Genomic DNA, 56,505 nt, shown 5'->3' on the forward strand with positions numbered 1-56,505 from the left:
CGTTTTCGTATTCGTAAAGTCACGGTTATTTTCCCCAGAGAAAAACCGCGACCTGACGAGGACAAATTGAGTGCTTCGAAGACAATTGCGCGTTTTTCCAACATAGAACAATCATCCCAGCTTGTTGGTGGTATGCGAGCAGACAAGTTCAAGTGGAATCACCTCAGTGTAGATCAGGTGTTTTAACATCAGACAACCCGCACCGCTATACGATCTTACATTGAAAGTTTTTCTCGGTTGACGGAGGTATCAACCGATTGATCCGGTCGTAAGTATAAACCGGTAGTGTACAGAATTATTTCTTTTAGTAAGAAATTTTCTGGTCGCAGAGTTGCGACTCGTTTGTCATCGTTCGAATAACGATTGGCAGTTCTCGTTGATCTCTTGAAGAAGTTTACTTAGTATTGTTATATCGCCTTTTCCTCTTTCTTAAAACTCTTTGAATGTTAAGAAGTGGGAAATTTTATAGCAAAATGGCCTGTGAAACTATTGAAACTGCTGTTAAAAATTTAAATGATTTCTATCTTGAAATCAATAACCTTATGAAGACTCCCCATTGCGCAAAAACGGTACGCGCTCGTCTTCCTGATTTAGATAATTTGTTCAGTTCTCTTATGGCACTTTGTGTTGACATTTCTGCTGATAAACCACTTCTGGAATCTTGTACTTTTAGTAAAGATGACTATTCTCGTGGTAAAGACGAATTCTTGACTTTTGTTGAAGGCTGGTTGCGAGAGCAGGATGATGAACACGAGAGTGGTCATACTCCTTCTATTGATATAATTCGTGTTTTGCAACGTTCCAAAAATGACTCTAAAACCGGTAGCCATATGACGACGACTTCGAGATCTTGCAGGAGTTCTAAACAAAAGACGCTGCAAGCCAAGTTGGAACTTGCGCAACTGGCGGTAAAACACAATCAACAACGTCGTCTGGAAGAAGAAAGGGAAGCTAAGTTGAAGGCCGAACGAGCTGCCGCTGAAGCTAAGTTGAAGGCCGAACTCGCCGCCGCTGAAGACCGTCGCGTTCTGGAAGCAGCCCGGTTAGAAGCCGAGGTCTGGGAGGTCAACTCCCAAGAAGGTTCTCTGCGAAACATTCGATCTCAACCCTTCGACCATCTCAACCCAAACAAGGTACAGTCAACAATGTTTCGTTCCAGTTCTTGTCATATAAATCCTGGGTGTTCTAGCTTTAATGCCGATGTGCCTAATCCCGGTGTTCCAGCACAGAACCTTCCCTTGCCAAATGTTAAAATTAACGAACAATTTTCTATGAAGAATGACTCTGCTATTCTAGCAGGAATAGTTACTGCCGTTAGCGCTGGCATGAATATGCCAAAATATGAATGCCCCAAATTTTCAGGGGATCCTAAAGACTATTTTACTTTCTTCCGTCATTTCGAAGAAACTATAAATTGCGCAGATATAAGCCCCAGCAAAAAACTGAGTTACTTACTTCTATACACAACTGGCAAAGCGCATAACTCGATTAGTCACTGTCCTTCACTTAAAACGCCTGAAGAAGGCTACAGTAAAGCGTTAACAATTTTGCATGACTTGTTTGGGCAGCCGCGCGTCATAGCAGAATCTTTTAAACGACAGTTGCTTAAAATCTCTGCAATCAAACATCTCGACAAAGAAGCAATGCATAGCTTCTCCACAGCTTTGAGAAAGTGTTACGAAACCTTAGATAGCCATGGACATTCTTACGAATTAAACTCTTACTTAGATGATCTTGCTGACAAGTTACCGCCGTGTATAAACAATTCTTGGAAGAGAAAGTACGCAAAAATTCAATGCAGACAACAAAGGGCTTCTACCTTTCGGGACTTCGTCGAATTCGTAGAAGATGAAGCAAAACTTTTAAATGCTTATCCTACTAAAATTGAAAGCGAAAGTTCTAAGCGCCACGTAAATTCTTTTGGTCGTAGTGGACAAAAAATCAGCAGTCAGCGAACTTGTGCTACGGTTTCAGCCACCCGTGGTAATCGTGCGTCACAATCCTTTGAAGGCAAAACACGACAAAGACAGCGATTTGCCGGTCGCCAGTGTTTCTTTTGCTCTGGAAATCATATACTTTATAAGTGTAATGAGTTTTCCAAAATTTCTTTACAGGATCGCCGAGATTTTCTAAACAAAGAGAGGCGTTGTTTTAATTGTTTCAATAAACATGCCACTTCAGATTGTAGGTTTGAGAGTACATGTACCGAAAAGGGTTGCAAAGGTCATCACCATTCTTTGATGCACTACGTCTCTAGTAAAGCGTCTCCTGATGTCACTCGAGTCAACACAGGTAAGTTGCTTTCAACTTCTGTTTCTTCCGATTCAGTGTTAGGTCATAAAAGTTTCTTTAACGTCGTTCCTATTAAAGCAAGGGCTAATGGGAAAGAAGTTAAAACTTACGCCTTTCTCGACACTGGATCAGATGCAACTTTCTGCGATCACAGTTTGATCGCGTCGCTTGACTTAGAGGGCGAGCCCAGCCAAATAAAGCTGAGCACTGTAAATAAAAGCTTAGATACTATTAAAAGTAAAAGAGTCAGTGTCTCAATTTCTTCTTTAGATGAAAAGGTCAACTTTGAAACAGTGCAAGCCTACGCCATAGACAAAATACCAGTGTCTCCAAATCCTAATCTTTCTTGCGACGATGTTTCCAAATTTCCTTATTTGAAAGATTTAAATTTTGAAACTTTAGAAAACGCCCATGTCTCAATCTTAATTGGCATCGATGTTTTAAAGGCTCATAAAGTTTTAGAGCAGAGAGAAGGAAACAATGGTGAACCCAGTGCAATAAAAACACCCTTAGGTTGGTCACTTTTGGGATCATCAAAAAATCAAAACAACATTCTATCTAATTTTATTCATTCAGATGAAAAATTGGACAATGCAATCCAACAGTCTTGGTTTGAAGATTTCAAACCGGAAGAGCTTTCTTTTCCATCGTCTGTGCAAGACAGACATGTTCTTAAAGTGCTACGTGAAGAGGTGTCACGCACTGATGGTCACTATTACGCACCGCTACCCTGGCGGAAGGACGTAAGTTTGCCTGAAAATAGTCGCTTGATGGCAACAAAGCGCTTAAATTCTTTGAAGAAACGCTTTGAACGTGACGATCAATTAAAGCAAAAATATGCGTCAAAAATGCAGGAGTATCTAGAAAACAACCATGCAGAGGTTGTAAACGAATCAAGTAGTGATGATGAACAAGGGCAAAAACGTGTTTGGTACTTGCCACATCATCCAGTGATTCATCCCCGCAAACCAGACAAAGTCAGAATAGTGTTTGACTGCGCTGCTCAGCACAGAGGGGTAGCTTTAAATGATGCCTTGCTGCAAGGTCCTGATCTTGTAAATAGCCTTGTTAGTGTATTGACACGCTTTCGCAGAGAGCCAATTGCCTTGGTAGCAGATGTAGAAGCGATGTTTCATCAAGTTAAAATAAAAGAACATGATAAAGATGCATTTCGTTTTCTTTGGTGGCCTGGAGGAGATCTTTCTAAACCTCCCGTCAGCCATCGTATGCTGGTACACATCTTTGGTGCTACATCTTCGCCTTGTTGTGCGACCTTCTGTCTGAGGCAAACTGAACAAGAGTTCGGTTCAAACTTCAACTCTGCTACATGTGATGTTGTTAAAAATGATTTTTATGTAGACGATTGTCTAACGTCTGCTAGTTCTGTAGATGACGCTGTTCTTTTAGTCAAACAGCTTAGAGAGTTGCTTCAAATTGGTGGCTTTAACCTTACAAAATGGATTTCAACGAGTCAGGAAGTTCTTAAAACTATTCCTGAAAATGATAGAGCGAAATCTGTTATGAATGTTGATCTCAACAGTCCGTTGAAGGAACGTGTGCTAGGTGTTTCTTGGAACGTTTCCAATGACCAATTTGCGTTTCAGGTTTCAGACAATTTTGAGTTGAAAACGTTTACGAGACGTTCCATTCTATCTGCTGTTAATTCTCTGTATGACCCATTGGGTTTCATTGCTCCAGTCGTGCTGACTGCTAGAATTCTGCAGCAAAACATCATTCAGCAAAAACTTGGCTGGGATGATCAACTGCGGAATTCAGATGTGCTTGAGTGGCAAACATGGTTTAAGCAACTGCATGATCTTGGTGAGTTGAATTTATTTCGTTGTTTTAAACCTCTTAACTTTGGTAAAGTTGTTAGTCATCAACTTCATCACTTTTCGGATGCTTCTGTTCAAGGTTACGGGTTCGTATCTTACTTGCGCCTGGTCGACGATACGGGATCTATTCATTGTTCTTTTGTGTGTGGCAAAGCTAAAGTTACACCACCCAAATCAGAAAGTATTCCAAGACTGGAACTTGTAGCAGCGGTGTTGGCAGTTAAAGCCGACAAGTGGCTTCGTTCTCAACTTGATTATTCAAACTGTCAGTCAATCTTTTGGACTGACTCTAGTGCGGTAAGAAGGAGTATTAATAATGAAAACAAACGATTTAGGACCTTTGTGTCAAACCGTTTGGCAAAAATTCATCGACAAACTACGCCTTCCCAATGGAGGCACGTCAATTCTCATATCAATCCAGCCGACGATGCATCTCGCGGCCTATCTGTAATTCAGTTGTTGAAGTCTCGATGGCTAAAAGCTCCGAAGTTCTTGTGGAAAACAGAAGACTTCTGGCCTTCTATTCCCGCTTCAGAAGTAAATTTTGAGTCTCTTCCTTTAGATTTTCAGCCTCTTGAGCCTAATATTGTCTCTGCAGTTCAGGTAAGTCAGACAGTAGCCGTAGACAATCTAATTAGTTATTTTTCGACCTTGCACCGTTTAAAAAAGGCCACAGCATGGCTAAAACGGTTTTGCAAGTTTGTCCAAGACAGGTCTTCTGTAACTCCGGGACGTCTTACTGCTGATGAACTGTACATCGCTGAGTTACGTCTCATATCTTATGTACAGAAGCAAGTCTTTTCGCCTGTGTTTGTAATTCTTAAGAATTCTTCTTCTTCTTCTTCTAGCAAAGCACTCAAAAGGGAATTAAAGAGTCTTCCGAATCTTCGATGTGTTTCGAAGTTGAGTCCATGCCTGATGAGTGGTGTTCTTCGAGTTGGTGGACGGTTAGAAAATGCACCGATACTTTTCGAATCCAAACACCCAGCAATATTGCCCTATCAACATCATTTGACAACTTTGTTCATTCGAAACCACCATGTCCTGGTTGGCCATTCTGGTATGTCCCATACATGGACATCGCTTCGCCAACGTTTTTGGATCATAAAGGGTGGAGCTGCTGTCAGAAAAGAAATTAGTAAGTGTGTTCTGTGTCGCAAACGTAGCGCACTTGGTTCTCAGCAACTTATGTCAGCTCTTCCTCCTGCTCGTCTGAAACCGGATGAGCCTCCTTTCTCACATGTAGGAATAGATTATTTTGGTCCATTCTATACTAAACGTGCACGCAGTTTAGAAAAGCGTTACGGGTGTGTCTTTTCATGCCTCACCATGAGAGCTGTCCATGTTGAAGTTGCTCATGATCTTTCTACCGATTCCTTCATCAACGCTTTTCGCCGTTTTGTCAGCCGCAGAGGTAAACCCAAAGAAGTGTTTTCCGACAACGGTAGCAACTTTGTTGGAGCCGAGAGAATTTTGCGAGAATCTCTTCAAGCTCTTAATCAAGAAAATATAGGAACGTTCTTTCAACAAGAACAAATAAAATGGAATTTTAACCCACCAACAGCTAGCCATATGGGGGGAGCTTGGGAAAGGATGATTCGTTCAATCCGCCGAATTTTTAATGCCCTGTTAAAGTCACAAACCCTTACAGATGATGTCTTGCACACCCTATTCCTTGAAGTTGAGAAAATTCTTAATTCTCGTCCTTTAGTTCCCGTCGCTATTGATCCAACCGCCGACGAGATACTTACGCCAAACCACTTGTTATTACTGAGACCTGAAAGCAATTTGCCGCCAGGCTTGTTTAACCAAAAAGATAATTACACAAGGCGTCGTTGGAGACAAGTCCAATACCTGGCAGATCAATTTTGGAAAAGGTGGTCTCGCGAGTACCTTCCAACCATTGCCTTACGCCAAAAGTGGCCAGACGTGAAACGTAACCTTCACCAAGACGATATCGTTCTTGTTGTTGACAACAATGTTCCTCGTGGAAGATGGAGAATGGGTCGCGTTACCAGATCCTTTCCTGACAAAAAAGGAGTCGTTCGAATTGTAGAAGTTCTCACGCAGTCGGGAAGTATTCAACGGCCTATAGCAAAACTGTGCCTCATCCAGGAAGCAGATGGTATCGCCTCGAAATAAGATGACATTACGGAAATAGTAAAAGAACAATGATCGACATTATGTTTGGTAGCATGCTTACAACGAGAGACACTAAATGAGTTGTAGCCTATGCACATACGTAGGCCTAATTATGTACTGTATATGTAAAGGACACTTGTTTGTAGTAGTGTAACATAGAAGTAGTGATGTTTGTGTGTTTGTAAAATGTATCTCATCCATCGTTAGCATTTTAAGGGGGAGGATGTAACATCACTTTTGTGAATATAAAAGTTGTGTGAGCGAAATCAAAACTTTCCTATCTGGAAATTTGGTTGTCTGTTGGATTATAGAAACAACATTTAAATTCTCCCTTTGTCTGTAGCGTCCGGAAAAAACAAGTCTATTAACTATCTTAGATTCTGACAGTTTTCAGACTCAAAAGGAGTCTATGCCTCCTTTAGTCATATAGTGGCGCCCATATTTCTGAAATTGTGTTATTTTTATCTCTCAACGCATCAAAAATAGCCTGTGTTGTCGAATTCTTTTCAGTTGATTAATTATTGTGAGATTACATCTGTATATACATTGGCATAGCACAGTTTGACGTTGATTCTATGCTAAATGGGTTCGCTTGTTTCTAAACGTATTTCTTTGTGTCAATTTCTTAAAGATTCGTTGTATTGTGAAATACTCAGCATTAACGTCAACGAACGGCCTTTTTATGCAACTGTAACGTTTTTACATTCAGCATCAGGAATAGCCTTTTTCCTAATTCATGGCTTTAAATAGAAGAACTTTGCGTTATTTCTCTAATTCAGCAATAATAGCTCAGCTACGCGAACATTCCTTTGTGTCAATTTCACACGTATTAATGGATAGAATTGTTTAGCAGTTTAGAAATAGATTACTGTATTTGTTAACTGAGCTATTGAAATGAACTCTTGATCGTAATTTAAGAAAGGTTATATTAGACTTTCTGGAGTATTTGTTAACTATAATTCTATTCTATTTAGTCGTGATATAATGCTTAGGCGTATCACCTTGTAAATGCATTCTGGAAAAGGGGTTGTCAACAACCGGTAAATATGATTTTCATTTTATTCATAGTTTGTCTCATTTGTTAACCAGCCGTACATCTCTTATGAAGTTTAACATACCAAACGTATGATGTCTACTTGTATATTGTGGTAACTGTTTATTATTATTATACGTTTTCGTATTCGTAAAGTCACGGTTATTTTCCCCAGAGAAAAACCGCGACCTGACGAGGACAAATTGAGTGCTTCGAAGACAATTGCGCGTTTTTCCAACATAGAACAATCATCCCAGCTTGTTGGTGGTATGCGAGCAGACAAGTTCAAGTGGAATCACCTCAGTGTAGATCAGGTGTTTTAACATCAGACAACCCGCACCGCTATACGATCTTACATTAACCATAGGCTAATCTATGCTCTAACCCTAACCCTCGCTGATCGCAGTTTCCGCAAACATTTTCCGTAGATTCCGCTAACCGCAGTTTCCGCTAACCTTTACCCTAACTCTAACCATAGAATAATCTATGCTCTAACCCTAACCCTCGCTGATCGCAGTTTCCGAAAACATTTTTCCGCAGTTTCCGCTAACCTTTACCCTAACCCTAACTATAGAGCAATCTATGCTCTAACCCTAACACTCGCTTATCGCAGTTTCCGCATACATTTTTCCACAGTTTCCGCTAACCTTTACCCTAACTATAGAGCAATCTATGCTCTAACCCTAACCCTCGCTGATCGCAGTTTCCGCAAACATTTTTCAGCAGTTTTGCTAACCGCAGTTTCGGCTAACTCTAATCATCGAGTAATCTATGCTCTGCTCTAACCCTCGCTGATCGCAGTTTCCGCAGTTCCGCTAACCCTAACCCTCGAGTTTGTTTGCGGAAACTCCGATCAGCGACTTCGGCTTTGTGCTATTAAACTGCGATTAGCGACTTCGGCTTTTTTAATTTTTTCTCTCGATCTTTTCAGGGTACGAACTGTTCAGGGTACGAACTAGGTTGCACCCGTCAATATGCCTAAGTACGGTTGAGTTCCAGTGTTTAAGTTCTCTACCAAACTCAAACTATGGTAGCAACGATTAATTTGACTTTGATAAAAAAACACAAGATTTAGCCAAAAATCGATCGGAAAGCACAAGAACACAAGATCAAAGGTAAAAACACAAGATCTTGTGCTAAAACACATGCCGTGGCACCACTGGTGACCAGCGTTGCCAGATGCTGAAAGCTGCTTGGCACCAAAAAGTAACTAAAGTTTCACCAGATTGCATTCAATTTCACCAGATATTTAAAATACCCTAAATAAAGCAATTTCGCCTAAAAATACAAATAGTTTTTGACTTTTTGAGACAGAAGACTAAAGTGAAACGAATATGCAAAACATATGTTTTGTCACACATCGCATACACGGATTATAACTGTAGCAGTCATAAATATCAGTATAAACTTCAAAAGTTCTTAACCGAAAAAGTTGTTGTTTTTACTTTAAAAGCGGAAACTTTTACGGCCAGGGTTAAAATGCACTCCAAGATGCAATAACATCCCGATGAAAAAATTTGAAAGACTTTTGCATATCCTGCAAAGGGTCAGGATATCCATGAAAATGAAACAAGTGGCCACTGCATGCTTGTGTAGCCTATGTAAGGTCACTGATGTTGATAAACTTCTAGTTTTTGGGCAAAAAACAACCTCCTTCACTAATTTTAAATATAAAACTTGTCTTTTTGGCCAGTTTTTTAGTAAAAAGAACTCTCCAAAAAGCATTGTCTCGCCACTGCCTGCAACCATGCCAGTGGCAAAAGCTACACGATCGCTGGTACAGTGCTGCTGTCAGATTCAAAAGATTGATTGAAGAGCGCAAATTGGTCACTCTGAACTTGCAACACACTCACTCTGAACTAAACACAGCCATCAAGCATGCGCAAACCACTTGCAAAACGTTTTCTGCACGAGCAGACATTTTTTGCTAAAAAGTTTAAAAAATTTTGGAAAAACTTGAGTGGGAAATATTTCACCAGATTTCACCAAAACGTTGTTTGGTTCCAAGGTCAAAATGCGTGGTACCAAAGACCTCTAAATTTCACCAGAATTTTTTTATTTGGTATCCTATTTCCCCATCTGGCAACGTTGCTGGTGACTGGTCTTCTACCATGCTTCTACATTCTACAAGAACAATTCCAAATCTTCATCTTCTACAGTGTTTCCACTCGAATCTTTGGCATTGGCATAAACATTGTCAGCTAAACACTGTCTAAAAAATCGTAATAACACTTTTCAATCTCAATTTCCGAAAGACATTTATTTAAATAGCTAGTTTGATCAACGAGATATTTGATAGTAGGCTATGTTCCAACTGCTTCTAAAAAGAGCCAAATATTGAAAACAAAGGGCCAAGGGGCCAAACAATTTTTTGCGCCAACTGCCTCTAAGAGAGAGAGAGAGAAACCTTTTATTTTGTCTGTTGCGAGAAAAGTATACGGTACAAAATATAGACAATGCAAATAAAATAGCACCATAACTAGAATCTACAACAGACAGGAAGCAGCGAAAGACTTATTAGTCATCGAGTCAGCTGCTTCCCATGTTTTTAATGTGACAAATGTCAAACATCGGCATTACGTTGAAACCAAGATATGCGTTAAAATAGGATAAGCTTAAGTTCCGTAAAAAATGAAAACAAAAAGTTGTTTACTGCTGCGACAGTCAAGTGAATTGCTGTGATTTTATTCAAATATCAAAAAATATCATGCCCTACAAAAGTAGTAAGTTATGAGAAAAAAAACAAACAAAAAACTATGCATAAACAACAACTTCTAACTGCTAGCATAAAAGACGAAACAGAAACACTAAAAGTAGGCCTAATCATAGTATATAACTTTAAACCTTAACAAAATCAGTCAGTTTATAGGCCGACTTGAATACAGTTAATAAGATGACAGCCGTTAATAAATAGTACTTAGCACTAGTTCGTGAGTCGTAGACCTAGGTCTACGTAGTATCAACAATGTTCAATCCGAAAAATTTGCGATAACACTCGTCAATGTTGTGGCAATAAAAACAGTCACAGACAAAGTTTTTTCATATAATAAATTTTACATTTTTTTGTGAAAGTTTTTACACTCATCGTAGCCCCTACTACTTCAGAAGGTAAATCATTCCATATTTTTGGGCCTAAGAATTTCAAACTGCCTTGGCCTTTTCTTGAGCTGACACTACGTAAGTGAAAGTTATTTTTTTGAGAAGCTCTAGTGCCATGGCAATGTACTTCAGTAATTTCCTTAAAGTAAGGTTCAAAATAGCTTGGCAATAGCATATTTTTAAATTTAAAGACAAATTTAGAAATTTCTAATTGATGCAAGTTAGTGATGGGAAGTATGTCGAGATCTTGGTACAGTAGTGAAAGTTTTGCTCTTCTGTTGCTAAAGGTTATTGTGCGAATGATTCGATTTTGCATTGTCGAAATTTTCTTGAGCAGTTTTTGTGTGCTTGAACCCCAACATAAAATGCCATATTGTATTATTGATCGTGCAAGAGCATAGTACAGTGTTTACATGCTTTGTTTGTTTGTGTAGTTTCTAATTTTATAAAATATTCCAGATATTTTTGCCAATCTCCCAGATATATCTTCAATCAGATAGATCTCTAAAAAGGGCCAATCTGGCAAGCCTGGCTCTGCTTCTTGCTAGCAAGATTGCCAGACCCAAATTTCATGAAATGCCAAATGCATCTCAAAAAACTGCTAAATTAGGAGAAATGCCAAATGATATTTCAAGCGAGTCAATCAATAAAAAACTGTTTCATTGGTAGATAATGTTGTTTGATGCTTATATTTTTGATGAAAAAATAACATGTAGCCTATGTAGAAGGAGCAATCCACCTAACACATTAATTTATTTGCTTCAGATATGCACACATGTTACAAATCCATATGGAATTACAGGAGAAAAAAAAACAACAACAAAGTAAGAAAAAATACACGTAGGCCTACAGGAAAAATACGACAAACATCTCAACCTTCCTTGTACAATAATTTACAAACAACATCATAAAATTTTGATCTGATATAGACATCAGTAGCCTATCAAACAGGGCAAAAATTATATTATTTTCGGCGACTGAGCAGCGTAACAGAAAATTATACACATTTTTTCTCAATAGAGCATGAATAGTTAGTACATTACAACGAATTTGGTCACGCTTTCATATCTATGTAAACTAAGCACAGGCCTATATGCCTTATTGTAGGCAACTTTAAACTTCCTTTTCCATTTAGCAGAGAAATTGGTCCATCCGTGTGAATTATAAAGAGGCATATAGGCTACCGTACATAAGCTCGAAACACAGCTCTTTTTACCAGAGCCACTATATACATAGTGCCTGTAGCCTATGTAGGCCTAGTGGCTAGGTTTTACATCCACACTACAATGTTTGACAAACGAAGGCACATTATTAGCAGCACAATGCAACGCTTTGATTTGTCTTTTTACATCACTACCGACTACCATCGCACAACATGTTACGGTATCAGTAAGCACACCAAAATATTTAGTTGACTGCATAAACTCAACGTTTTTACCTTGAAGACCTTGTCACTCAAGGTGTCACTCAACGTTGTCACTCAACGTGTTATCTTGTCACTACGGTATCATACTGCAAGTTCCCGTGTTTGTTGTGGAAGAAAATGCAGTGTGTTTTTGATACATTAATCAAAGCCACTATATAGACTACATAGCCTATAGTGGCTCTGCATTAATCTTTAAATCGTGAGAGTTGGCATATGTAGAGCAAGCTGACAAAATAACTTGAAGACCTTTCAGAAAAAGGATATCGCACAGGGGCGCTGGAACGATTTTTGACTGGGGGGAGGCAAGATTATGAAAAAGTGCACTTTTGTTGCTGAAAGTCGAATTTTTTTAAAAGTTTTAACATAAGATAGGTAACGATAATGCTCATTTATCAGCTCATTATCGAGTAATGATACAAGGGTCCTGTATAAAAAGAACAATGCCACGGAAAGCCTACATTATAATGATGTAATCATGTAACCTACTGTGATACAGAATTCTGTGTCGTGAATATTATTTTGAGGCAAAAATGAAAGATTCTAATTTGGCTAAAAGCGAATAGCCTACGGTAGCAGAAATTGTTATAAATCAAATTGTGCAGTAGCTTAGGCCTACATGACCTTAAAAGGACACCATTGCCTTCCCTGGCCCCATCCACAGAAAATTTGAGGGCAGGGGGGCATCCTCCCCATTGCCCCTCCCCCGCTTCCGGCGTTCCTGATATCACACAAGGATATCGTACATTAACCATTAACATTTCCATTCCATTAACCATTAACCATACAGCAAAATTAACCATTGTGATTTGCTAACCATACCAATGATGCCACCATGATATACATAAAGACTTTTTCAATCAACAAATGTTTCTCGGCAACCAAGTGCTCTAAAAATTGAGAGCGAAAGACACATGCTTTTGCCAATGAAATTAACAACGCTACTGGAAGAAAGCAACGAAAAAAATCAACAACAAAAAGCAACTGAAAAAGCAACCCAGACAACGATTTTATCATTTAGCAACCTGATAAAGATCTGTGTCTGATAAAGTGGCTGTCTTGAAACGACGTCAAAGCCTCCAGCTCTCAGCTGGTACGGTATCTAAAAGGTGCGTCGGTCAATTACCGAATCTGGATGATTAATACATATAGGCTTATACGCGTAACACAGCGGAAACAACGCAATAAATCCTACAAAGCCTTCAGTCTTGACTTTGGAGTCGGAGGGATGAGCATGAAACTCATCTACAACTACAAGTAGCCTAGGCCTAAAGCTACAAGTAGCACGGAATTAATAACTTTTACTTCAGTTCTATTGCTACGTATTTCTGTGGAAAAAAAAGTTTATCAGAATTATTTCATAAAATTCAACCATGATTTTAACTTTTAAACGTTGCAGTAAAGTCTTCAACGTTTGTGGTCCATAGAAAACGCACAATTATAAAACGAATCTCAAAATAAAGAAAGAAAAAAACGAAGAAACAACCTCAAAGCGCCTAGGTCAACTTAAAAGCAGTTTTCATTGTGAATATTGTTCCGCCGGCACTTGAAGTCACTGCGCAAAAACTATTTACACGCGTCGCACTTTTGAGGCGATTGGCGGGTTCCGGCTGGGGGGCTGGTGCTAAAACTCTTCGTACAGCTACCCTAGCCCTTGTTCATTCCACCGCTGAGTAGCCTACTGCGCGGCGGTCTGGTGTCGTAGTTCTCACACCCACCAGATTGATACTGCCATCAACGACGCACTGCGTACTGTGACTGGATGCCTGTGTCCCACTCCAACGGACTGCCTACCCATCCTAGCAGGCATCCAACCCGCTGAGCTACGCCGTAAAGAAGCCACGATTTCTCTCGCTCGCCGCGCTCTAGACCCCGACCATCTCCTCCATGCAACATTCAAGCGACCACCACCTATAAAGCAGCGGCTGAAATCAAGACGCCCCTTTGTGCCTGCCGCACAACAACAACTTAAGAACGCAGAAGAACTTGGTTTAAGTGCGGCACACTGGACGAACCACATGTGGAACACGGAGTGGCAAAATCACACCTCCACGCTCCGTGACTTCATACCCGACAGTGATCCCCGTCCACCAGGGATGTCCCTCGCAAGCCTCGCAAGGCTTGCGTGGGTCAGGCTTAACTGCCTGCGAACTGGCGTCGGCCGCTTTCGTTCGGACATGCACAAGTGGGGCCTGGCTCCTTCATCAAAATGCGAGTGTGGTGCCACGGAACAAACCGCAGACCATGTCATCCACCACTGCCTAACCCACCGGCCTCCACACGGTGCGCATGGTCTGAGGGTCCTGGACGACGAGACTGCTGAGTGACTGAAGATTTCCTGCCCTCTAATCTAGCCTGGAAAGATCGCTCATACGCCATCATCATTGTGAATATCATCCACCGTGATAACATATAACCTAGGCTATAGCGCTAGCCTGGAAGCTTTATCGTCCGCCCCGATAGCTCAGTTGGATAAGCGCTGGAATTTGTGCACAAAGAAACCTTAAGGTCAAGGGTTTGATACCATCGTTTCGGCTTTCAGGGTTGAGCAACACATTTTAAAGACTGATCTCTTCTCAAAAGTTGGCCTACCTATAGTGGATGAAATAATTCACAGAGAACAATTCTTTAAGTCTTTAACCAACGAAAACTTCACTCCATTAATCTCATAAGCCCGTGTCAGTGGTCAAAGCCTCTACAAGTGAGCGGAATTACCGATAGCCAGTCACTGCCCTTTCTCGGTCAGAGGATAAAAATTCAACAATTAATCAAACTATTTTTAACGTTTTACATCAAATATGTGTTAACGCGATATGCAATTAGCCAATGCATATAGGCCTAATCTATGACACGAAATGGCTCAAGAGTGGAAAAATCTTGGTCAATTTCAGTAGCACGAAAATGCTTTTGTGGTGTAAATTTATAAGCATTAGCCTACCGCTGGGTTGAAAATCGTAAAGACAGTTTTTTTTCTACAAACAGAACTATGCCGTGGCCGAGTGGTTAGCGCGTTGGGCTCGCAGTCGAGAGCCTGCATGTTCGACTCCAGCCACTCGCACTTGTTGTTGTTTCTCTGGGCAAGAAACTTAACGATAATTGCCTCTACCCAGTGATCGATTTCGAGTAATGAGTAGTACCAAATTTAAGTCATAAGTAAAGTAGACAACCGGAAACAGACATTGCTGTCAGCTGCAGCGTGGGTCAGGTGTATGTCGGAAGGCGTACACCGATGCATAGCGCTCAAGTCCGCTTTCCCGCAATGCAGGATAAAGATAAACAAACAAACAAACATTACCGTACCTACGGGACTTGTTTGATTTAACTAAAGCGCTAAGTTGCTGAACCAAACTCCGAATATGCTCCACTCCGAAATCCGAAACTTTTGTGAACTGAAACGAAGAAGCTTCAAGATCAAGCAACTGGTTCAACTCTCGGGGTGTGCGCTTGAGCAACGCACGTTAAGGACTGCTTTCCATTCAGCGGCATCTAATGGATGGAATAGTTTCCCGGCAACAAGACTTCAACAATCAGAAAATTCACTCTGTCAATCTCGGTAACCGGGCCTGCGTCAGTGATTCAAAGCCTCTACAAGTATGCGAAACTGCCAGGATTAAGCTCTGCAAGAAGCTTTCCCAGTCCGAGGATAAAAATTCAATCAATCAAATAAAACTTCGAATACACTCCATTTCCTGAAATCGGGCAAACCCAGGCTCCCCTCCACGTTCAACTCTGCTGTGAGAATGACTGATCGTGCTGCCAAATTTTGATTTGCATCGAGTAAATTAAGCAGTTGTGAAAATTACCTATGGATATATATTATGTATATCATGATATATACCTAAAGGCTAATATGAAATTTAATTATCAATAAATTCTAAAAAAATTTGCAGTGCGTTTTGCAGCTACTGTATATTGGTTAGCGCCACAAGTGTTTTTCTCAGTACAACGCTCAACCAATCAGCTGAGATGCTTGATAAAAAGAAACTTGAGTTGAGTGGGGTAGTGTTGTGGGGAAGTTTATAATAACAAGGGCTTGATGTTTTTGAAACTTAAAAAGTTTAACATTTATCTATGCTTTTAGCAACTGTATGGATACAAAGACAATAAAAAGACTGAATTTTCCACTGACTTTTTGCAATACACATAAAAGATACCGCAAGTTAAATTAAACTTGAAACATGTTAGCAAAATTACTAGCCTACCGTACTAATATTAGTTTGTGCTGGCGTCTTTGGTTGGACTAAGCAGATTTTATTTAATAAACCAGTAGTTTTGTCTTTTGTGAATAATTATTTACAATATTCAACTAAATCATTACAAGGATTCTGCTAAAAGTATGGTATAGGCTGATACCGGTACCACTCTAATTTATCTATATAAATACTTTTTCATTCCTGATTCAGAAACAAAAGCAGCCTAATTATTTGAAACTGGTAATTGTGGAAAAATAAAATCTCTTTGTTACTTGTTTGTTCTAAAATCAATGTACCGTAGTGACTAAATCATACTTAGATTCATGTTTTTGTGTATGCGGTAAATGCAACAGTTTTTGCATATTTATCCACCCCTCTTTGGCAAAACTTTGTGGCACCTAGTTTGGGAAATGCTGAATTATATAATTTTAAGAATAAAGTCAGCTGAATATTTGCTTGTTTATTGCCATTTGTTGAGGTGCCCTGTCTTACACTGCATTCTGAAGTGAAAATAATTAGCGGTAACTATTTGCCGTTGCATAAATATCTGAGATGGCCTTGACTTAAATTTATTTATGAATATTTTTTTCAAGATATTTGATTATTGTTAAATAAAATATATTTTTGTTGTATTCAATGAAATTGCTTTTTCCATGGCCATTTCAATGCTTGGCATAAAGAATCCGGTTTCCTTTATATATTTGATCTAACTTCCACAGCTCAATGGCTGCATTTGATGACACATCTGGGACAGACTTGGAGGTTTACGCAGGACAAACATGGTCTGCTTGGCAATCCGCCACTGAATCAGAAGGTGGTAGTATTTGAAAATTATTTTTTTCAGATACTGTCATTAACTATATCAATTGAAAAAAATTCAAAATCAAACGTTTTGACGTCAAAAATTACCTAATTTATGGTAACAACAATAATTTAAAAATGTTTTAATGTGTTTTTGTCTGTTATAGATGGTTCAGGAGATGAATTGGGTGCTGTAAGGCAAGATAATGATGTTGCAAGACTGAAAAGAAAAGGTGAGACATTGCTGGTGTTTGTTTAGAAGACAATCTTGTATGTTATATATTAATTCATTTGACTGTTTTGTCAGCAAAATCAATTGACACATAGCCTTGTTTGCAATGGTAGATTTATTGTCATAAAATGTTATGTCTTATTTTTAAGTGTCACATTCTTAAAGCAATTTGTTTGACTTTAAATGCCTACAGTCCACATTTTCACCCATTTTTTTATTGTGTCAATCTTTGAATAGTGATACTAAAATCTCAAATTAGATATCAACAATTGAAGCAATGGTATAGTTGTTTTTTGCTACATGAGTGAGTAGTTGACTGGGAAAGAATATTGCCATACGTGTTGTGCTTAATTTAATTATGATTGTAGATTTGGGCTTGTTTGGTTATTGTCCAGCAAAAGATAACTTCTATGTCGTTGTTTGCGAGCATTGTCATCTCCCATTTAAACCACAAGTATTTCATCATCACATGGGTAAGCTGCTTTTCTTTTGTGTTCTCTTCCAAGAAAGTATGAAATATGGGATATATTTGTTATATACAGGCCTCGAAATATCCGGCAGTCATGGCGGACATGACCTCCGGAATGACCTCGAATGTCTGCCGAAGCCGACTCATTGGTCGGTCATAAATGACTGCCGCAAAATTCTTGACAAAAACATAGCTAATGCAGCAAAATATATTTTAAATTTGAATTGTTACAATTGTTTGTTTAACGCGAACAAATATGGAGCTGAAACAATAATAGTATAGGCAATTGCTTTAAACATCACATTAGAGTGGCGTGGTTAACGAGCTGATGGCAAAAGTAGCCATTTTTACATCATTTTAACGCCTTGCAATGTTACCTTGAAATAAAGTTGTCTGAACTTTTCGGCAGAATATGTATTCTAATTTTAACAATGAGGATTATTGCGTTACATTGATCGTTTGTTAAAAACAAACGTCACAGAGAAGCAAGTCTCAGCTGGGTTCCGCACGTGCTTAGGCGAATGTGGCGACCTTATTCACGCTGATACTGATAGAAATAGAATTTCTGCACTGCGCCAGCAGTGATCGCTTGGCACAACGATTCTATAACGCGAAAACCACGGAATAAGTGATCGTAGTTGCTTTTATAATAAGGAAATTTGGATTGTTGTTTCAATTGTGTCTATTGCGTCATTACACGACTGTCATTAACGCACTGATTTATTTGCAAGCAATCTGCTCCAGTACACTTCAGGGTCGGTTAATTAAGCCATCAACCATTACAGAGTTATTCTGTTGCAGAAAATCTTCTTCTACAAACACGACTACACAATACTGATAGTGTAATTTTGTGCAAAACCTGCGTGCAAAAAATATGTCCGGTTGAGATATTAAATGTCCGCTGAAAGGGCCAGTCCGGTAGGACATGCTTGACCGCCGGAAAAAAGTACAAATTTCGAGGCCGGATATACATAATGAAAGAAAAAGTGATTGCAAATAATTTATATAAATGTGATACTATTTTTGGCTAGCTGTCTGGTTGTTTGTTTTGTGTTTTCATAACCTTAGCAGTTATGTGAAGAAAAAGTTATTGAAAATTAAAAATATACTGTAATAATATTCAATTATTCATGTCTTCATTTGTGATAACATATTGTACACTGCGATCACAAATACGATACAACAAACAACAGGAAGCAGCAAAGTGATAGATTTCGAGTCAGCTGCTCCCCTTGTTTTGGTCTTTGCCGAGACACAGTTGCATGCTCTAAAGCGGTGTTCAACCTACGTCATTTCGAACATCACACTAATATTCTCACCACTCAAATACGCAGACAATAATTTATTTTTATATAAACTAATTAGTAACCATGCTGATGGTTGGACCGCAAAAAACAAGTTAAGAAAAGAATTGCAGAGTTTTTATTATGTATAATATACCTTTTTTTATGTTTGTGATTAAGATTATTTTTCTTTGATGCAGAAAAACAACACAAGAAGAAAAGTCGAATTGCTCCACTGGCTTTCCAGCAAGAAGACACTTTCATTCCAAGCTCTGTTGTCAAATCGTCAGCCCTGGTTGAAACTAGGAGAAACCCAAGTTCCTTTGTTGGCCGTATGACCAAGAAGCCAGACAAAGCATCACTTTCTTATGCCATAATGCAAGCTCTTCAGAAAGTCAGCAGCCCACCAACTGGCTCTAAACCCTCTTCTTCAATAAGAAGCAGTTTCCCTTCCTCAAAACATAAAAATACTTCTTTAAGTGGAAAACAATCACCAACTTTACTGAGCGATAACAAAACCAATAATAATTTTACAAGTTCAAAATGCTCGCTTTCAGTTAAAGAAACAAATAAAGCAGACAAAAGAAAATTGAAGTACGATCACTCGTGTAAACATGCAAAAGTTCATAAAAACAACTTTGTGTTACAAACAAAACCCCATAAAGTAAAATCTGAAAATATTAAGAAAATTAACGAGGGCAGTAATTTGCATCACAACCACAGACGTGACCATGGCAGTACCTCAAGTTCAAGTACAGTTGCAATAAAGAATCTGCTTCACAATCAGTCAAACGTTCCAGCTCAATCAAAGTCTTCTCGTAATAAATTTCTTGGACAACCTCTGTCCCACAAAGGGCCAATTGTCGTTTTAGAAAAGTCACCTGAGCTGGAGAAAACAGCTTTGGAACATGTTCATGTGAAAGTAAGGCGAACTGAATGCGAGAAAGGTAAAGCTTCTAGTCTGGACCAGAGCATGAAGTCAACCACGCCCCATTCGTCTCATAAGAACAAACGGAACCATGATCCAGAGTTGGGTATTTTAAAATCTGCAGATCGAGATGGTGGAAAGGATGCAATTCCTTTAGGAAAACTTTGCAAGTCAAAATCAAAGAAAAGTGAACCAGTTAAAGGTTATTTTAATTAGTTTTTAATGTAATCCTTGATAAAGTGTCATATCAAATCGATTGATATAGTCATATTACACTTATCTCCAGTCTACATAGGTTCCTCTTTTATTCAGTTGAAAACGAATATTCAAAAATATTGTTTGTTTCGTATCTCTTAAAAAGTAATATCACAGAAGATAAAGTGCAAAAGAACTAGGCCTACAATTCACAAATTAAGCATGAATGCGGTAAAACCAGATGATTGTTTGCCTTTTTTTGTTATAAAAGTTGTATATTCAGCTCGTAATTATGATCCAAACAAGCAATGTGGAGTGTTAATACCCCATGGCATGCCATGTACATTGTACACAATCACTAACATGTAAAAAGCACAGGAAAAATTTTAAAAGAAGGGTTCCATGTTTGTTTAGTTTTTCTTTTCAGATCACAAAATTTGTGCTCGTATTTTTTTGTCGGAACATGCGAAAATAAGTTGATAACAATCATTGAAGACGGAAGCATTGACAAGGGGGGTCAAGGAGATACTTTTGCATGGCCCCCGGGATGATTTTAAGGCCCCAAGAAATTGACGAAACCACACTGTATGCTTTGGATATTATGCGTGTTTCTTAGAAATGTCTTGGTTTGGGGCCTGAGAATATCATTGGTACCCAGCCCAAATTAGCCTCGCATCGATCCTGACTGAAGAGTGAAGGTGCGATGATATCCTCCTCTAAAGTCTTTGTATAATTAATTTTGTGCAGTACACGACGATTGGTATTTTTATCATTTGGTATACAACTCACAAGCCATTGCACGTAACTATTTATAGGTCGTACGAAGCCTTTTGACGAGCTCTTGACGGACCTCACCTGCGCAAACCGAACAACGAACGGCAAGCCGGTCATACAGACTTCAACTTCTTCCCAGGGTGCTGATTTAGGTAGCTGTTTGAAAAGCATTTTTTCAAGGGGCCTTAACAGAAATGTTACCTTTTTTAAGCAACACACTATTAATTATTAAATTCTTACTTCATATAATTTTGCCATAGATACGGCTTTTACGTTTTTGATTTTGCTTTGCTCATTTATTAACCGACAAATTTCAAACGTACCTATCAAATATGCTCACCATTGAAATATACAGGAAATGATCATCATCTCTTCATTCTTGGTCTAAATATTATTGAAAAGTTATTCATGTAAACTTACGCTATTAATCAAATAGGTAATAGTTAATATATATTACTAATAAATACCACTTCTTGCTATTCAGGCACGCCACCTAGCGTCAACATCAGAGTGCCTCTTCCCAGTCCTCCTCCTCCTGTTATACGATCCCAACCCGAGCTCTCTACGTTTTTGTCGTCACAAAACAAACAGGTGTCAAGCGCCGGAAAAGCCCCTTTACGTTCATCCTCCAAAACGAAAAATTCAATTCATTTATTTCCTCGGTATGGTTCCGAGGAAAATATGACGTAGTTTAGTAAGAGTTTTCCATTAATTATATCTCTAAAAAGGCGAAGACTAACAAGTACAGTAGCATGCGCCAGTCGCGCTTTTACTCAAAAAACCGGCTCAGTTTTGAAGTAATTTTTGACCTGTTCTCTGAATTGTGTGTCTGTATGTGTGCAAGTGCGTCCCTTGATTCGTTGACGAAGATTTTACAGAGTAGGAATCCGGATCTTTGTATCTTGTTAAATCACAGATGCCCAGTTTATATTGCACACTCTACCTGAGCGTGAAAACAACAAGTTACTGTTTTGAATTGTGTATGCCCGCAACGAAACAGGTTTGAATTGGTTTCGTGTTTTGCGTTATCAGTAAGCTGTGACCGTCCTATTCTTTGATCGCTATCACAATAAATAACCAATTATTCCATCAAAATTTTGGTTAAAATTTTTGACTTTTGTCTGAACTAACCATTTAAAATAAATCTATTGTTTTGCTTTGCACTGCCACTGTCAGTTCTTGAACGATTAAAACAAGTTCTATTTTTCCAGACCTAAGGTACCTCGTCATATCGATAATTGGAAGGACGAGTTCATTGACAGCTTTGATGAGAATGTGAAAGCAGACCAACTGGTGATGAACAGACACCCTGCTCCTATATCGGTATGCAAATTCGTTCATATTGCAACCAGGACAAAATTTTCAAAAGCACACATCCTCGACGTCCCGACGCAATTACGTCAGTCTGACGCCAGCAGATCTTTCAAACGTAACATTTATTGACCGATCTGTTCGGAGAACTCCACTTTAATAACTCGATTAAGAGCGTAAATGTTCCGAATCTGGTTCAACAACCTTGGGCTGTCTTATCATTTGGACCTTTATTTTACACCCATCTTCCAACCCGTTTAATGCAGAACGGATTCATTGGTTTGAAGATATTTTTACATCACAGCAGTCGATTTCAAATCATGAGGTCATGAACAAAGTTCGGTCGGCTATTACACACAAGCTGTACTTGTTTTCTGTCTTAATCACGTACTTTGCTTTGATGTTTAATTTGTTTAAGTAAAGTGTGCGAATAGTCAGGCCCGGATTTAGGGGGGGCAGAGGGGGCAGTTGCCCCGGGCCCCCCGACTTTTGAAGGGCCCCCCTATGTGGAAAAAAATGTGATTTTGTGTTATTTTTTTCCTTTTGGCCTTTAAAGTTTCTGCAAAATGCTGTGTAGTGCTGGACTGATGCTACTGTAGACGTAGAGATGATTTTTCGCGCCGTAGGAGCGAAAAATTGTTTTGCACGGGGGCCCCCCGATTTAAAAGTGCCCCGGGCCCCCCATCAGCTAAATCCGGCCCTGCGAATAGTTGTGATGACAACGGAAACTGCTTATGTGTAAGTTGTGGAACTTTGCAGGTGCAGCGGTATGGCTCTCGAGCGATGGGAAGCGGACATACCGTCTACAACAAAAAGGCCGATTTTCAATGGAAGAGTGTGTTGTCAATATTCAGAAATAAAGATTTAAAAAACACGCGAAAGCCAAGCTTTCTGTCTCTCTCCGGCTCTTTTAAAACCGATTCCTCTTTTAACCCTCTTCCGTCCGTGTCACGTTCTTTTCTAACCTGTTTGAAAAATTCAAAAACCGCATCAGAACGACAAAAACAGCAGTGTCCCAACGAACCCGAATGCAACACTGTTTTTGTTGGAAAGAATTCAATTGAAAGCTATGCCAATAACTTTCTTCACAAGAAAACGCTTCAACAAAGACAAGTTCGTTGTCAAAGACATCAGTTAAAGTCACTCAGCGTTGATGAGAATTCGTTGCCGAAAAGAACTTCTGCGCAGGGGTATGGCAAATTCCAACGCAATGAACGGAACACCATCGACTCTCTTCCAGGACCTCCTTCACCTAAATCCCAACGGTGTTCTGTGCCAGAACATAGAACGGTTTCAGATGAACATTTGAAAGTACCGACGTCTTTGCATGGCAAATTTGTTCAGCTATCTACAACTTCAACTAACTTGACTGTATCTTCCGACACACATAATTTTAATCTCAACTCATATCTCGCGAAAGAACAAAGCACGATGTGTAGTTCGCAAAGCGAAACCGGCTCTAGTATATCCTCGGGAACGACTTTAAAGCTTCCAAACTCCTTTTTACCGCATAAGTCTTCAAAAGTTAAAAGGTTAATTACGGGAAGAAAAAACTCAACGGTAAGCACAAGTGTTATTTCTTTTTTAGGATTTGGTTTAAACGTTAATTATGTTCTGTGTCAATGTTTTTCAACTGAGCCCTGCGTTAGACTCATATGGTTCGACCTTTTCATTTAGCCCTTTTAACCCTATCTTAATACGAGCTGTTTTCCTACGCGGAAAGCACGTCACTGGCTATCTTAGCCCCGTGCTAATTAATCGCTATTAACTGGAGCCATGAAAATCACAGAGCCAAAATATTTTACAAGATAATAGCCATGTGTATTGTGCGTATGGAAATTAAATTTTTACCCGAAAAATTTATTGAAATAAATTGTTTGAGATGAAAAAACGTCAAAAAGTCGGTTTTTATTCTAATTTCCCGAAAATAGCCTCAAAATTGAAATTTTTGAATAATAGCATAAAGTAATGCTGAACTAAACAAAAAATTACTATTTTTCATAAATATAAGCCATTTTTAGGCGTTCTTACATTTCAAAGTAATTGCACTAACATAAAGTCAAGAAATTTCTAAAACTAAAAGTCAAGAAATTCCACATTTCTAGCATATTTCCTTCTGTGAAATATTTCACTACTGGAGTGGGGCGTCTTATAAAGCCCCGCGTCGCTACAGATAGGGTTAAATGATGCTTCACTTTCGCTGTGTGCTGCTTGAAAGCATGACTGTAAAGTTTGTGATTTTTCGTCGGACTTGGACAAATACAATTAACGAAGCTACACAGCTTGTCCTGTTTTTGCGCTGTGTGTCTTTACATAATGTGCAAGTTTTTGTCATTTTAATTATTTTTTCGTGAAATATTGAAAGATCTTACAATTTCGGTAACAGAACTGATTGAGTAAGCATTGTACATCTCTGTATTCGTACTTCCATTGAATTTATTTCAACGTAATCTTCTTGTGATCCCTCTTTGTCATCTGTTCCTGTTAAGGTCAGGAAGCTTGTGAGTTGAGTAGTTGTTGTTCGAATGATTAGAAAACAAACGAGTAACATAGATTTATCAAGCCACGCTTTGAACTTTCTAATTTTAGAAACATCACTCTTCTACGTCACACCCTGGCACGGCGCGAGGGAACCATGGCACTTTGACAGGTTCATTTGCCGTAAGTTATCAAGTCTATATTTAGATATGCGTTTCACTTCCTAAAATACGTTACGTTAGACTACCACCCAGACAGCAAATAACCGTTTTTCACACCCATTCAACCTCTGCAGACGTTGAAACAATTTAAAAAACGGTTATTTGCTGTCAGGGCAGTGCATTCCTTTCCCTTTCTATGGTGGGTAATTTCACTGCGTAGGATGCTCTTTTTTCAAACTTAGTTTCATTGCAGTATTGTTCATATGTAGTCAAGTTACATTGTTTCGTTGAGTCACGATCTACGTCGACACAGGACGGAAGCAATCACGAGTCCCATTTGTTGAATGGATTGTCTAGTGCCACACACGTCTGGCCACACAGTGTCACGTTGTCAGGATCGATCGGCGCCTTGATGAACACCAATGCTGCGACTGTCGACGAAGCTTCATCTACCAGAATACCGTTCGATCTTGATCAGCAGGGTTTATCTTCAGGTGCGGTTCAAAATTTCGAAGTCTAACCGCAATGTTTGTATTTAGAATCTATTGCAGCAAGCGAATCAGCTCTTTTCACATTGACAAAACATCTGAAGACGTTGAACCAATATAAAAAAGAACCATTTGTTGTTTGGGCGCTTTTGCTGATAGACTTACTCAGCCTGTTGAAGTTGCGTTTTGTAAATCGTTTGACTGTGTTAAAACGATAAAAATGCAATTTTTTTGGGTTGATTGACTATGCTACAGCATAAACGTTCTAGTGAGTTTGTAACTCGGAAAGTTATTCGTGACGGAAAATACTGTTTATTGTGAAGGCTACGACGAATGGATGGTGTGATATGTTCCTGTTCGATTTTGATTCAGTTGTTTTAAACATTTTACGTTGTGTGCATTTGTAGTTGCAATGCTTCACATACACAAAACCTGCAATGGGCTGCTGAAGCAAAGCTGCAGCGTTGAATAGGTTACGTTTTTGTACGTATGCAGGTGGTGCCTTTGTCAAGCAAATCTCACACAATGCGAACAACTCGAACAATGTCAAAGCGCAACGGAACAATTGCCGTACGAGTTCTTCAACAACGGTTCAAGTCAATAGGAAGGTAGCTCTCACTGATGACCTTCAATCGTTGCTGTACTACCAAAATAACATCAGCTCTTCGACTACCAACTGTCAGTTGGTAACCGAGGCAACGGGAAGAACAACGCACCCGGATGTCATCCCTGTTTCCGTGGAAAAATCTACAACAACAGTGGAGTCTTTATCATTGCCAGTCAGTCAGGATTTCGATGTCGCTGATGATTGGACGACTGATTTTTTATCCCTTCTCTGCGCGGATGGAGATGTAAGCAAACATAAGGAAGCCATCTCTTCTCACGATTTAACTTTTTTTCTACGAGAAAATGGCTTGATTTTATCTGATGAAAAAGCCAGCATTGCAAAATAGTATACCGTTTAATTTTTTTTTTATTTCAAGTTGAAATTTTTATCGAAATGCACGTTTTTGTATTGTTCCTATTGCGTATTTATGTTTACAGTCTGCGCGCCGATCCCATTGTTCTTTCAGTATAAATCTTTGTTTTCTATATTGTGTATTTTTGTACCACGCAACAATTTGCGAGTTATTTTTTTAAAAACTTCCGTAAAATTTTTCCCTTGCAAAAGAGAGGTCTAACCAGGAATCCATAGACTTACGAGATGACCAACTAAGCTACGTAATCTGACAAGTGTAGGGTAAAGTACTGCCAGAATTTTTAGTAAAATCTAAAAAAAAAATCATATTATTAAAACAGTGGACTGGTCACCCAAAGCTTGCCTGTTCAAAATTAACCCGAAATTTAAGATTGCACAAAAAGGTGTATTTTAAGTTATTAAGTTTTTTTTTTTTTTATCTTTAAATGCTTGGTAATATATTTTTTGAACCTGTAAATTTTATTCAATTTAAGTTTTGTAGGTAAATTCCCTTAATGAAAGATAACACAACTGAAAATTGCTTTATCTCAATTTTGTGCAATTTTTACTTTTAAACGTTCAAGCTTTGGGTGACTGACCACTGGTTTAAAAACGCCAAAAAAATATTTTAAAAATTTTTTCAAAATATTTTTAAAAAATATCTGGCAGTACTTTACCTTTACTTGTCAGATAACGTAGCCTAGTTGGTCATCCCGTAATTCAACGAATCCCTGGGTGTAACAACCAAACATTACTTATCCATTATTGTATTTTATATTCATGTCCTAAATTCGTGGGGGACTTATCGTCAGTCGCCTTAACGTCATCTACGCCGGACTATCACTGATGATGAATCTTTTTTTCAAGCTTCATTATTTTGCCTGGTTAGCGTCCAGAGGAACATGCACTGTGTGTTTTCCACTTAGTTTTTTTTTTAGTTCCTCACATTTGCTCGCATTTATGTGTTTCCATTCGGCCCACCATGCGCTGAAAGCTGCTCAACGGGCACTATTTTATTATTGTTCTGTACTGTCTTTATCTTTTTCATGAAATGTCATTTCTATACGATTTTTAACATCACGTTACAAACTACATTTTTATTTTTTACTTTATGCCACATTTATGTGTTAGTCCACAAATCTTTTAAAAAAAGGTTACCAGCATAAGCTAGCAATTACAATAATCATAATTATGGTTTTTGAAAAGAAACTAAAGCTTTGTAGCCTAATTGTTTATTAAAGCGGCTGAAAAATCCTATGACTTCACGCATGGCATTGTATAATTTCATGAAAATTTAACTTTTAAAAGTTTGTATTAAAAATATATAAAATTTTCTTAAGTTGCTTGAAATAGTTGAATGTTTTGTGGTTGGAACATTGTTTGATGATTAATTGGGTACCTATGTTGCAATAACACCAAGAAAAAGTAGATATACACTGACACTACTGGGGTCGCTTTACCAATAGCTCGGTAAGATCAATACGACATTAAACGTTAAGACATTCGCCAGTGAAATTTATTCGATTATAAACTAAAAAGCGTGTCAATTCTGATCTGCGACAGCAAACCTACTTTCTTTCAAACCTCCAACATGAACTTCTTCCTGGTGTAACACGACGATTAATCAACCTTTTTCCTTGTTCTTATTCTATTTTATTTATAAATTATGTTAAGTTGGTAAATGTTTTTTTATACTGCTGGATTTGCGTTGTGAAGGTCGTACTAGTTTACGATGGCGGGCTGTTTAAATGTCATATGATCTTAACTTTGCTTTTCTTTTCTCCACGTATGACGCCAAATATAACGTATGTTTTCATTCTGTTCTACTCAAAATAAAGAATCTGATCACCCGCTCTAAGCCGTCATGTGATATTTGAACAGTTGAGAGCCTGATGAAGAATCAGACCAAAAATAACCAGTTGCGTTTGACCACAATAACCAAACTACTTTTTAGCGCAAAATGCACACACACTAGCAATCAGAAAAATCTAGTCATTAAACAAGTGTGTAATTTCGAGATTGTGCTGCATCTTTTGCATGTAAGGTTAACTACTACGGTACTCTATCATTTGCTTTAGCTGCATTTCATATGAAAATATATACAAAAAATATTTTAAAGTTAAACTTCAAAATGTTTTACTCACAACCACACTAAATTATGAATCTTTAAAAGGAAATGTGGCGCTATACCATGCACTTACAATTTTACGATAGCCTACCTTTTGGGCACGTTTTTGGGAGCATTAACAACACTCTGGCTGAAATAAACAACTCTGACTGAAATTAACAACACTCTGGCTGAAATAAACCATGATAAAAAAAAAACTTGTGTCCAACTAAAATCTCAATACCGTAAGCTACTGGATCTTCGAACATCTCTGCTGAAGTGGCCGCTGCTTGGTCTTTTCTCAACCAGCAAAATGTTTCCTTTTCATATTGTTTTAACATCTAACGTTAACTTAAATCAATGCAAAAAGTTTTCTGGTTGGCTGAATCAATGGCGAGATTCATTTTATGTAAACATTACAAAGCAAAATACGGAAATCGATTTACTGTTCATGTGCCAAGAGAGAACCAACCGAGTGGGTTGCTGATACCAAACTGAAATAGCTTTCATCGAGGCCTACTTACAGAATACGGTATTTTCTCAGCTCCATGCCAACAGTTTTATTCTTCCCTTGGGTTTGAGAGGTGAACGTGCCACTTTTAAAGCCTTGTTTCCCAAGTCTGGATAAAGGTAGCCTACCATAATTTGTTTTAGGCGAGGATTGTCATAGGCTACAGTTTTAATCTTGGCTCAGGAAACGCCATTGTACAGACAAGCTCAGTCGTTGAACACAAATTATAGCCTAAAGCAACTCAAGCTTTAAAAGTCGGTAAATAACCTAGGCCTACTTTATTGAAGTGCTGCAATACTCGTAGATATCTACAGGAACATGATTGGTTATTGCACTTGAGGAGCCAGACATAACTCGGCAACAAAACAGCATTTGACATCATGAAAACAAAGTAGCAAACGTTTTCGGCTATGTATCTGGCCCTGATCAATCCTTCAAATGAAAATTTTTGAGTATTTCGTAATCAATGTAAAATTAGTCTTCTCGTTGTTGCTGATTTATGTCTGTTTAGTGTTTGTCTTTACTCAAACTGTCTTTAAAACAATGCATAGAATGATCAAGTTTGCAGCAAACTCAACATAAACGCGACAGTTTTGACCCCCGGAGAGTGTCATAGGCTCTAGGTCCACTTGAGCAGTCGGTTACGCTGCTCAATATTTTCTATGAAATTGAGATCATACATCACATTCGATTCAGACACATCGCGTTGCAGTGGTCACACTGAAACTTGCGATCTATTTGTGTCAATTTTGAAACTTGAATGAACTAAAGATGAAGGAAAACTTTACTTCAGTCTAAATTACCACGTTTTCAAACCAGTTAAAGTTTCATGCAAAAAGCGATGGGCCCTTTTCGCTTTCCTGTGCGATCCCATGCCCAGTCGTTGCTTTCTACGCTTGCACGACTTGGTTTTGAATCTTTATCCTTGGTCTGACAAAGCCTCTGATACCGTTAGGTTATTCCTGGTAATTTCGCATACTTGTAGAAGCTTTTAACGCAGGGCCGGTTACCGAGTTTGACAGAGTGAAGTTTCGGATTGTTGAAGTGTTGTTGCCGGGGAATTATTCCATTCACTAGATGCCGCTAAATGGAGAGCAGTCCTGAAATGCGTTGCTCAAGCACACACCCCGAGAGTCGAACCAGCGCCGCATGATCTTGAAGTTTCTTCGTTGACGGTGTCACGCGTTAACCAAGTGGATAAGTGCCTATATAAGTTACGTAATCAGCAAAAAAGTGTTGGATTTTATTTGGGATTTATGACCGAATGATCATTTTAACTCGCACACCTCGATCACGCAATTAACAAGACATCCATACCCAGTTCGATGCCAAACCACTTCACGTTGAATGATTTGAGATGAACGCTGCATTAACCTGTCAAAGCCCACAATATGGAAATGTACGAAAATATCTTGTTTCTGAACAGATATTTTACATGAAATTTCATTACGATTCATGGCTTAATACACTGGATGGGTTGGAAAAATCATAGGCAGCGTAATTGATCGATTGGAAATAAATGCGTTACAAATGTTAAATTGAACAGGTTGCTCTCCTTAAATGGGTATAACAAAGCGTAACAAACATCATGGTGTGACTCCTGGCAACTTTAATCGCACAAAAAGCCAGGATTGCAACTGAAATGTAACTTCTAACCAACAGGAAATAAGATTTGTTTCAGTAACATCACACAAAAATCAAAACTTGAAATCTATAATATCTTTATTTGCAACACTTGCCCTCTGCAATAGGATTGCAGCCAAACGACTTGACTGGATAAGCTTCATCACGCAATGTCGCAAGAGCGATATTGCACAAACCAAATTCATGTCAGCGCTACCCAACTGAACCCACTTCAGTTAAAATAATCATCAAGTAAAGTTTTAAGTGTTAGCTTCAAAGGAATGAAAAGCTTTAGCCACCGAACTCTTTCAAAAACTGCACATAGTGGTGGGATACACAAAACTGCATTCTTTTAAAGCTACCGTAATAATAATAATAAATATAACTCAAGATAAAACTTTTAAGCAATTTTCATGCAAAGAATTTCAGCAAACATTTCACCCTTTAACAGATTGATGTAATATTGACGTACTATGGAAGCGCTAACAATCGAATTTCTCAAAATATTTAATAAAAACGCTTGTTGTATTTCTCTTGCTGTTTCTTGAAGACTACATACCCAGCTATGGCGCAAATGGCAGCACCGATGATGACGCACAAAGTTATTAGAAACAATTTTGTTCCGGACATGGATGAATTCCTATATTCTCCACTTTCATCGTCGTCCCTGTTATCTATGAAAAGATCTTTGATTAAACCATCCCTGGATTACATGAATCTAATAAATCGACTCCAGGGAGTGTGCAGCTATTGGGATGCGTACAGTAGTGGGATTCGACCGGTTGCAGAACTGGTTCCTGGCCAACTTTTTCGAATGGACCTAATATAATCGCGGTACCAATTCCTGTCGCCGTACGCAGGGTTGCCATTATGCCATATGTAACTAATTTTAGTCAAAGCGAACCGGCTGCTAACTAAATTGAATCTTACCACTGGATGTGTATATTTATTATAAAAACAAAACAGAAAAAAAAAACTACTGAATGTCCAGTTTTAGTACTTAAAAGTAAAGTTTTTCTGCTTAAATACATACCTAAAGGTGGCTTGAAAAAGCTGACACCCGGCTTAGCAGTTGACCAGTCTTCTGTTAATTCTTCTTGTGACCTTTCAACGTCCAGCTGATACAACTTCACAGTGGTCACGTGGTGATTATCTGCAACATAATGCTATATAGTGACGTTGCAAACTATTCTGAAAGTATGAAGCCAAGGCAGCAACTGTCTAGCGCGGAGTTAATTGCTTTTTATCAAGCCTACATCGGCCGTCTTTTTTTTTGACGACTCCGATATCCTTTAAACTCCACAGCTCTGTTCGTACTCCCAATAATCTTGTATACTTTCGTCATTATTTTATGTTTGTGAGTGGAAACAGAATGTCTAGTGATGGCAGAGGGATGGAAAGTAAATAAGATTCTTGGCATTTTGTGACAACGGTCCTAACAGCAAAGAAGATCTAATACTTAATGACTACTTATCCCTCGGACGGCCAAAAACGTGCATACGTCAAAATTGCTGATAAAAGTCTAAAGATACTTCGACCTAACCGTCTGTAACTTGACTTTGACACGACTTGAAAGCAAGTGCGCATAAGAAGTTTCGTTCGGCAGATCGTATAAAGATTTGCACATTAAACGAAGCAATTTAATCTAACAAACTAAGACAGACTACTCTTCTATTTTAACGAGAGGTTGTCGCCAATGGTTGGATTTTATTTGGGATTTATGACCGAATGATCATTTTGCTATAACGCTGAAGCGAAAAGAATCGGTTATTGTGCTAGTGTATGATACCTGCTAGATCTCCAGTAGCAGCAGAAACCCCAAAAAAGTAACCGGTTGGTAGAATTACACTGGGAACGTCTATGCAGGTCCTCCACTTGTCCAATCCATCAACGTCCAAGCTAACCTATAAAATCACTTTGTGTAAAAGGAAATTTACATTACGCTCTGTAAAAAGAATGTGACTTTTCATATTCTATTTCATAGACTATATTGACTACCCAGACAGCAAAATGTGTCGTTTTTGCACTGACTTAACGTCTGCAGACGATGAATCAATGTAAAAATGACGGAACTTGCTGTTTGGGTACAAATGCAGTACTCACAGTCAGCCTGTTCTTCACATAACGTATTGAAACAAGTGTTTCATAATCTTTGTTTCTAAAAGCTCCCAAGCAAGATCCGACAGAGTAAAGCTTGCCGTCGTTCATGTGATCATATTCCTGCGATCCATTTCCGACCATAGCAGATACTTGTGGAAATGTAACCTGCAGATAAAAACATCACTACTTTCTATGCAGTAAATTTTCATTGAATTGTGCAGATATGTAAGTTTATTCCGAAGAGAAATGTAATAATTTATAAAACATCAGTAATACCGCTTGTTCTCCATTTTTGTAAGTGTCCAGAAATACACCAAGACCGCTGAATTCATCTTGACTCCCAAACACAGGACCTGGTGTCATTCTTCCTTTTGTATACCAGATAGCCAATCCATCAGCTGCTAGCGTTCTACCTCCACCATAAATTTTAAAATTCAATTGAAATTCCCAATCTCGCAAATGGCAAGGCTAAACATGCAAATGCAACAAAAAAGAGTTTAATGTTTTTTTACCACGTCAGCCTATATTGACCATGGTTTCAACATGCAAAAAGGCCAAACGATATGATATAGTGATGATTCTTTCTAAAATGGCATCTTTCTTTCCAACGTTGCATATGGGCCGAATATCTATTTGATTGATTTATTGATTATTTATTATGAAAACAATAAAGAAAAAGAAATAATGATTGCAGTAAGCTTGATTTACACAAGTAATATGTTTGTGATCACATGCACAGTAGTTGTAATAACAACATTGTTTCAAAATATTGAATTCACTAAAGACTATAATACAGAACTGGTTTGGTATTCTGATACAAATATTGTGATTAATTCCTAGCTGCAGAGCACAGTACACGCAATTAAAAGCATACAAAATGCAATTAAAGCATGTAAGCACAAATAAATCACATCTCAGTCAAGAAAGCTCTCTTTTTTGACATTGATTCACAGTTTACAAAACTTGAATCAATATAAAAATATCTTTTCTGGCTTGGGATAATATATATTATATACTGTATATACTTACAACTTTATTCCAAATTGCACCGCGCTGGCCTTGATGATTAGATGTAAGCCTGATATAATTGTTTGTTATAATTGCGTTATCTCTGAAATCCCAAAATGGCATGGTCATGCCATTACCTAAAAATCATAGAACTAAATTTACCAAACCGTCTTTTATAATTTTTTTTAGAATTGAGACACCTGTACAAAATTCTCAAAAATGAACAAGACTCTAAAAGTGCAAAGATGAAGCCCAAGCAAAAAACTCAAAATGCGCCATCTTGTGGTTAATATTTGACCTTGTGATTCAGGAAGTTAAAAGTTTCAGGAAAAATCTTCTTTGTTTAAGCTATAGACAGTTCAAGTTTCAAATATGTAACCCAACTCCTTCAATAGTTAGCAAAAGGTTATGTAGCGCATATTTAAAGAATAATAGGCTACTTGTTTGGAAAGACAAATGATTGGTTACCATGGGTGCCAATTGACATTTTACGATAAACAGAAGCCCTTCTATTGCCAGACGTAATAAAAGCCTTCATATCCTCTTCTCTAGATATCTCTAAATCAAAAGCCTAAAAATCTGAGATCAAACTGAAATTAAGATCACATGTCAAATTAGTAACTTATACCGGTACCTACCGGTATTTCATGAAGCCAGTGATTTAATAATTAGGCTACCTAGAAGTGTACACACACTGTACCTGAATAAGGCTTGCTTAAGCTGAATTCACGTTTCAAAAAACCATTGTCCGGAGCTTCCTGTGAATTTTCTTGAGCAAAAGTATTAAAAAACAGTGCGGCAAAAATTAACCCACAGGATGTCTTCATCTTTTTTCGCATTGGTTTTGTCACACAGTCAAAGCAAAAATCTTAGTCAGTTATTAGAGAATTGCATACCATACCAGCATAGCCTACTAAACATGAGAAACATGAGAAAATAAAAATGTCAGTGAAATTGTACTATTTAGTAAAACCTCAGAGGTGACATACAGTATATAACATGACACAAGGAATTTCCATAAAAGTGGCTATATCAATGTTACATATGTATATATATTGTACGGTATATTATAATGCAATGATCTATTCACAAGGTATAAAACAACTGCATTACTTATAACTGGCTGAAAAAAAACTTTACAGTTTTGTACAATTAAACCACAAAACTCTACTTTACTAATAATAAGATTTTGACTTAGCCTCAGTGCAATCATTCTTTTTTTTTGGTTGAGCTTCAATGACCTCCCACCCTTGAGAAGAGAGTAGCGTTGCTTAAACAGAGCCCGCTGTTGAGTTAAGAAAAATAAAAGCAACTTTTTTCACTGGAAGATGACTCTTCACGCAATGCCCTTCCTGTGATAACTTACTCAAATAATGTTCTTATCTGCCTCCGATACTAGCATGACAAACGATTGATCAATCAATTATTTGAGCCTCTGATCTGAGGCAAAGGGTCTATTGTTTTAAGGTCAAGATTTATTGGTCTATTCAAAGACTGTAGGCCAAATGATTGTCTAGACTACTCTTCAAGAAGCAGAAATGTTACTCTGTCAAACTCTGTGCCCAAGCCTGCATCACTAGCCTACTTCAAAGCCTATGCAAGTATGCAGAATGATCCGCCAGGTTAAGTTCTTAAAAAGCTTTCTCAGCCCGAAGATACAGATTCCAACATACAAAAGTCAATTTGTACTGCATAGCTTGCATTGAAATGAATCTAGGCCTAAGCTATTCCTTTTTATTAATTTTGTAATTACTACTGTTACTGTACAACTGCTTTATAATCATAGAACATGATAAGTTGCAGTTTGCATGGGATTAGTTTTTGTTCCAATCACCTGGTTTTAGTTTTATATAAATAAATCACGATGTTGAGACCGAAATCCAACAAAGACTTAATAAATATATGTGTATACCTTTACCTAAAGCAATGAAATTAAAACTGATATCAAACGTTTCCTAAATATTTTGCGTCACTGTATCGCTAAGCTATGCAACACAGCAACAGCAGTGAACAAATTTGTAACAACGTTCACTGAAGCGAAGCATGAACAGTCCGTGGGCGATGTGCGTCCGCCACGACAGTTCTAAAAATCTTTCAAGCGTTAATATTAAATGTGCATGCTCTCTGAGTGTGGACCCACTTGAGCATATTACTTCATTTATATTAAAGAAAAAAAAATGAAGAATCAACAAAAGGATACAAATTAAGTGATAAACAGCACTTAAAAAAAGTCTATGTTGTCAATTCATAAGTGGATTAAGCTGTTCTGTGCCACATCCTGACAACACCTGAACTTCTGCTCGTTTCCAGACTTGTCAGCGACCAATGCTGTATAAACCAACACAACACCTGTTTCAGGTTTAGATCGTGTGTCATACTTTCGAATGTGTAATGTGTAGCACAGTACACGATCCGGTGGATCATTTTCTATTCCATTGCACAAAATGTTCACCACAGTTCAGTTTAGAAAAATTCTCATCAACAAAATCTTTCAAGTGTGAAACAATCGAGTCGTTTATTATTCTTTAAACCGTTTAATTCTAAAACGTTTACTTGCGTTTATTTAGTTAAAATGATATTGTGATTATTGTATCGTCATTGCGTTAGCCTACCTGTAAAACCGTGCCTCATTTGTTTTGTACCGTATCGGTACCTTGACTGTTTAATAAATGGATTGCAAAAAGACCGTCACTAAAAACCCTTGCTGTTTGTTAACGTCAAAACAAACTATAATATTTGATAAAATTGGTTTGTGTGGAAGGTTACAATATTTTCAATTAATGCATGATCAGTGGTACGTACAGTCTGTAGCCAAGAGTGTAGGGCAGGGCTACTCAACTGGCGGACCGCGGTCCGAATCCGGACCTTCTGGGTGTTGAAGGTGGATCTCGGGCTTAACCTCATTGCCATATTTTAGGGCCTCTTTAAACAGATTTCCATTAAGGAAAAGCAATTTTTTGTGATTATCCAAAAAGCTGGGGGCTTCGCCCCCAGACCCCCAACGCTTTGCCGTCTTCTCTGATGTGCAATCCACACATAGCTACACTACAAAGAAACACAATACATTTTTTCCTTTTTGATTTCTTTATTTGTGTGAGACAAAATCCAAGTCGTGTTACATACTACCTGATAAGTGTTTCGGTGCTCGTAGGCTAATGGTTGTTTAATTTTCGTGGTTGCATATGTGTTACGGACAATCTCTGTACAAATCAAACGTCACATAAAACCGTTGTCTACTGAACCTGACGTCTTACGTCATGGACATGCTAGAAATAAGCAAAGATTGCATCACCTTTTTCACACCTGTTGAAACATTACATCATCGTTAAATCTTAAATTAGGAGATATGGTGTAAGCCAGATTTAACAAGTGCTTGAATAGCTTCATGATGCTTATCATTATTACGTCACAGAAGATGGTTACGTGCGTTTGGAATATTGCAATCTATTCTATCATTTTTAAAATTGTTGCTTGAAGAATTGGTCGCATATTTAAAACGGTTTCGTTTGTGCTTATACCGACTAGACGAAATTTCCATCTTTATCTTAGTAATTTGTATTGTAGTGACAAGTTTTAGTGGGTACGGTGTTTTCTCCATTCTTCGACAGCCTTGAGGCTATTTTTACTGAAATACAATTCTTGAATAGACGTTTCAGAAGAGTTTTTCTTTCGGTCATTGCATGCAGACAAACGGATCCGGAAAATTTATGTTACAAATTTCCCACGAAGAGATTATGGTTTACCGTTGTGACCAATATGAAATATTCACCGGACCGCAAAAATATTCAACTTGTCAAAATAGACTTTTGCTAACATTAGCCTAATTGAGTAGCCCTGGTGTAGGGTGTGGGTGTAGCTATTTCCCAGCCAGCAGGAATCCCAGGATTTCGTTGTGGGGGCCATTTCACAAGATTTGACCGTTTTGTTGAGAAGAAGATGGTCTTTGATCAGCTTTGATAGCCTAAGTGGGCACTGGGCAGCATGAGGTAACTATTGTTGAATCGACATTCAATTTTCAGTTGAGTTGTTCTATTTCTAACCATCACAGCGAAAACGATATACGTCGACATAGTAAAGGTCTAAAAAAGGTAGAAGCGACAAAATGCAAACGTTAAAACATGCTTGAGACCGAATTACGTTAAAAAAAATGCCACATAGCAAAGGTCTAAAAAGGATAGAAGCGACAAAATACCAACCTTAAAACTTGCTTGAGACCATTTTAAGTTTAAAATTGCCACGGTCGCAACAGGTTGAATAGAGAGCTAAAGCCACGTGTCATTGGTAGCTGTAACACCAATGGCTCAGATAATAAATTTTAAGGTTGTTAAAAATAAATGTCATATATCGCTGATGCAATCTCCAAGAAATGCTTTGTATTCTAATAAAGCCACGTGTCTCACAAGAAACAATGGCAGCACAAGTTAAGGGAATTTCCCTACGACAAATCTAGTCAAGGATAAAAACCTGACAGTGACACCATTAGCGCGGCCAGGCCGGAGTAGAAGACTCTCCTCGTCCTCAGTCTCCTCTCTCATAGTAGTTACTCAGTTATATCTCTCGAGCGTAAAGAGTTTGCTTAGTTTTAACCTATGCTTTTTGGGCTGTTCACCGTGTAAAAAGATTTAGCCTATTTACGAGAAAGTTAAACATTTATCTTTACTTGAGCTTTTAATTTCATTATTAGTTGAGGTTATAGAAATAATGTATTACGGTACATCATCCATTGATTGATAGAGGTAATCTTTATTCTCGGACGGAAAAAGCTTCTTTTTAAAGCTTAATCCAGGCAGTTTTGCATACTTGTAAAGACTTTGAACCACTAACTCAGGCACGGTCAGGGAGTTAAGCAGAGTAAAGTTTCTGTTTGTGGAAGCATTGTTTGTGAATTACTCCACTCACTAGGTGCCGTGGAATGAGAGCAGCCCTTTGAAAATACTTTGCTCAAGTCCACACTTTTAGAGTCAAATCAACGCCGCAGTTTCTTTGTTTGTAAAGTCAAGTGCTTAACCAATTGTTGTGGTGGATTGCTATTGAGAAACCCAATATTAATGAGTATATATATATTTTTCATCATTTTTAACGATCCACAGCATGTTATTTTTACCCATTATCATACCTGCTCCATAAACACATATTAATGACTGAAAAAGCTGCTTTGTAATCCTGTTAAATAGCAATACTAAATGTTAATACAATGGCAAATATGCTAAGTATACCGGTACATAGCTTTGCCCAAAATCTTATTCCTTGAATATTGCACTATCGGTAGTTATTTAGGCTATTCAAGTGAAGATTTTTTAGTATGCATCTTGTTGGTTTCAATCTATCCTTTTAAAAGGTCATTTTGTTGCCAATATGAAAGTTTCTAACTGTCGACTGTTAGGTAGTATGGTTAAAAACTTTTTTTTTTAGGCATCATGTTTTTTAATTGTTTTTTTACGTTCTTTTTGGTTTTTATACAATTTTCAATCATTCTATATAATACCATTTTACAAGTATATAACAACTGTTCTTATTTATCTTAACAAAGAACTGCAAAAGAAAGTATTGAATTATAGCTGTTGATTGTTGAATAACTTATTATAAATTCTTATTCAACAGCTAAGAGTTAAACTGACTGGTAAAGCGACGGTCGAATACCCTTGTGGCAGAATTAGTGGTGCGATACTGATGAGCCCAGCCTCATGGGCGAAACACAGTGTCTATCGCTGTCAATTCTTGCTACAAATCGGCTGCCGAGAAACATAAATTAGTTTGTTGCAGTTATGACTAAGTTTTGTAAGCCAGAAGTATAATCGCATGCTGAGGTAGTGGTACCAATAAACTATCCAACTTCAAGTGCTACCAATGATAAAAACTGTTCAGCCCCATCGGCAACTATGTTAGCAGTCAACCTCTTTTGTTGCTTGTTTTAATTTCTTTTATTAGTTTGTTTATTTCTTTTATTCCTGTCATTTCTGTCATTGCATGTAGTTAAAGTATTATGATGAGATTGAGTATTATGATGTTTGAATCTACAGTCTAATCTACTGATGCAGATTAACTTATGGATAAAAAAAAGTAGACAGTACCACATAAAATGGGCAAATTCAAGTTTTTTCAATTTAAATTTAATGATTTAAATTTGCCAATTTTAGCATGATATGCTACACTTTTTTCGATTATTTTATTTCACTATGCATCATTTTGGATCATTGGTGAAGTCAAAAGAAAGTGTACCGGTAGTGACTAAGTTGTATTTTGGTGACTTATCGATGTCTTGATTAGTACACATTTTCTTCCCACATTCAAATTTTAGACAGATTGTTAGAAAAAAAAAACAATTGTGTCTTTTTTTTTTTTTTTTTAAATGTTTTTTCAAAAAAATAGCATAAAAAAACGACTCACATCTCTAGTTACTATGTGTGAATTATTCGGGTGCAACCTAGTTCGTACCTTGAACCATTCGTACAGTCAGTTCGTACCCTGAAAAGATCGAAAGAAAAAATTAAAAAAAGCCGAAGTCGCTGATCGCAGTTTAATAGCACAAAGCCGAAGTCGCTGATCGGAGTTTCCCCAAACAATTTGAAACAAACTCGAGGGTTAGGGTTAACGGAAACTGCGGTTAGCGAAAATTGCGAAACTGCGGAAAAATATTTGTGGAAACTGCGATCAGTGAGGGTTAGAGCATAGATTACTCTATGGTTATAGTTAGGGTAAGCGGAAACTGCGGAAAAATGTTTGCGGAAACTGTGATCAGCGAGAGTTAGAGCATAGATTACTCTATGGTTAGGGTAAAAGTTAGCGGAAACTGCGGAAAAATGTTTGCGGAAACTGCAATCAGCGAGGGATATGGTTAGAGCATAGATTACTCTATGGTTATAGTTAGGGTAAGCGGAAACTGCGGTTAGCGGAAACTGCGGAAAAATGTTTGCGGAAACTGCGATCAGCGAGGGTTAGAGCATAGATTACTCTATGGTTAGGGTAAAAAGTTAGCGGAAACTGCGGAAAAATGTTTGCGGAAACTGCGATCAGCGAGGGTTAGGGTTAGAGCATAGATTACTCTATGGTTAGAATTAGGGTAAGGGATAACGGAAACTGCGAAAAAAAATTTGCGGAAACTGCGATCAGCGAGGGTTAGGGTTAGAGCATAGATTACTCTATGGTTAGGGTTAGCGGAAACTGCGGAAAAATGTTTGCGGAAACTGCGATCAGTGGACTTCGGTTTTGAGCTATTTTTTCTCTCGATCTTTTCAGGGGGAAAATTTTAAAATGATTGCGGAAACTGCGATCAGCAACTTTGGCTTTTTTTAATTTTTTCTCTTGATCTTTTCAAGGTACGAACTGACGGTACGAACTGTTCATGGTACGAACTAGGTTGCATCCGAATTATTCTATCCACTAGTTGTCACTGAATGGAAAGCTAGCCTTGAAATGCATTGCTTAAGTGCACATCCCAACAGCTCAGCTATCGAGGCAGACAGGTGAAGTATGTTAGTTATGTGGAAATATGCAGCAAATGTTTTTGAAATGGAAAGTGTTGTCACTACTAATGATAATAACATTATCACAGAGTTGCAACAATAAATAATTACAGAATGTTACAAAATTTAGTATCTTTATTTTGTCTGCTTTGTGTCTTTCAATATGCTATCTGTGATTATGATACAAAAAACAATAAAAACCTTTATCAAGATACAGATATTGCTAGTGAAGAATCCTTGCCAAATGAAGAAAACTATGAAAATGACCTGTTTGTTCCAACTCATGAATGGCAGAAAGTGAAACCAGGTATCGTATTAACTACTTTTTGTCAACAATAAAATTTCAAATTTATTTTTGAAGTAATCAGTACTCACTGTGTAGGGTGCAATTAAGTTACAGCAGTGACATATCCTGGTCGGTTGAGCAAGGGAGGCAATAGAACTTGTGGGGTGTTAGAGCGTGCCGAAGACATGCATATTCTAGGGTGGTAAATTTTTTGCAAAATTACACTCAAATAATGGACTATAGTGCTTTTTGGAAACACTTTTAAGGTAATATTTGTATGAAATTTATTTGCAGATAAACAGCTATTAATTTATTAAACGTAGCTCTTACACACAAACCGGAGGAAACTGCATCTAAAATTAGAGAACATCAACAGTGTTACTACTACGTCTTCACTACTCGAAACTGTCACTCGATCAGAGTCTATCTAATAGTGGGTAGGGATAGGCAAAATAGAATACCGATTATAGAATAACCGGTTGTGAAGCCTAACCGATTTCAAATTGCACATGAAATCGAATAATTGAAACCGCTTTAACGATCGACTCCGTACCGCTCCGTCTGGTCGCAACAAATTTGCTGCAGCGAAAGTAGAATTGTTTATCGATTTAGTGCAATCCGGCATAGGAAAAACGTACGAGTTTTGTTGTTCGCATTAAAGAGATCTTTCTTGTCAAGCGCAATATTTTTGTGTAACTGCCACATCTGCTTCTTCAGAGAGATGTTTTTCAAGTGCAGGTTTCACTAGTGTTGGGCGATGTTAAAAAAAACAAGACGATACGATATTTGAAAAAATACTCGATATTTCGATATATTTGTTCTAATTAAGAAAAGAGTTTCTCATTCTTTGAAATTAGCGTCGGCAATAAAAATGCCGAGGCCACACGAGCGCTTGTAAGGTTAGGGGTAGACATTCCTTCCAGTCGTTATGCCACAGCCATAGATTTGTTCCTTAGTCAACACCCTGATGAAGCTCTGCGAAAGAGGCGTGTAGATGGGTATCAAAGCACGAAAGCCGCAAAACGTGGATGCTTCATTGCGAACGGCGAAGATAGTGTAGATTTACAGCCAAGCGATGAGCCTCTTGATGTGTCTGATTCTAGTGATGACGCGACAACCTCATCCTTCGATACAGCTTCTGATGATTCCGATTCTGACAGCTAGTTCTTTATCAAATAGACTTTGTGTTGCTTGCAGTATCCCAATTGTGCCGAAACTATGTCAGTGCATACATAAATCGAGGCAATCTTCTCGCAGGGAGCTTTTAATTTGTTACCGGTACCTGGTTGAGCAATTAACGTTATTTTATGATAATTCAACGTCGCTAGATGTCGAATTAATGTAAAACAAACATAAATTTCTTTTTAGGCATTGTTGTTATGCAATATAACCCGCCGGGAAAATTAAATTGATTTGTGCCGACTCGAACGTTGAATCAACCCAAAATTAACTTACTTTTCCTCCCCGTGAGTTATTTAACGTGAATTACCGTAAACAGCGTGCATATCGCATTGCTTGCTTTATCGCTACTTTTGGCATTATTACATCACAACGAATCAAACAGTGTGGTCGTGATGGACTACTCTAGTATATTTTTCGCTTTTTGTTTTACATGTTTTGGTACAATTTTTTTCGTAATAAACGTTCAAAGCAATTGCCGAGGCAATTTCAACTTTTGCCGTTTGGCCTCGGCAACGTTTTTGTAAGGGTTTGCAGTTACGAGTTGGAGCTGTGATAGTTAAAACATTGAATGAAATTGAAATAAATATCAATATTGAAAAGATATCGTATCGAAAATTTTAATTCGGTATATTGCTCAACACTAACTACCACCAAGATGAGATCCCGTTTGACACGTGAACATTTAAAAAGCCTAAATTTGTTACACTGCAATAAGCAATTTTGTGATGTTCATTGTTTTTGTAAAATCATTAAAATGTGTTGATGGTAAAAACGGTCAATTATTCTAGATTAGATATCTGTATTCTATATTCAGTTTCAGTATTCTAGAATAGCTAATTATTCTATTTTGCCCATCCCTAATAGTGGGTAACACACCTCTATGCAATGACCTTTACTGATACTGCAACTCAACTACGTATCATATTCTGCAAAAAATCTCAGTAACCGTGTTATAAAAAGTTTTAGATCTTGATATCATTTCTTCTAAAAGATCTTTTTCAATTGACATCAGTGACAAGTTAGACAGCCTTTCTTGTCCTTGAGTGTTTCTCAAGTATGTTTTGATCCTCTTGAGAGCAGAAAATGATCTCGACTGATAAAGTAGAATATGGCAAAGTTAGAATCAGCACTTCCAATTTGTGAACTTCCTTAAATCTATGATGTAACTGATTTTCAGTTAGAAACTTACGCAATTACGCATCTGCTCAACACTTTGGCGGATGCCCCCCTGCCCTAAATTTTTCTGCAGATGGAGGGGCAGGGGGGCAATGGTGCCCTTTTAAAGTCATGCAAGCTACTGCACAATCACATTTTGCAATATAACAGTTTCTGCTATTCACTTTTAGCCTATTTATAATCTTTCATTTTTGCCTCAAAATAATATTTACGGCACAAAATTTTGCACTGCAACACAGTACAGGCCTTAAAACTCTTTTTTTTTTCGGAAGCCATCGCGGCCTACCGGGAGCTCCTTCTCGGCAGCCAAATCTGCGTGCTTGGAGGCCAAAATACAGAATAAAAATAACGATACCACAAGTAAATAAAATTAAACTTGCAACAATGCTGAAATGATCACTTAGCGTTGTTGAAGTCTGGGGGCCTGCTACTATTCGGTGAGTCCGATTCGGTGAGTTCTTGACCTTTAACCCCTAACCCTAAAACGGCAATGATAATTAGGCTACGGTACCCAATAATTTTAAAAAAAATTCAAAAAATCACTGAATAGGGACCGGACTCACCGAAATGGGCCATTCCGGAAGTCTGGGCCTGGGCGACGTCCTACAATAGAATCGTTGCACCACACAGTAACTGCTTCTTTGGGATTGTAATCCAGTACTGCGGGACCATCTAACGACACTCGCACGAGTGTCTCCAATGTGGCTGATTTTAAAGAAGTTTGCCACTCCCCTAGAATTCTTTTTAGCAACGAAAAACAACGTTCGACATGTGTTGACGATAACGGCAAGGTAATAAAATAAGTATTTCAATGATGTGAAGGACATTACTAAAAGAAGCATAATTTTTGCAAAATAACTTATGATCAAAAAATTTTCCCCTTGGATGTCAACTAACCTAGTTCTCCTTTTTAACAACGATTCAATGTCCAACAACATCAAATCGACATAAAAACGAGAATATTGCCAGCCGATGTAAATTAGCACTTCGGCTTAAGACTTTGTTAAAATAAACGTGGGGAATTACAAGCAAGACTTACAGCGCTGGTGATCGCAGATGAATATATTTCATCAATAACAAATATTAAAACTTAGCGGCCATGGCCGCAGGCTGCTATAAGGCTTAACAGTAGGTTACATCATTATAACATACCATGATGCCCTTCTTTGTATACCGGACACTTGTAGACTATCATTACTCAATAGCCTACATAGTGAGCTGATAGATTAGCATTATCGCTATATATTATCTTAAAAACTTGAAAAAAATTGGCCTTTTAGTAAACAAAAGTGCCATTTTTTGTAATCTTGCCCCCCCCAGTCAAAAATTGTTCCAGCGCCCCTGAATGCAACAATCATCTTCATATCCACATCAACTTTTACACTGCATAGAATTTTTTAGAGTTTGTTATTTCTTATTAAAGCTGCTATAGAAATAGTGTTGAATATTATGCTCGTACAATGTTACTTACATGTTATAACACTAATGTGTAACGTTATAAGATGCTAACGGCTAACGCTAATGTGTAAATTGTATTTTAGGTCAAGCTGTACCAAAGGGTTTACACATAAAAATGGATATGACGACAGGAGGAAGATGGGCTAAACTGATGGATGATAAAGACTCTGTCAAGTCATCTGCTGTTGTACCAGTTGATACTAAAGATGAACATGATCGCGCTTCGCATAAAAGGCTAGTTGTTCTTAGTTTTGTTAGTTCGTTGACTTTGCCACTTTGTGCCTACTGATGATATGGTATAACTTGCTTTTAAAAATGCAGTTAAGAATTGTACACACATATCTGTATGTCATTTTTTTTTCTTCTTTGTCGTATGAGCTTTCTTCCGGACTATATGTTTGGGCATGATGTCATCAGCCACTCGACAGTCTCGTCATCCAGGGCTTTTAGTCTGAGCGTTCTATGTGGTGGTTGATGGATTGGGCAGTGGGCAGTCATGGACGACATGGTCTACTGTCTGGTCTGTGGCACCACACTCGCATCCCGGTGAGTTTTTCTCAACATTGCTAACGTTGCAGCATATATCACATGCCTGCTTGTCAAATATAGACTATTTTTAGAAGGTTAATTTCATCAGGATCATTATTATTAAACAGCTAAAAAAATTCTGTATTGATTTCAGTCCGGAAGATTTGAAATATGATATCAAAGAACTAAAAGAAGCCTTGAAGAAATTTAAAAGCGAAAAGATTGATCATGTGGATTCAAAAAATGTATGTTTTTGCTTTTGAAACAAATTTTTTGTGAACTTTGCTTTGTAAAATATAACCGTTTCGACGAATTTTGTATCACTGCATTGATACAAGATACCGTATGGTACAAACGTAAATCCTGTGTTGTTGTTGTTGAGAAGGTAGAGTTCTAAACAGACCTTACATTTTAGGCTTCTCTAACTCTAACACTGACTTGAATCTAAAACGTTATTTGAAGCAGAAGATGGGTTGAAAAGTTATACTTTGTAAACAAATAAATTTGTTAAAGTAACCTGGCTTATTGGTTTATAAGGTTCATTAAAATTCGAGTGCAAATCTGATCCCATTTGTTTTTAATTTAGCTTGAATCTAGCTAGAAAACCCAGCTTGATTTACAATACCGTACTATGGTGAAAAAATGGCTTTAGAATACGACTTTTTGTTTTAATCCACATTAGGGTGTTGCGTTTTTCAAAAAAATTTTGAATCTCTTTTTGGAAGTATGATTTTCTGACCGGAAATGGCGTGAAACGACACCAGAAGAAAAAATTTTTGAAAAATTTTATGTTTTAGGTGTCCCACGCTCACCCCGAAAATTTTGCGTTTTGCCACAAATGAACATATTTTCAAACGCAAGCAATTTCTACATTTTACATCATAACCACACCATGTTGGGTATCATTTTGATCAGAATTTTATGGAGAACATCACTAAACTATCAAAAGTTAATTTTCTGCAAGAATGTAAAAATTGAAAATTTGGCCTGGTGTAATATTTTGACAAAAATCCATTCGAAAAAGGTGGAAAAATTGGAAAATTAGACACAAAATGTTTTGAAACATATGGTTACTACGATAGTCTTATCAGTTAAATGCCAAACAGTGTCAAAACTAAGTGTCAAAGATCATTGGGCTTGTCAATCATCCTTGAAAATCACCATCTCATCCAAAACTTTGAAGCTATCCAACTCTTGTATCATGGGCCAATCTAATTGATATTTGCTGGTACACCTTCTCTTTTTCTTTGAAGTGTCAAAACTGTGTGATATCCGAACATATTGATGTGACATAAGCTCGTATTTTGTCATCAGTTTCTTTTATTTTGTCGTCTGACATTGCATCGTTTCTGTCTTCAACCTTTCGGTTATTCAAACAAAAAAAACAATTTTTTTAGTGTCGTTTCACGCCATTTCTGGTCACAAAATCATATTTTCAACATAGGTTGTAAAATTTGCAACACCCTAATCCACATATTAGTTTTTGAGGTTACTTTTTTTTGTCCAAACAATTTCCATTGCTTTATCAGTGTGGTCCTTTGCAATATTCAATAGCTGCATAGCTAAGAAACTGTTACAAGTTTCAAAAGTAGTTTGTCTTTGTTTCACTTTATTACAAGAAGTCTAGGGAAAAACAAAGAAAACATTGAAGAATTTATTCAACTTGTCAATCATTCTCCTGATATTCTTGCCATTTCAGAAACAAAAATTGGTCCTAACTCGTTCCTTAATTATTCCTTACCAGGCTATGTCATGCTACATAAGGATTCTTGTAGCAGTGCTGGTGGTGTTGCACTTAACTTAAAACAAGGCAATAAATTTAATGAGCGAAAAGACCTTGCGATTGATATACCCAATTGTGAAAATCTTTGGGTGGAAATTGTGCAAAAAAACTCACCAAGTATTATTGTAGGAGTCATATATCGTCATCCTAGTTACGCTTTTTCTGCATTCAAAGACAAAATAATTGATTCTTTAAACAAATTAGAAAGCTCTCGATGTAAATACATAATTTGTGGAGACAGATAAATATTGACTTGTTAAAGGCTGCAAAGTCTCCTGCAGTATTAAATTATAAAGAAGCCCTTGAAGCTGCAGGCTGCCAGTCATTGATAACAAGTGCAACTAGATTTTTTAACCGAAATGCCTATGGCATTTGCTTACATGACATCTCTGATCATTTACCTATTTTCTTATGTGTTAAAAATAAAAATGTAGTGTGTAATTCACCCACCAAAAAAATTCGTAGCTTAAAAAACTTTTGTCTTGACAGCTTCTTATGCGATTTAGAGTCTAATTTGAATGAAGTAAATACTGATTGTGATGATGCAGACAACTTGATGCACTCTTTTATTATGCGATTTCAAGTAACACTAGATAAACATGCACCACTTAGAAACATGTCGAGAACTGAAATTAAGCTCTCTAACAAACCATGGATAACAAAAGGCATTCATAAATCTATTAAAACAAAAAACAGACTATTTAGATATTGGATAAAAAATATAAATGAATCAGCAACGAGGAAATACAAAGCATATTGCAATAAGCTGAATCATTTGAAACAATCACTGAAAAATCAACATTATAAAAAAAGTTTGAAGAAACAAAAAGTGACTCCAAGAAAACATGGAAGATCATTCATGAGATGATAGAGGGGAAAAGAAATTCGAATAATAAAAAGCTTCCTTCAACTATGACTATAAATGATAAAAGCTATAAAACAGATTCTATTGAATTCATTAATTTATTAAATAATTACTTCACAAATATTGGAACTTCAATGGCAGCTAAAATTCCAAATTCAAATGTAAATTTTGAATCATTCATGTTAAACAGAAAATGTTCTTCTTTTGGCTTTCCTGATATAAATGAGATAGAAGTATCTGATGCTATAAGGAGCCTCAAAGCAAATAAAGCTTCAGGCATTTTTGAAATACCTTCTAAATTTATCAAAATGGCTAATGTAATCATATGCCCTTTTTTAACAAAAGTACTGAATAAATGTGTTTTGCAAGAAATCTTTCCTGATGTACTCAAAAAGAGTCTGATAATACCTGTACCAAAAGTTAATTCACCTTTAAACTTTACAGATTTGCGACCAATTTCTTTATTGCCAACTTTTGCCAAAATCTTCGAAATTTTTTTATATAAACGGATGATGAATTTTATTGACAAATATAATATTTTAACCCCAGCTCAACATGGTTTTCGTGAAAATGATTCAACAAGCTTAGCATTGACAAAAATTTATGATGAATTACTTTCTAACTTGAATGATCACAAATACACATGCTCGGTTTTTGTTGATTTAAGTAAAGCTTTCGATACAGTTGATCATGGCATACTTTTAAAAAAAACTTCACCATTATGGCTTTCGTGGCAAGTTTTTAAACGTTTTAACATCTTATCTAACAAATAGAATGCAAAGTACAAAATTTAACGTTAAGAATTCTAATTTCAATGTTGTTAAATGTGGCGTCCCACAGGGGTCAATCTTTGGTCCCTTGCTTTTTCTTCTTTATGTGAATGATCTTCCAAATGCATCTTCTTTTTCAACTACACTTTTTGCTGATGACTCAAACTTTCATATGTCAGATAAATGTCTGTCATCTCTCCAAAAAATGTCAATAGTGAAATAGGAAAAATTGATGTGTGGATGAAATCCAATAAACTTTCATTAAATTATAGTAAAACTACTTATATGATCCTCTGCAACAAAAAAAGTGCAGCAGAAAATTTTAGTCTGTCCATCAGTGGCCGATCCATCGAAAGGAAGAAATGTATAAACTATCTAGGTGTAACTTTAAATGAGCGATTGACATGGGATAGTCATATTATTAATCTTAAAAAGCAGCTTGCAAAGGTCTGCGGCATAGCATTTAAGCTGAGATACATTGCCCCTTTAACAATATTACAAACTTTATGTTATGCTTTGTTTCAATCCAAGATCCAATATTCGATTATAAATTGGGAAAGAGCAAACTCTACATTGCTTGCTCCACTACAAGTGTTACAAAACAAGTTCATTCGATCCTGCTTATTTTTGCCGAGGTCAACAAATACAACTGTTCTTTATCACCAATTTAATGTGCTCAGAATTGACGATATTATTAAATTAGAGACTGCAAAATTTATGTACAAATATGTGCACAAAATGCTGCCCCGGGCCTTTGCTGGCTGCTTTATTTTTGTAAACGAAATTCACCATCATAAAACCCGTCAGAATCAAAAGAATGATTTATATTTGCCTTCTACAACGTCAAACTCTGGTAAGAAGATGCTATGTTTTAATGGAGTGAAACTATGGAATCAAGTACCAAAAGAAATAAAAGAAAAGTCGTATAATGTTTTTAAATTTAAATATTAATGTTTATTAAAGAATTTGTACAATGATCACTCCTGAAACGTATCATCCGCTTATTTCTCTACACAGTTTTTTTATGTTGCCCTGTGTTATCACACCTCCACGCTCCGTGACTTCATACCCGACGCCGATCCCCGTCCACCAGGAATGTCCCTCGCAAGGCTTGCGTGGGTCAGGCTTAACCGCCTGCAAACTGGTGTCGGCCGCTTTCGTTCGGACATGCACAAGTGGGGCCTGGCTCCTTCATCAGAATGCGAGTGTGGTGCCACGGAACAGACCGCAGACCATGTCATCCACCACTGCCTAATCCACCGGCCTCCACACGGTGCGCATGGTCTGAGAATCCTGGACGACGAGACTGCTGAGTGGCTGAAGATTTCCTGCCCTCCAATCTAGCCTGGAAAGATCGCTCATACGCCATCATCATCATTCTATTGTTAATGTATTATGTAAAGTGCTGGTATTGTGCTATATGTGTTAATGTTCTTAATTTTGGGTCTTTTGTTTAAATGTTTGGGTGGCAGCTGACTTTGGTGACCTTTTGATCTTTCGCTGCCATCCTTGTTGTGCGAATTATTCGTGTTTATTGTGTTTTTGCTTTTTGTGTCTTTCTTTTTCGCCAACAAAAAAAATAAACTGAACTGATGAGAGCCCTGGCACGACACCTAAAAAAGCACTGTTGGACATCGCTCAAGAGCATGCAGCTGTGTCTTTGGCAGGACACTTAAAGCCATACCTGAAGATAGACAAGAATAATCCTTGCCTACCCGTCCACTTAATCTAAATCTGCAACAATCAGGCGTGAGAAAAAATAGAATAACATTAAGAATTACAATTATTATCTCAATAGGAGACCATAGGCTCTAAAAATAGATGACTAGTTTTTGTACTACTGTGTGTGCATATTCATGGTCTTGCAGGAAGAAGTGAAGTCAAAATTCAGAACAATCGATGAAATTCGAGAAACGTTTGATCAATTGGAGTTGAAGGAAGAAAGCGACTTTCAAGTGATGAAGCGAATGGTGTCTATTTTAAACACAAGTACTTCTGCAGTGATCGAAAAACAATTGGCTTTACAAGATTTGGAATATTATGTGCATCAAGTATGTAAAGTGCATTCAATTAACATGTGCGGACTTTTTACAATCTTTACCCAAGCATTAACAGTTTTTTCGTGCCCGGTTAGCTTGACATTTCTGTATGTCTTGCTCAGAGTTTTGCTGTAAAAATTATTTTCAACTCTATTTGAAATTATTGTGTAGTCTAAGTGCAGTTAATTTTTCTGTTAGATCGACAACGCGAATGATCTGGTCAACTTTGGCGGATTTGCTGTTGTTGTGAATGTGTTCAACGACAGTGACGTCATAATCAGAGAAGAAGCCGCTCACGTGCTTGGCTCTGCTATGCAAAGTAACCCCAAAGTTCAAATTGAGGTAAGTTGATGTGTTATTCGAGTCAATTCCAATGTTCACACTATTGGAGTCCTTCCAATTGATATGTGAGGACTCCAATAGTGTGCGCAGTCACAAACATAATGGTCAGATATAAACCTGATGTTGTGCTTTGAAGGTTTTTGCAACAAAGCAGTTTTTAAACTAGCTCAAATGAAATTTTTATCTTGTTGGCTATCGACGTTTCAGGCACTGAAATTGGGAGTTTTGCAAACTGCGCTTGCAACTTTGCAAGATCAACAAGAACCAGCGGCTCTTCGTAAAAAATGCATGTTTGCTGTGTCTTCTCTCGTACGCCATTTCCCTCTCGCTCAGAGAAAACTTGCGCAATATGGAGGATTTCAAATCATGCTCGATTTTTTTCGTGAAGTAAGTAGCCTAAGGAAATACAGCTGTGGTAAAACGAATCATACACTGATACCCGCATACAGTGTGAATACACGAAACAATTTTTTTTTTTTTTTATCAATTAAAGTCCGAGAAAAGTTGCTTAAAATGCCATATTGTGACTTAGCACTTGTTGCTACGGTACCGTAGGTTTTTGGAAAGTATTTGTCACTCTATATATAATTAACAAATTTCGTAGGCTAATAATTTCAATAACATTTTTTTCCAGGAGGGTAGCGAGCAACTGCAAATTAAAGCAATCCGTCTCGTAACCGACTTAGCAGAAGAACGGTTGAATGCCGAAACCTCAGAAGATGATCACCACCAGGAAAGGCTGAAGCAATACAGCGGGTACGGACCCTATGACAAAAGCTTAAATCTACAACCAGCCGTTGCAAATACTATTGAAGCTAAAAACGTTCACAGCAGTACACATGATTATAAAATCGTCCGAATTTTATCGATTGAATCGGTCTGTTTACTTCGTTGTTGTTCTGTTGTAAGTAACGGAAACACGATAAAAACTTTATTAGTAATATACTTGCTACGCCTATTTACCTTAGTTTTTAACGAATGGCATTGAACTTAATGCAAAATTATCGCCTTTACTTCGAAAATCAGTGCTTAGAGATTTCACACTTGTCTTGCTTTGCAGTCTTCAGCTGATTGAGTTTGTGAAAGAGCTGGGATGGTGTCGGGAGATCGCTTCTTCTCTGAAGATGCAGCAGCACGGGAGAAGAGAATCGGTGCTCATCGCGATGAAAACGTTGCATTCATTTTGCCAAAAAGAATTCAATAAAGGCGACGTTGTCAACAGTTTAAAGAAATTACAAGTATGTTTTTTAGTTATTTCTCGGTTCCAAGTTTCAATTTAAAACCTCAGTAATTATCATTTGTTCCACACCACACACAGTTTGACTGTACTAACACATACTTGAAATTATCATGTTTTACAAGGTTTGTTATGAATTGTTAAATGATGCAGCCTTACGACTCTATTGCTAATGATGCAGCTTGTTAAGAATTCTTGTAACTGAACATTGTAATTTTGCAGACGGAATACTTTACTTTGATGAAAGAAGATAAAAGCGATGGTGAAGCAGAGGACAGTTACTTTTCATCTCTTTATAAAATGACCAAGCGATTATTACAGACGTCAACTCGTGTGAAAGACGAATTTTGATAAATATTTACAATGATTCAGCTGATACGCCCGGTCGATGTTCGTATTTTCTATAGTATGTAAATCACCGCGATATTTTGAAGCAGTAGCGCCTTAGGAGGCTGATGTTTTGTTGATCTGCACGGTCAATGTGTGTTTGTTTTTTGATTTTGCTGAGTTTCTGCATTTTAGTCAATCTGTTAGGACAATGAAATGTATAGTACGTAAAGTATAACAACTGTTCTTGTTTTGGATAGCTTTCCTTAAAAGGTCAGCCGTGATGGATGACAAGACAAGACGTCCCATACAAAGGGGGTTATTGTTTTCAACATGGTGACTTAGCCTGCAGCCACCTGAAAAGAATTTTCGATTTTTTTTTTTGCGAACAGCATCGTTCAATAGGCAATTGGTATTTGCCCACCAGCAATACTCGCTGTGCTAAGCTCACTCTTGTGTGTAACATTTTCTGAAAATCCGTTGACCGTTGCGTAGCTCTCTTATAGGCCCAGTGGCGTACGCAGGGGGAGCATTGGGCCATGTCCCCCCCCCCTTAAGAATGTTTTAGTAGTTAACGACGTAGATTAAGGCATTTAATATGTTTTGCATTGTTCTGTCAAAGCAATTACTGTAACAATGTTGTTTTATAGACTAAGCCAATACGAAATACATGGCCCAATCCACCTACCCCACCCCAGGTATGCCAATGTAGCATAGTGTTCTGTAAGCCTATTATAGTGATTAGTGAGAGAGAAATGGATTAAAGTCTAAACTTAAAACAATAATGGGATATCATGAAGACGTCTGGGATATCAATGGCCATAGTGGCATAGCCAAGGGGGGGGGGGGGGGTTGGGCCTTGGGGGTTACAACCCCACTTTGGCACGCGTGTGACGTCACGATAATGAGAATGATGCTTTCAGTTTCTTTATGCTTGGGAGTGATGGTTTCAGTCTAAAAAAAACTTGCCTAATTTTAAACAAAACTGCATTAAAAGAGCGAGTTTTGTCAATACCAAACATTCAAACATCTCAGCCAGGAATTAACAACAAGAAAACATAGAGACTTAGCTTTATTTCCGAAAAATGCCGAAGAAAACATGATCTTATCCTTTTGCTATGCCACCTGACAAAATTGTCTGGGGGAGGCCCCCCAGACCCGCCGCCGCTGGGTATCGTCTTAAGCGAAAACGCCGTCGGGCTTCGCCTGTGGGTCGTCAAAACCCCCCCCCCCCTTTCAAAATTCCTGGCTACGCTCATCTCAATGCCCCCCCCCCCCCCTTGAGAAAATCCTGCGTACGCCACTGTATAGGCCTACAGTTCTGGTTTAACTGAATCATACAAAAGTTTTTTTATGTCTGTTTCACTGTGTTTACTTGCTCTGCTGTGTAGCCTTCAATACGACAGTTCGAAAAAACATGTTTTTTTTATTTTGAAAGGAAAGTTTTTTTTTAGTTGTGAAGCGAAAACTTACATCAACGATATGCTATTCCAGTGATATGCTGGTCTAACGAGTGTTTAGAACAAAAAAAAAGATATTTCGAAACAGTTCGCTTCCAACAATCTTACAAGGCCATTGAAGGCTAATTTCTGATGGGCTTACTTTTGCTTTGAAAAATATTATATTTTGTAAAGTTAATATGGTTAACAAACCACATATATTAAAATACGGATTTTTTGTTTCGAGGGCCTAGTTATCATTGCTCTGTAGCCTATAGCTCGAGAAGAAAAAGGGGTAAAAGCCTAATAACCCGCACCCATTGAGCGTATGTTTGTTCTGACGTTTTTGTTGGTTCATTTCAAAGTAAAAAATGTTACGGTAGGCTACTTGTGTTTTCAAACAACAGTGAGACAAAGAAATTTTACGTCGAAGCAACAGTAGCCTATGTCTCAAAAAGCCTGAAACTTGACGCAATGCCAAAAAAGTAGGTCAATTGATGTCATGAATAGGCTAATGTTATGGAGACCAGGAGTCCACAAATAGTGAGTCTTGACCCAAATTTGGGTCGCGACTTGCCACTCTGAGTCGTCAAACCATGTAGGCCTAAACATAGCATAATCATCGCGTCTGCGAAATTGCTTGCTATGTTTTAATCATTGTTACACAATGTTGAGTAGGCCTAGCTCGGTTGAGCTAACATGTCGTCAGGGTAAAACAAGTAGGCTACTCTAGGTGTGTAGTTATTGTAAAGAACAAAAATGAATAAGAAATCATATGGCTGGATTGTCAAAAGAAACGAAATTACAACTCTTGATGTGCTGACGAAGGTTGTGGAGTCCGGTGAAAACTATAGCCTTCTACTCAGGGCACGTCACAAGTTCTCCGACTCCACAGAGCTGTGGAACCGGGCAAAAAATACATGACCCCGACTCCAACCAAAATACATGAAATAATTTCATATTCACATGCTTTTTCTTGAAGGGACGGCAAAATCTGAATCCGCCCCGGGCGGCACATTCCCTAGCTACGCCACTGCACTTCAGTAGGCTACTCCAAATCATATTTGACAGTGAAAATATGCAAAAAGTAAAATCTTTTTCCTGTTTTGGACATTTATTAAATGAAGATGGGAGGTGCTGTGACCGTGAAATTCTAAGACTGGTAGCCTAGAAATTGCAAGAACTACATTTGGAAAAAAATGTTTTAATCAGTCAAAGCTTAAATTTATTAATTCGTCAAAAGATATTAAAGTGCTATATCTGGTCAACCCTTTTATGCAATTCTGAAACTTGGATAGTGTCACAAAAAAATGGAGAAACGGATCGATGCCTTCGAGCTCTCTGCTCTAGACATACGCTTACAGGCAAATGTTAAAAATTTCATGGAAACAAAAGATCACTAACGATGAAGTATTATTCAATTCAAGCCAAATTTTCTTACAAATAGTCAAAAGAAGAAAATTGAAGTATCTCGGACACGCAATAAGGCAAAGCTCTTTACAAAGATCATTAATAGAAGGGAAGATAAACTGTAAAAGTAACAAAGGCAGACCAAGCATGATTTGGACAACAAACATCACTAAATTTACAAAATTAAGTTATGAAAATGAAGTACTAACAGCTCATGGTCGAAAAGTACGAGAACAAATGGAGTATTATATTGTATCCAACCCTCAATACGAGGAAGGAACATAATGATGAAGATGAATCTAATAATAGCCTATCTTCAATTCAGAACACAATGAATTTATGATAAAGATTCTATCTTCAATTCTGAACACATTGAATGTATGTAGGCTACTTGTTGATCTTGGAAAAAATAGACACAATCGAACAAAAGTTGTGTAGGCAGGGCCGGATTTAGACCATGAGAGGCCCTAGGCTATTCCATTTGTGAGGCCCCTCTCTATTTTTGAGCTCAGAATTTCTCTCTAAACAACATCACATGTCATTGCTTGATGTTAAAAATATGATTGCATTAAACTCTTCGTTCTTTTCATTTTCCACATTTATGGGTGCAAATTTTTAATTAAAAGAATAAAAATTTGGTTAAGGCAGTTTTGCTTTTAATTTCTTTGATCAAACAACCGTTACAATAATTGTGAAGTTTATTTACGAGGACATAAGAAATAGTTACAGCCATCAAATAGAGTAAGACTAGGCTAC

The 56,505-nt window shown here is 37.7% G+C and overlaps 4 protein-coding genes across 5 annotated transcripts; 3 read left to right on the plus strand and 1 right to left on the minus strand.

Annotated features, from left to right (window-relative positions):
- The first annotated feature begins 473 nt into the window (after window positions 1-473).
- Window positions 474-6,269, plus strand: LOC145778943 (uncharacterized). The gene has a single exon (XM_082590531.1). It carries the CDS (start codon window positions 474-476, stop codon window positions 6,267-6,269), a length of 5,796 nt encoding a protein of 1,931 aa, XP_082446657.1.
- Window positions 6,270-16,740: 10,471 nt separating this feature from the next.
- LOC145778944 (uncharacterized) lies at window positions 16,741-27,942 on the plus strand. The gene is made up of 11 exons (XM_082590532.1): window positions 16,741-16,831; window positions 16,986-17,051; window positions 17,419-17,523; window positions 19,003-19,932; window positions 20,741-20,851; window positions 21,184-21,361; window positions 21,911-22,022; window positions 22,770-23,570; window positions 24,600-24,671; window positions 24,963-25,143; window positions 25,633-27,942. Exons 1-11 carry the CDS (start codon window positions 16,741-16,743, stop codon window positions 26,088-26,090), a joined length of 3,105 nt encoding a protein of 1,034 aa, XP_082446658.1. The 3' UTR covers window positions 26,091-27,942.
- A 2,169-nt stretch (window positions 27,943-30,111) lies between these two features.
- Window positions 30,112-34,353, minus strand: LOC145778249 (vesicular integral-membrane protein VIP36-like). Its single transcript, XM_082589705.1, has 7 exons — window positions 34,145-34,353; window positions 33,466-33,581; window positions 32,713-32,904; window positions 32,440-32,601; window positions 32,126-32,240; window positions 31,370-31,489; window positions 30,112-31,010 (listed from the first exon to the last, which is right to left on the minus strand). Exons 1-7 carry the CDS (start codon window positions 34,281-34,283, stop codon window positions 30,844-30,846), a joined length of 1,011 nt encoding a protein of 336 aa, XP_082445831.1. The 5' UTR covers window positions 34,284-34,353; the 3' UTR covers window positions 30,112-30,843.
- Window positions 34,354-40,769: 6,416 nt separating this feature from the next.
- LOC145778269 (nucleotide exchange factor SIL1-like) lies at window positions 40,770-54,713 on the plus strand. 2 transcript variants are annotated; one of them, XM_082589731.1, is made up of 10 exons: window positions 40,770-40,907; window positions 41,125-41,214; window positions 45,093-45,243; window positions 45,692-45,782; window positions 50,824-51,006; window positions 51,193-51,336; window positions 51,544-51,723; window positions 51,971-52,092; window positions 52,397-52,574; window positions 52,796-54,713. In XM_082589731.1, exons 3-10 carry the CDS (start codon window positions 45,125-45,127, stop codon window positions 52,922-52,924), a joined length of 1,146 nt encoding a protein of 381 aa, XP_082445857.1. In that variant the 5' UTR covers window positions 40,770-40,907; window positions 41,125-41,214; window positions 45,093-45,124; the 3' UTR covers window positions 52,925-54,713. The 2 variants fall into 2 exon arrangements, with proteins under 2 accessions (XP_082445857.1, XP_082445856.1); XM_082589730.1 differs by lacking the exon at window positions 40,770-40,907 and having other exon boundaries at window positions 41,001-41,214.
- Window positions 54,714-56,505: the final 1,792 nt, after the last annotated feature.

Source organism: Aplidium turbinatum, chromosome 10 (genome assembly GCF_918807975.1).
Source record: "Aplidium turbinatum chromosome 10, kaAplTurb1.1, whole genome shotgun sequence".
NCBI lineage: Eukaryota > Metazoa > Chordata > Ascidiacea > Aplousobranchia > Polyclinidae > Aplidium > Aplidium turbinatum.

Bases quoted from the DNA above. Each gene is read 5' to 3' on its own strand.
- LOC145778943 (XM_082590531.1), top strand. From the start codon at position 474: ATGGCCTGTGAAACTATTGAAACTGCTGTTAAAAATTTAAATGATTTC.
- LOC145778249 (XM_082589705.1), bottom strand. From the start codon at position 34,283: ATGCGAAAAAAGATGAAGACATCCTGTGGGTTAATTTTTGCCGCACTG. The intron at 32,602-32,712 runs GTATTACTGATG...TTTTATCTGCAG, and splicing joins ACAAAAATGGAGAACAAGCG to GTTACATTTCCACAAGTATC. The intron at 32,241-32,439 runs GTGAGTACTGCA...GTGATTTTATAG, and splicing joins ATGTGAAGAACAGGCTGACT to GTTAGCTTGGACGTTGATGG.
- LOC145778944 (XM_082590532.1), top strand. From the start codon at position 16,741: ATGGCTGCATTTGATGACACATCTGGGACAGACTTGGAGGTTTACGCA. The intron at 17,052-17,418 runs GTGAGACATTGC...TTATGATTGTAG, and splicing joins TGCAAGACTGAAAAGAAAAG to ATTTGGGCTTGTTTGGTTAT. The intron at 20,852-21,183 runs GTAGCTGTTTGA...CTTGCTATTCAG, and splicing joins TTCCCAGGGTGCTGATTTAG to GCACGCCACCTAGCGTCAAC.
- LOC145778269 (XM_082589730.1), top strand. From the start codon at position 41,022: ATGTTACAAAATTTAGTATCTTTATTTTGTCTGCTTTGTGTCTTTCAA. The intron at 51,007-51,192 runs GTATGTAAAGTG...TTTTTCTGTTAG, and splicing joins TGGAATATTATGTGCATCAA to ATCGACAACGCGAATGATCT. The intron at 51,724-51,970 runs GTAAGTAGCCTA...ATTTTTTTCCAG, and splicing joins TGCTCGATTTTTTTCGTGAA to GAGGGTAGCGAGCAACTGCA.